This window comes from Eretmochelys imbricata, chromosome 1 (assembly GCF_965152235.1).
Source record: "Eretmochelys imbricata isolate rEreImb1 chromosome 1, rEreImb1.hap1, whole genome shotgun sequence".
Classification (NCBI taxonomy): Eukaryota; Metazoa; Chordata; order Testudines; family Cheloniidae; genus Eretmochelys; species Eretmochelys imbricata.
Window position 1 is genome coordinate 279,518,091 of NC_135572.1, and position 72,089 is coordinate 279,590,179.

Below are 72,089 nucleotides of genomic sequence, written 5' to 3' on the forward strand. Positions count from 1 at the left end.
TAGCGAGAGATGTTAAGAGTAACAAGAAGGGTTTCTTCAGGTATGTTGGCAACAAGAAGAAAGCCAAGGAAAGTGTGGGCCCCTTAATGAATGAGGGAGGCAACCTAGTGACAGAGGATGTGGAAAAAGCTAATGTACTCAACGCTTTTTTTGCCTCTGTCTTCACGAACAAGGTCAGCTCCCAGACTGCTGCGCTGGGCATCACAACATGGGGAATAGATGGCCAGCCCTCTGTGGAGAAAGAGGTGGTTAGGGACTATTTAGAAAAGCTGGACATGCACAAGTCCATGGGGCCAGACGAGTTGCATCCGAGAGTGCTAAAGGAACTGGCGGCTGTGATTGCAGAGCCATTGGCCATTATCTTTGAAAACTCGTGGCGAACGGGGGAAGTCCCGGATGACTGGAAAAAGGCTAATGTAGTGCCAATCTTTAAAAAAGGGAAGAAGGAGGATCCTGGGAACTACAGGCCAGTCAGCCTCACTTCAGTCCCCGGAAAAATCATGGAGCAGGTCCTCAAAGAATCAATCCTGAAGCACTTACATGAGAGGAAAGTGATCAGGAACAGTCAGCATGGATTCACCAAGGGAAGGTCATGCCTGACTAATCTAATCGCCTTCTCTGACGAGATTACTGGTTCTGTGGATGAAGGGAAAGCAGTGGATGTATTGTATCTTGACTTTAGCAAAGCTTTTGACACTGTCTCCCACAGTATTCTTGTCAGCAAGTTAAAGAAGTATGGGCTGGATGAATGGCCTATAAGGTGGGTAGAAAGTTGGCTAGATTGTCGGGCTCAACGGGTAGTGATCAATGGCTCCATGTCTAGTTGGCAGCTGGTGTCAAGTGGAGTGCCCCAGGGGTCAGTCCTGGGGCCGGTTTTGTTCAATATCTTCATAAATGATCTGGAGGATGGTGTGGATTGCACTCTCAGCAAATTTGCGGATGATACTAAACTGGGAGGAGTGGTAGATACGCTGGAGGGCAGGGATAGGATACAGAGGGCTCTAGACAAATTGGAGGATTGGGCCAAAAGAAATCTGATGAGGTTCAATAAGGATAAGTGCAGGGTCCTGCACTTAGGACGGAAGAACCCAATGCACCAGCTACAGACTAGGGACCAAGAGGCTAGGCAGCAGTTCTGCAGAAAAGGACCTAGGGGTGACAGCGGACGAGAAGCTGGATATGAGTCAGCAGTGTGTCCTTGTTGCCAAGAAGGCCAATGGCATTTTGGGATGTATAAGTAGGAGCATAGCGAGCAGATCGAGGGACATGATCATTCCCCTCTATTCGACACTAGTGAGGCCTCATCTGGAGTACTGTGTCCAGTTTTGGGCCCCACACTACAAGAAGGATGTGGATAAATTGGAAAGAGTCCAGCGAAGGGCAACAAAAATGATTAGGGGTCTGGAACACATGACTTATGAGGAGAGGCTGAGGGAACTGGGATTGTTTAGTCTGCGGAAGAGAAGAATGAGGGGGGATTTGATAGCTGCTTTCAACTACCTGAGAGGTGATTCCAGAGAGGATGGTTCTAGACTATTCTCAGTGGTACCAGATGACAGAACAAGGAGTAATGGTCTCAAGTTGCAGTGCGGGAGGTTTAGGTTGGATATTAGGAAAAACTTTTTCACTAGGATGGTGGTGAAGCACCGGAATGGGTTACCTAGGGAGGTGGTAAAATCTCCTTCCTCAGGGGTTTTTAAGGTCAGGCTTGACAAAGCGCTGTCTGGGATGATTTAGTTGGGGATTGGTCCTGCTTTGACGAGGGGGTTGGACTAGATGACCTCCTGAGGTCCCTTCCAATCCAGATATTCTATGATTCTAAAGAGACCTGGATTTGCCACAGACCTGCTGTTTAATCTGGGGCAACTCACGTCACATCAATAACCTTATTTGTAATGATACTCACCCTCCCTTGTAAAGATTTTTGCAATCTATGGATGAAAAGCACTATACTACAGCTGAGTGCCGTTATTATTTAGGGAATTAAGAGATGATCATTTCTTAAAAATCCAGCTGCAACCAGTGGAACTTTATATCTGTTAACCAGGGGAGTTTACAGCTGCAAAAGAACTAGTACTTTCCAACATGAAATACATTGATTTGGAATTTTGTAACTTCAATTGATTCATTTTACTTTCAACTCTTTCCCCCATATTAAAATTCAATTTAAAGAGGAGGAATTCCTCGAGGACATTAGCTTTAATTAATAAAGGATGTGTGTGCCACCAGAAAAATCAGACATCCAAAATAAATAGGTTACAGTTGGAGTTATTCATAGACACTTAAGAAAAAGAGTGCAAGCATTTATAGAAGGAAAGGTGTATGTGTAAAGCAATAATGTGGTGCAATACAAGTAGTATTACCACTTCAGCCACTAATTCTTTTCTCCTACATGCAAAAAGTACTACACACTATGTAAGTCTCTTAATGCAATCAAACTAGCTCTTTCTGTTAAAAAAAAAAAAAAAAAAAAAAAGAGGTAGCTCCTTGCCTGGATCTATGGATGTCAAGTGTCTGCCTAGAGAACAAATTTAGAAATCAAATTTAAAATGACGAAACAAAAGTGTTAGCATTTCCGTTACGACACACTTACAACAATGGCCTGATTAAGAATAGGTGGCACCCTTTGCCTCTGGTGAATCCCCAACAAGATCTGTGAGAGTGTGAGGGGATCCAGGGGGTACATCTACACATGGATAAAGACTCTTGGCACTGCTGCAGCTGGCCCGGGTCAGCCGATGGGCTCGTGAGGCTTGGGCTGCAGGGCTAAAAATTGCTGTGTAGATGTTTGGGCTCAGGCTGGAGCCCGAGCTCTGGGACCCTCCAACTTCGCAGGATTTGGGGCTTCAGCCCAAGCCCAGGAGTCCACATGGTGATTTTTCAGCCCTGGATCCTCAGCCCAGCTGCAGGTATTTTCAATCCCTGTGTAGACATAGCCCATATTGTCAATGTGCAGGGGAACCCCCAGCTTTTTCAACAGAGGCCAGACAAATGGAATTCCTCTCCTACATATAGTTTAGTTCTATGCAGGGGACAATGCGGCCTTAAGCTTATTGTTCTCCTGTTTTATGGATCTTTTACTGCTTTTGCTATATGATGTAGGATCTAGGGGAAGATCGTGCAGTCTTAGCTTTGCCAATTAGTTCTTCCTTATTCATGTGAATAATCCTGATGAAATCAAAGCAACCCCTCACCTGGGGCTCCATTCCGCCCTTATTATGCTGAACACTTACTTACGTCACATGAGAAAGGGTGGCAGCCTTGGACCCTAATGGTCACATAAGGACTGTAGGATCTGGCCCTTGTTAATGGGAAAGACATAACGTATCTCTTTTAGAGACTGACCTAATTTTCAGCTTTTACTGTAAAATAATACCTTGTTTCTAAGCTGCAAAGTTTTTAGATCTGAAGTCTATGATCCCAAAAGAAAACAAAGCAAAAAACAACAACCACCCCCTAATCAAATGGATGTTGACAGCTGCACATGCTGAACATTGTGGAACAGCTAGATGACACTAAAGCTTTGGGACTGAATTCAAGTTCTCAGTCAGAGGCCTTTCCATCTCCAATAAAGCTGAAATGCAAACAAAAACTTCAGCAAAACAAGTAAATAAACTAACTCATTTAACTTTGTCAGCTATTAGATATCAGAAACGCATGTTAGATAGTAATGTGTTAGGCCATAAACTACAGCTGCGTGTAGTTGCATCTAAGGCCTTGATCCGAAAACAAATGAAGGGAATAAGAATCCCTAAATTGACTTCAGATGGGCTGTGAACCAAGCCCTAAATTAGTACATGTGAGAGCAAGACTGGCAAGTGATTGGCAAAGTTTATAAGGCAAAGTAACGTGGTTCTTTAACACAAGAAAGCCCTGTTAATTACATACTGTATATGGAAAAATAGATTAAAAGTGTATGCTAGCCAGTAACCCATTTCATGATCCTCTGTGATAACAGGCTGCAACACTAAGTGTCAGCTAGGGAGTCAGAGATCTGGGATCAATTTCTGGCTCATCTACAGACTTCCTGAGTGACTATGAGTACATCACTTAATCTCTATATGCCTTGGTTCCCCATCTGTAAAATGAGACTAACAATACTTCCTTTTTTCTATCTGTTTAGTCTGAAAGCATTTGGGGGGAGGGGGGCAGAGAATGTCTTTTACCATGAATTTGCACAGTGCCTAGCACAATGGGGCTCTGATCTCAGTTGGGCCTTCCAGAGGCTACTAAAATAATAATAATATAATGTTTGAGGGGAATGTATTGCTGTATAGTCAATAAAGCATGTTGTAGTCTGGGAGGAGTCCACAAAAGCAACAAAAATTAGTTAAGCTGAGGCCTGCAACCAAGGGGATTTAAATTGTGTTTGTCCTGATAACTGCAAATCACCGAAGTACCACTCCTACAGATATAACAAGTCACAGGTCCTAGACTACAGTATGTCTAAATCAGCCTTACTTTGTGAGGAGTATTAGAATCATGGGTCTCCCTTTATGATGAGCTTACCTTAGACAGTTACCTGCCTTAGACAGGCTCACCAAAGCGTGAAGGATCAGGGCCTTCTGTGTAACTGAAATTCAGCCATTGAACAGCGTGCCTGTCTGGAAAGAATAATTCTGTAAAGGAAAAAGACATATGGAAAGTGAACTGAAATAGAGAAAATCCTTTAAATACACAAATACATGAATGAATAAATCACTTCAAAATAAATTTTAATGTAAAGATAGAGCATAGGTCACCCTAGTACCCAATCAGCAGGTAAAAAAAACACTTGTATAACCATTGGAGGTAGAAAATCAGCACTAGATTGCTCAGGATGGTGCTTACTCATTTTGCTGCACAATGCGTGAAAGGTACAACCGCTTGCTTTGAGGCCAAGTAGTAAATGCTCAAAATGAAATCAGCTCACCCCTCTCAGAGCCCAAGTGTGATCCCTTAGGCTTGAGGCCAGTATTGCTTGATTCAAGAGCAAAGAGATGGAATTATTTGTAGAAACAGTATTTGTAGAGTGGGCCTACTTCAGCTTTCACTATCCCAATTGTCTAATGGAGGAAGCTATTGATATAATGGGAGGAGACCCAGGAAAATGAAATGACAAATACCCTATTCTCTTAGTTAAGACCTACCTTCAGAGAGAAGCAGAGCAGAATGAACGTTCTTTAAAACAAAAGGGCAATTGAAGAGAGGGGATATTATCATGAGACAGGAACCCTCATCATTTAAACAAGAGCTATTTCCCAAAGACTGGGAAAAGAATACTTGGATGAGGCGCTTTCTAAGGATATTGCTGCAAGAGTGCTCAGTGAAATGTAAGAAGAAAATATTAAGCAGTACATCTGAATGCACAGTATCTATACTAGGCTCAAATTCAGTTCACACTGTCAGGTATGCTGACCCCAAAAAGAAATATTACTTGCAGGGAGAACTATTTAATATTTAATCCAGTTTGCTAGGATCTTCCACTTACAGCAAGGGAAAATATGCATCCCCAATTCAATGGGACTCATAGTGTTTGCTTGGCTATGTGTTACTTTTTGAATGTTTTAAATGGCTTAGCCAAAACATGTTTTCCACTTCGTAATAAAGGGCCACATTCAGCTCTCAGTTAAATCATTGTAAATCCAGAATAACTCAACTGAATCTGGAATAAATCATACAGGTGTAATATAAATCAGGATTTGGCCCAAAGTTAAAATCAATACAAATACCTTTTAAAAGTATGTAGATATTATCCTGGATTTTGTTACATCTAAATTACATTTTCTTTTACCATCAGGGATATCCTGTAATTACATATATTTTTACTTAATATCTATATCTGAATATTAAATAGGAATAAAGACAAATTCTTCTAAATGTAAAAAACCTTGTTGTTCTAAGTCTTTGTTTCCATTTGTTTCACTGTATTAAAGCATCCAGTACATCCTTGCATAGTTGTAATACACAGAATGCAAGTATTTTACTTTTTCTTTTATTGCAGAACTTATAATGAATGGACTCTAAAATTAAAAGTCTCTTTTTCTGCTCCTGAAATTTGAGGCACATTGATGGATTTTTTTTTTTTTGTAACATGCTCTGTAACTTCTGAAGTAAACTGTACTTGCTTACAATACTACCTTTGTTTGACTTCACTTCAATTTGATTCAGCAAAATTAATATCAAGACCAAAAACCTTCTCAGAATGAGGTCTTCACTTGAGGGTAAGAATTGTACCACCCTCCCACAGGTCCAAAATCCCACTGCCATTGGTCAGGGTCAAATACCACTGGCTCTGCATTCTGAGTAATTCTGTGCCATTTGAGAAAGTGGAAGCCAAAGGTAAGTTTTACTACTTCTTTACTTGATTGGTAAATTGGATTCTTAAAGATGGAAATATTTTTTTTTATATTTGTTTTATTCTATCATGGAAAATACTAATTCAAATGAGGTAGATTACTGATGCTATTTACTTTATTTTTCTTCTTTAAACATTTCTTAGTTCCTTCCTGTGAAAGGTGTACATGATCTTCAACAAAATATTTGAACTGACAGCTACAGTAGATGCCAATATAATTACAGTGTGTTCCAATATCTGATGCTTAAAAAAAGTAAAGAGACACAAACTTTGCAAGCCGGTCCAGGTACTACAGTAACAGTTATAGAGATACAGTTTAATGGAGGTGAGAAGATAATTGATTACTTATTTTGTTCCTGATATTTGTTACGTGAGATAAAGTCTTTAAAAACTCATACATTTAAACTTTTATATCTAGGAAATGTAAAAATGGTTTTAAAATTATTTGAACATAAAGAAAACAAACAATTCTTAAATGATTAATTACATGTAATATTGATATACAGGAATGGCTCGGAAAAGTTTACACAAGGCAAAAAGAAATCTATGCCTGATACGTTAGTGATAATACACAGTATACTTTATTGTTGGACCTTTGGGGATGAATGCCAGAATCAAGCCAACCATAAAATGAGGCCAGTAACAATCCTGACAAAAATAGGGAAGAGAAAATAAAGACAAAGAAAAACAAATTATTTCATGTTTACTTTGGCTATTAAACCAGCACCAAACATTTAAAAAACCTGGGACTACAGAACTGAGTGAGGGCCGTAACGAATGTATTCTTCTTATATTTGAAGGATCTGCAATAAAATTATTTGTAAAAAAAAAAAAACAACTTTAATAATCTTGTAAGACACCACTGAAAAGCTGCCATTCAATTAAGACTTGCTCAAAGACTAGCTAAGCTGTCTCTAGGTTTTCCCAGAAGCAGATAAAAAAATTGTTTGAAAAAGCACTGGAAGGAAAAATGAGTGCCTTGTGCTGTTCATCATCCCCACTGGAATTTCATATCCTCGTGCCTAAACCTGCTTCATAAAGACCTTCTTTCAAGTAGCTGAAGTTCACTCTGTTGCTCAAAGTATGCAACCTCAAAAGGAAAGGCTCTCATGAATTTCTTATCTTTCATACACTGCGTAGTTTAAGCAGCTAGAATTTATAAATGAAATAATAAAATACCATAATACAACTGAGGATTGTACTTAGCATCATAGGGAGTACGGTTTATTAGTCCTTATTGGACCTGTTCAGCAATTATTACTGTCAATACTCCTGTTGAAATCAATCATAGCTATAGGTAAGTAAAGGATTGAATAAGGAATGATAAATAGAGCCCTACATGTGGATATTTTAGATAACAGTGAATGGATCACTTCAGCATGAGAGCGAAGGAATGTTAATATTCAATCCTATTGTGGATTTTCTACTGTTTATTAAAATATGGAACATTTAAATCAATTTCACGTGTTCGATATTCTAGCTGGGGAGAAGAGGTGACTATGTCACACCACCACTGCTCATTGGAGCGAGTGGGTAAGAAAAAATGGAGCATACCATTCCTTTAAGTAGTGGGGGGGGGGACATAACTGCTTTTATTTTTTTCAGTTGGAAATCTGCAGAAGGGATATTTTTAAAATATATCTTGCCTTCCAACTAGTTGAAATGCCATAGTTCAACATATTGGTAAACAGAGTAAAAGTACTTGAAATAAGGTACTACCGGAATTGTGGAAAAAGGGTTCTACTCTTGTTGGGTTTGTAGGGGAAATATAAAATTCTGTTGCTGGATATTTTGAAAGGTCAATCATGGTTACTGTGATGTATAAAAAGTCTACTAATTTGGCCCTTGATTAGCTTCTCAAAGTCATTTTATGGTGGAATTGAAAGGGCCAATGTTATGAGAGTCAAAATGTATTCCGCTTTCAGCTTTTCAGAGCTATTCTCATAGAGGCGAGTTTTGTCAAGAAATTCTCTGTTAATGCTCTCCTGATACACGTGAAAATCAGTGGGCCAGATCCTAAGCTGTTGTAAATCAGCACATGCTCAGTGAAGTCTGCAGAGCTATGCTGATATATACCGGCAGTGGATCTGACTGAATGATCCTGATTCAAATGAAATCATAAGGTATCTTCACAATAACATAATAATCAATTAATAAATACTTTCAATCAATGATCCTGGAATTTTTTAAAAAGCTCCTTAGCCTTCAGAATTCTTGCTAAATTGCATATCCTGCTTGTAGAAGATTGAAATTTTGCAGGTGATTTGCAATTATGTATTTATGCATATTATGTTTCCATTTAGAAATAATTGAACAATGAAGACATTTGCAAATATTTTTCTGGGACTTTTTATCTTTGAGGCCATTGTGGCTGCTCCTACAATAGATACCTTAACTTATGACTCTGAAACCTATGACGTAGCATTGGAAGACTTGGATAATCTTTATGACTACAATGAAAACCTCCCCGTGGACCAGGCAGAGGTAATCTGAACTTCACTTATTTTGCTTTTCCAAAAAGTACAATGCATAAATGCAGTGGTTATTTAGGATTTTTTTTAACTATTCATCATTGAGACAGGTCAATTGGTGTGGGGGCTATTGCCTAGAGTTGACTCAACAATTTTCTGTGTAATTTAATATACCATATTTAACACATGATTTCTCCCCATCTTCACATGTGGTCCAAATTGTGCCCCTGAATTTTTTTGAGCTAATCCTTGAGATTATAGCCAATAGCCTCTGTTTCCCTTAGCTCTCCTCACTTGGCTCTGATACATGTTGGAGGCTCTCATGGTGGTGCCACTATGTTGGTGGGACAAAAGCGAGAAATGGAGAAAGTTGGGATAGAAGAAACATCCACAGCTCCCCATAAAGTGGGATAGAGCAAGGCTGTTTCCTGAGGTTGCATTATGGAACAATGATTACACGGGATACAGGTATTTCAGCCCATAAATTCTTTCTATAACTTCTGGCACAGAGACAAAGGAAAGGAGGAGGGAAGGAAAGGGGAAAAAGAGAAAAGAGAGAAGGGAAGAAAGATAATTAAGGAGAAAAGACAAAGAGAAAATGATTCAACAGATTATAGTCCACTCCTGCTGTAAGGATTTAGGCAAACTCCCAAAGAGACAATGGGGGTTTGCCTGAGTCAGCACTGAGTGCTAAGAAAATATGAAGAATAAAAGAATGTTAAATAATGTTAGATTTAGATAATAAAAACAAGACTTTTATTAAATATTATATGTTGGGGGTTCTGAATCTGAATCCTTCCCATGCCATCAGATGCTGATTAGGGCACAAACAAAGCTCCGCCATCCCTGTCTGGTCCCCACCCTTTGACATGCTTAGTTTGGACGGCCCTGCCAGGAGTAAAAGTTCTTACCCTCACAGTTCTCAGGGTCACTGGAATGTGCAAGATTGCATCAAGGCGCAGTCCCCACCCCACAAAGTTTTGGTGCTCATTACCTAACAGAATTATATAGGTTTATAGGAGTGGTTATTGTTTTAGTGTTTCATGATCGAGGACAGTAACTTGTAACTATATAATACACATTTCCCAGCAATCAACAGTCAAAGGACAACTTACTAAAAAAAAGTAAGTAGGCCAGAGTCAGATGGTGTAAATTAGCATAGGTTCATTGAAATTAATGCTGAATACTAGCAGAGAATCTGGCCCTAAGATCATACACACTTTCATGAGCTCACTGATGTAGTGCAGGGGAACTGTACTGTTCCTTTTAAAATAGGGAGGAAGATTTCTGCTAAGCCAGAGATCAGGCTTTATTCAAAAGTGTTTGAAATGGGTTTAAAATGTTCCCAAAATACAAGACCCACAATGAGCTGGTTGCTCTCAGGGATGTTTGCAAACAGCCTGCTAATGACCATCTTCCTTCCCTGCTCCAGAGACAACACAGTCATGGTGAAAAGGTGGCTGACTCTTCCCTACAGAGATAACTCACCTTAGTCTATCTCCCCAATGCACAGCCCCCATTTGCAGACACCCAGCTCTCCCCACACTTGTGTTTCCTGCATGTCTTCCCTGGGAAATTTACCTCCACTCACTGAAAGCCACAGCTGCATGTCAGCTGAATATATTTGATGTTGATTAATATGGGATACCTATGCCTTGCTGCCATCTGGGGAAGAAAAGGAACATACACCACTACTGTAGGGCTTCTCATACTTAATTTTCCACCTGCTTCTCTTCCTTTGTGATGTCCTAATTAAATCAGTAAATATATTACACCACCGAATGTTAGTGGTGAATCTAATAAATCTATTCTTTTTGAGAGCTGCCCAGTAAGCGCCCATCTCACCAAAACATGGAGTGACTCTCTTTACCAAATTCCAACAATTAAGGATCGAAACGGGGCTAGCCTTTTGTTGCTCACTTCCTGCTAAACAGAAGTGCAGGGTTCAGTGCTTAATTTGTACCGGGGTTTGTCTGACTGAGCTCCAGCACCTCTAGGCTTGGTTGTTCATAGCCCTGGCATCTCTGGGCTCCCAGACAGGAGCCACCGCTCTCCAGCTGCCAAGCTCTCAAGTCAGCACTGCCATCAATAGCAGTGCAGAAATAAGGGTAGCAGGATACGGTGTATCGCCACCCTTACTTCTGCACTGCTGCTGGCAGCAGCACTGCCTTCAGAGCTGGGTGCCCGGCCAGCAGCCATCACTCTCCGGCTGCCTAATCTGTGCTTAATTTGTGCTGGAGCTTGCCTGGCACCTCTTTCATTACAAATTAAGCACTGGCGGGGTTCTCAGCCCAATCTTTGCTCCCACCAACCAAAGAGAAGAAGTCTCTCTCCATCTCAATTTCCCTCCACTTCCCTATGAAAGTAATAAATGGGAGGGGTGAGAGCCCCTCAATAGGAAAGAAATCAGAGATGGAAAAGCCCTATTAAATTGTTTAATCAATCTCTCTCCTGAGACAGGATTGTCTCCTATTACTGAGCAGCTCATTCAGTCATTTTTAATTCCTTTTGTGATGCATCATCCATCACAGCACTTGGAAGGTTTTGTAGTTTAAAAGACCTCCTGGTAAGAACATTTTCCAGCTATCTAGCCAAAAATTTCCTTGCTTAGTTCCATCTCATTACTCCTTCCATGTCCCATCCTGAACAAGTCAAGGAACTCATAGTTCCCTGAAGTCAATGAGAGTTCTGAGTGCTCAGCATTTTTGAAAATCAAGCCACTATAAGGTAGGTGTTTAAATATGGATTTAGGTGCCTAGGAACCTAAATTTAAAAATTGTGGTCATACATTTTGTTTGTAGCAATTAAAATGTAATTTATCTACTCATTCCATCACTCCTATGTCTCCTATCTGACATGGAATCCAATTGTACTTATAGATCTGAGCTACATAAAGGGCTCTGTTTAACAGAAATGATTCATGCAAGGCACAGATTATAGGTATTGATATGAAGTGATGAGTGCAAAAACTCAGGCTAGCTATAGAAATACAGTCTATCCCATTTATGGATGGCTGCTCTTTAGGGTCCTGACACACTTCCATTCACTTCAGTGGGCTTTAGATCAAGCCTTAGATCCTTAAGGTAGTGTAGACAATTACTCTACCTCTTGCATTAAGGACTTTAAAGTCAAGTGACCTGTGAACTTGAATTAACTTTATTAGAACAGCCTGTTTGCCTGTAGATGAAGGGTAATTTTTTCAAAGTGCCTGATTTACACACCAACATCCCATTAAATTTCAGTGGGACCTAGACACCGAAGTCAGTTAAGTGCTCTTCAAAATTTTACCCAACAGGTATTATACCTGGGTATTCAAATATGCAAGCACCAAGTTCAGTTATATTTCTGCAGACTGGGAAAAGAAATAAATTGAAAGTCTGAGTTCATTCACCATATAGGTCAGTAATAAACAGTGGATGAGAGAAAATTCAGGTCCATTTTATTTAAAAAGAGAGAGAGTGTACTTGATATTCTTTTATGGAAGTCCATCTCTTCACACTGGAGATCATGTTGTCTGTGAAGTGAGCACCATCTCAGCACTGAATTAATAGATGTGGAAAATGACAACCCTTAGACATTTATCTTGAACATGAGCCCAAATAAAGAGCTTGTCACTTTTTCTAGACTTGCAAGGGTCCACTGATGTGAAGCTGCTGGAAGGAGCATAAGCAGATGATCTTGCAATAAAGTGAAGTTATATGAGTGTGTTCTCAGAACTGAATGCCTGAGAAACTTAGTCCCTAACTTTCCCTCTGCCTTTTGGGGTTTGTTGGTAGGATGTATCGGGATGAGTGAGCCTGAAGAGAGATATTGGTAGGAAGGTGTGAGAAGGAAACCATTTCGGAGGTAGGTGAGGAAAACGGCAGCTATAATTAGTGGAAGAGATCATGGTGGGAGTTGTGGGCACTTTAAAAAAAATTACTTAAAAATAAATAAATCTGGCCAACAAGGTAAGGGAGCTCAGAGAAGAGGTCTGGTTGGGTAACTTAAGCAGCCTGCTAGAGGCAAAGATGGCCTTAAAGATCCTATCAATTTATTTCCTCTGATTCTGAGGAGAGTATATTTCCTTTAAATTTTGTGCTTGGGATACAGGTCTAGGGGTTCATTTCTGTGTCTTCTGTTTTAGAGATTCTTTCCTTGGGGAATCTTTGTATTCCAGTGAAAAGAAATGAATACTGGTATTTTTATAGACTCCATGGACTATTTTCTGTGAATTATGTCACCTAGCTGGTGGTTGTTGAAGGGATCTCCTGTGAAGCCTCTGATTTGTTAGTGCAACTTTAAGGTCTGTAGAGTTAACAGGCTGCAAGGATACTGCCAGTGAGCCCCTGAAGTCCCTTCCCACTGTATGTGGATAACGGACCTAACTTCATCTCCTTCAATGTGTTCGTCTGGTATTCTAAGTGTGGTGGGAAACACAGTATATGGATGTTAGAAGGGCAAGATAGCTGAGGTTTTGTATTATTTAGGAGAAATGTACTCAATCCTTAATCCTAACTGGGAAGCAGTATAATAGGGAAGGCTAAATTTTGGCTATGAAACCCAAAGTTGCTTCTAGCACCATTGCCTGGAGACCTGCAAGTTCTACTATGGTTTTCCAACTGAAGGAAATTTATTGTCGGAGAGCCTTAAGAAAAGAAAAGAGGTAATTCCATTTAGAAATTTATGTGGTGTTTGTAAACAGACTAGCGTTAACCCACAGACAACAGGAAAAAGAAAATAAATGTAAGAACCAGGAAGAAATGCTGAGGTCCTGACAGAATGAGGCTAGGAAGGAGTGATTTAAAAGGCAGTCTTGAAACTTTAATAGGGTTTATCTTCTGAAACTGATAGACAATCATAGTTTAAATATGTTGAAATACCACATCTTTTCCTCATAATAGTTTTTATTAATGATTATTTATATTATAGTAGCAACCAGAGGGTCCCAATCAGTATTGGGGCTTCCTTGAACTAGGTTCTATAAAAAACATATACAAAGTAATATTTTCTTCCCCAAAATTGGTATAATCAAAAGACCAGATTGTCAAAGGCACTACTCATATGAGTAAAATGATCACTGATTCAGGGGTTCAGAGACTTTCATTCAAAGAGGGCTTACACTAAATCTCTTAAATGAAAACTGGATTTGAACAGCATATAAGACAATATTGAAAACTGGAGACTGATTTATGCATATTTCAGCTAGTAAACTCAAAAGAAAATCCTAGCACAGTCTGATTACAGAGTATATTTAAACATGACTAACCTCTCTTCCTTACAGCAGACAAAGCTGCTTTATAGCAGAAGGACAAATTAAGACTACATCTACACTATGAACTAGGGGTGTGATCCCCCGCTCTTGTAGAGTTACTTGTACAAGCTTGAGAGGTAGCACAAACATAAATAGTAGTGTAGCTGTGGTAACATAGGTCATAACAAGTACGTACCCATGGGGTTCAGGCGAGTATGTACGCGGCCCCACTAAGCCATATCACCACTACTGCTGCTCATGCTACCAGGGCTATTTACACTTGTGCTAGCTCAATGGGCTCCAGCAAGAGTATGCTGCATGAGCTAGGAATCACACCCCAGCTTGTAATGTAGATGTAGCTTAAGAGATATTGAGATGGAAGTAAAATATTTTCAACTGAGATGGGGAAAATGAGATACAAGATGGCTATGCTAGATGATAGGAGCTAAGGAAACAGTAGCAAGTTTAAGAGAACGGACAGAGATGAGGCCAGGTCAAGACAAGTGAAGAAATTGGGTTAGGGAGTTGATGGCAGGAAAAGGGTTAAAACAACACAATATCCTGTGACTGGTATTGGGAGTGCAAGGTGGGAAACTGAGTCACAAATCCATCCAATTTAGGCTTAATTAATTTTGACCTTATTTTATACAATTTCAGACAGATTTGTTATAATGTCTGTCCATATGCTTATGCCAGACAAAGAGATAAGATGGACTTGGTAGAGGGCCCAAGTTACCACATTCCTGGGCTCTGGGAAGGTCTCCTGTACCTCATGATGGTAGTCACTGCCTCAGATCCGGTCCTTCAGTCCTGTTCCTTCAGTTTCTGGCCTGGTGCTTGCCCAGTTTGGGTCTTTATCACTTGGACCTTTTTATATATTTCCTCATCGTGCATTACTTAACCTTTCTCCAATCAACATTAAGCACATTAATCATTTGTTTTAGGTAATATGCATGTGCAATCTTCAATTTACACAACTTTTGCTATTTATTCAATTTCCATATCATTCTACTTCTGTGTCACCCTGCCTTTGGGATTTCCCAGTAAAGTGGGCTTCTTGTCATTATAGGTTTACGTATTTTACCTAAAATCATCCAGCACATGTTGTCTTTGTCCTGTCATCAGTTACATCAGCAATTCCATGTAAAAAGAGAATTGGAAGAACACCACTCATGTCAGGCAAAGCTTTGGTTTAAATGTAACCTTATCTAAACTCATTCACTATCCATAATTTTAAATTACTGAAGTGTAACTAACAAAACTCTTAATCTGAATATTCTGCAATTCGTCATCTAAATAAATATCATTATTTAGCGTGTGTGTTATCATACACACATAGGGGGTAAAAAGTGCCACAGGCTTAAAATGTCAGAATTTCTTTATCTTCTTTAAAACATAGGTTTTGAGAGACTTTTTAACTCAGAGTACAACCCTAGGTTTGCAATACATTACAAAAAAGCTTTGTTAGTAATTATCCATGTATTGCATTTTAAGGGGTGTCTTAATTTTAGGGCCTTAATAGTCAAAACTGGGGAATAAGAGCCTACACAGAGGATGGCTCAGAAGACTGGTAATTGTCTGCATACTATTTTATCACGTACTCATTGGCTTGAACTTTGATAAAGTTAAAGTTATTATTTCTCAGCTGCCCACACAAAACAAATGTGTGGTGTTAGTGTACATGCACATATGACTACAAAAATCTACCTGCAATTTGCCAACAGGTGTGCCATCTCATCTGAGAAGATGAGGGCTGAATAGAAGTGAAGATGAAGCTATTAACTCACCCCTACAAGTGAAGGCTGAGGTGCATTATCAGGGTAGCGTGAGGAAGCTTGTACTGCTGCTACTTTCTTGAGATAAAATAGAAGACTTCAGTGTATTGCTATGTAACGCTGACAGACCCCAGTCGTCGGTGGGCAGGATTGAACCTGGGACCTCTGGAGCTAAATATATGAGCCTTTTCTGCATGAGCTAAAAGCCATATGGCTGTTAGCTGAGACTGTAGAGCAGACTCATTAATCTCTCTCTCTAAGTGGTCTCAGTGCCACTAGATGGGACAGAACACCACACCCAGGAGGTGTGTGAGCTACGTCTACACTTACCAGGGATCGATGCTGCAGTGATCGATGCACTGGGGTTTGATTTAGCAGGTCTAGTGAAGACCTGCTAAATTGACTGCAGATCGCTCTCCCGTCAACTCCAGTACTCCACTGGAATGAGAAGTTTAAGGTAAGTTGATGGGACAGTGTAACCCATCGACCCAGTGCAGTGTAGACATCACAGTAAGTCAACCTAAGCTGCATCGACTCCAGCTACGTTATTCATATAGCTGGAGTTGTGTAACTTAGATCGGCTACCCCCGTAGCGTAGACAAGGCCTCAGGCTGACAATCCAACCCCTTTCATGAGCATGATATGCTTTTTTAAGACTTTCCATTTGATGAAGCTAACATGGAGCTGGGAAATAATCAATATGGGAATTAAAGCTTTCACAAGACACCATTTGTCCTTTATCTTAACACTGGAAATCTCCTGCTTTCTATTAGCTTCTTATGTAGCTCAACTGTGATGGAGGTATACAAACCCCACACTGGAGGAGGGGTTAAGGAGCTGCTCTGGGCCTGGGTGACTCAGACCTACCCCCGTTACAAAGCCTTCACAGGCTGGAGGAAGAGCTTAAAAAGGGAAGCAAATTAGCTCAGTGGCAGACAGGGAGGTGACCTGACCTCCTCTCCCGGGAAGCAAGTACTCTTGCTGCCTCAGGCCTGCTGATACTGATCTGACCAACTTGCAAAGAAGGGACTGGTGACTTTTGAAGGTCAGAAACTTTATCTCAGTGTTCTGTTATTTACTTTATCCTGTGGGAAGAGCAGGCAGTGGTAGGAAGTGATATAGGGAGGCAGCTATAAAGCACCCCAAACTGTAGGGTTTAGCTGCCTATGACTGGATCCTGGATTGGAGCTTGGTGGAGAGGGTGGGCCCAGGCTGCCCTACCAAGCTTTAAAGAGTGGATTATAACAGATGTCTATCCCTCAGTGAAGAACCTATCTGGGGAAGACACTGACCCAAGGGGGACTCTCCAAAGCCCTTGCTAACTTCAGAAGACTTCCACATTGTTGGACTTTGTATACCCCCAAAAGGGTGAACTTGAACATGTGACATGGGCAGAGGGCTGAGCCTCTGAAAGGACAGAGGTTCACCACCAGGTGAAGCTTTAGTGAGAAAGGGGAACATCTGGAAAGACGACATCTCCCAAATGCTGGCCTGAGCACTAGGCAGCACTGGTAGTAAGTGTTCACACCAAGGTTTAACTGCAACTCTCAGATTTGTTCAGTTATTCATGATTGCCTTCATCCACTTGCACTTCCAAAAAATATCTATCCTTTAATATCCATGAGCTTTGTCAGGGAGTCACATGACTGCAAATCTGTAACTGTAAGTAATTGATAGAAATCGTGGAAAAACTGAATTCAAATTCTGCCCTAAAGCATGTGGGTAGCAGATCAGTATGCCTATTCCCTGACCCCATATGACCCCTATATCAAATGTGGAAAGTGGCATGCACAGGACCTTGAGCTGGCACAAAATGATCATAATGGTCCCTTTTGATCTTAAAAATCTATGACCATGACTTGCATGAGCAGGGAGTTCCACTCTGACCATGAATTATCTGCCATTCCACTCCTTTGCACCTCCTGAGCTGCAAAGAGGCCAGATCTAAGTATCAAAACTGGCCCAGTACAGCTTTATACAGCACTATTGTTACCAGTGAGTTTCTAGCTTTGGTCCAACCAAAAGAGATGCTGAAGGCTGACTTATTTCGCCCGCCTAATACTTTTCTAAACAAAACATCAGGACCAGAAACTAGGGCACCTGAAACGGCAAATGAAATTGGTAATCAGGCTGGATGGAGTTAGAGTCAGTATTTGATTTAATTGGTATCAGTGTAAACCTAGTGTCTCTCCATTTAAATCAATGGACCATTCAAAATTCTGGTACAAGTACAACAGAAGTGGTAAGTAAATGTCATACCAGTAGAATCAGTGATTACTCAGGATTTATACCAGCATGTCTGAGATCAGCATGCAACCCACAGACTCTTGTCTTTGAAAAGAGGTGCTTCAGGGTACCTATTTGCAATTCAGTGGCCAAAGATGAATGGATGGAATGTTCCTGCTTCCCATAAGAGATTCAGTGGAAGAACCCAGGAACCTTCCTAAGTTTCCATGGACAGCTTCCACAGATGTTAGCTTCTGAAGAATCACAATACAACTAATTTTGTTTGCACAGAGCTATACATATGACATTAACAGTGTGCCTGTCCTGAAGAACTTGCCATCTAAAGAAATGTTACTTTAACATGCTATTTGCTGCTGTCTCTCTGGGTTATAGATTTTAAGATAAAGAGGAACAAAGAAAGAAACTAGGCTCAGGGTACTTCTGTAATAAACATCTTAAATTGCTAGGCATTTTCTTGTATAGTAGCTGCCATCTTCTGTACCATGCAAATCTCCCTCTGTTATACCAATAAAATAAAAACCAGCAGGATCTTATTAAAGGGAGAAACGGCAAAATACCACATTTATTGTGAATACAGAAAGAATCATAGTAAGCAGTTAGTTATAGCTATAACATTCCATTCAATCTCATATTTATTCACACATTCATTCATACACACACACACAGGTTCTGCAAGGTTGTTATCATAGTTACCAGCCTTAGAGTTGCTCATGCCAAGCCACTGGCCAGGTGGTCTGGATATGAGGAGGGAGCAATGCCTTGTCAGATGCACATCTGATGCTCCTGGAAGTTGCTTTGCAGAATCAGACCCCAAAGTTCTCACTTTCTAGAGTCCATTTTTATAGGAATTTCTTCCTATGCCAGTCTATAGGAATTGTTTCATCATGCTGTTGCTGAATCAATCAGCAGATAGCACATTCCTGACGGCTCCGTGCTGCTAGATCTTGTTATCTTGTTCTTTGGTTCTCCCATCCTTGAGGCTGTTGGGTGGATTCCAGTCTGCCCTCCGGGGGTCCTCTGGTTATTTCCACTTGATGCCTTCTTCAGCAGATGGACATTGGATTCTTAGGCTGGCACCTCCCTGATCATTCAGTTATTATCCACACCAAGCATCCATCCACATACATCCTCTATCTCTATTTTAATCACAATTGTTAATACAACAAAAGGGTGGGGAGTCTCTGGGTGCTGTTTCTGTTGTTAGAGTATTGCTTTGAGTCTCTCTCTCTGTGAATTGCTTTGAGAACAGACTCTGTCTTAGAATGTACTAACGCAATTAGCAGCTTGCAAGTTTCACACATAGAGGCAGAGAAACAGTACCAAAACCCAAGAGACCTCTTAATTAGTAATACCCTGGAATTTAAACTATGGGGAATCAAACTCATTTGTGATTTTAATACAGGACTTCTTTAATATGATCCAACACCTCTCTTCCTTTAAATGCCTCCCCCAAACTCATTTGCTTTCAGTTAGTGTTTCATCACTCATTTCTGTTCAGGGGTATTTGCTCTCTTTTGTGCCTCACCATAAAGTTCATAAATATTACAAAAATAATGTAAAGTAAACCAGCAAAAAGCTAATACATTAATTTATGTTATGAAAAATACTCTCCCATGGTTTTACTCTCTGCTACAAAATGCTATACTGTGCATATGGGCATATGAAAATTGGTTTTGAGTGCCTCATTCCATGAATAGCATCTAAAGAAAGCTGGGATGCTGGTAGAAGAGAAAGTCTATAGAACATTGGTACTGACTACAGGGCTTTTCCAAAGCCAGCTGATTTCAATAGAAAAAATCCCATTGATTTTAATGGGATTTGGATCAGGCCCAACATTAGTAAATTTCATACCTGAGATGAAGTGTTATACAGAAAGTCTAACTAGAGACTAATTTTAAGGAGTGTTGAGCACCTACAATTCAAACCAAAGTCAGTCTGAGCTGGGAGTGCTCAGCACTTCTGAAAACCAGATCTTAAGTTATCTAAGATATAGACCTACAATTTCAAAGGTGGCTAGTAATTTTAAGTGCTCAACTCGACATGCCTGAAAGAGGCTTAATTTTCAGAAGTCGGTGCTCAGCACTTCCTTTTAGGCATACCAAGTTGGGCATCCAAATTAAGTTGTCACGAAAATTTAGTACATACTGTGTAAATAGACAAGGGGGATAATTACAAGATGCTATGTGGGTATCTGAGCTTAAAAGATTTCATGGTGTTATATTATATTCCTTGAGAAATAGTTTGACCATGTGGTTAAATATTCAGTCATAACGTGTATGCACAAAGGAACAGAGTTGAGGTTACATGTGCAGCCTTAAGTTTGTCCTTTGCTTACCTTTAAGGGTATAAGTGTGCAACCTTAATGTTTTCTCTGTGTGCATAAAGGGATATATTTATACACTGTTTGCTTATGTTGGGGTATGTTAGGCAAGGCACAGGAGCTTTGTAACGATGTAAAGAATCACAGTATTTAACAAAGAAAAACAAATGCCTATAGAAACAAAAAAACCCACATACTTTGGCCCTCTGCAATTTCTTTGTAAAATTCTTCATTTTCTTAAAATAAGAAAGGAATTGCAGAGAACTACAGAGAAAAAAACCTACTAAATCATCTAGAAATGTTTTTGCCTGAAATATCTAATAAGGCAAATCCTGCCAAAAACAAACAAACATCTGAAAGACAAAGGGTCATTTTTGACAGTCTAGGAAACATCTTTCTCTTATTAAAATTTTGCGTGATCTATCAAATATGTAAAAGATGGAGGCCTGCAGGACTCAGAAGCTTGATAATAAGAAACAGACTTTTACCTCTAGGTCACTGGTTCAAATCCAGCCCCTGTGTAATGGCCAAGAAGTGTTCATATTTTGTGACTTGTTTGTAATACATATCAGTGGTTTCTGTCCATTTTCTAGTGGAGAACTGTCGACATAAAAGTCATCATTTAAACTGGCATTTTCCTTGACAACTTCAGCAGAGGTTCTAACAATTTAAATTAATTTAATTTAAACAATTAAACAATTCTTAACAATTAAGAATGTCTCAGCCACTCTGTTGGCAATAGCCTCACCAGATCAGTGTTTAAACTCACTGACAAGACAAGTGTAAAGAAAGCTCCCACTGCCCATGCTATCACTGCTGTGTTTGAAAGAACTACAGTTTCAGTCATGTATCTTTCACAAGCACTATATTTAAAATAAAAATACCTGTAATATTACACAGGAACACAATAGGAGAAATGGTGATCTTATGCTTAAGGTATAGGAGTGGAAGCTGGAATAGCAGGATTTACTTCTTGACTCTGCCAAAGATTTTCTGTGACCTTGGACAAATCACCTAGAGTGAAATCCTGGCCCCATTGAAGTCAATTGGAATTCTGTCATTGCCCTCTATGAGGGTAGGATTGCACTCTTAATCAATTTTCTTCAGTTTCCCAACTGGAAAACCAGGAATAATACTTATTTCAGAGGGGTTCTGTGGGACTTAATTCATATCAGTGAAGTGCTTTGGTATCCTCAGAATATGTAAGTAGAAAGACTACATACTATAAACAGTGTTCCAATAATGTACCTAAAAATATGGATCATAGGGTATAATAATGGTGTGGTAGACAGGAATGTTGGTAGGAAACCTATCTTTATGACCTGACTCCGTCATATAACCTAGACAGAGTTTACAAGACGTTGCTGGACATCTGTCAATAACTACTTTCTTCCCCAGAATTTTCTTTCCAATACAATTTCCATATCTTACTTGAATAAAAATGTGCAAAGCCATTGCTGAGTTTGGAAACACATTTTGGATGTGTTAACACTTTTCCAAATCTGCACTTACAAAAACTGAAACTTTACAGATGTCCACAAAAGAAAGAAAGTTGACCTCTGGAGACGGACATATGCAAACACTTTTGCACAACACCAGTGTAGGGTCAATAAGTTTGGAATGCATCTCTCCCTCTAGGCTTTCTCCATTCAGAGAACATCTGCCCCTATTTCCTGTGTTCTCTTGGTCTTCTTTTGATTTGTCCCCCTGTCCATTCCTGTTAAAGCTGTCTCACTCTTAGCCCCACAGATTGGAACAGTATGTGTTTTTGGTAGATACATTGATAAGGTGCATCCTTACTTCCTATTACCCCAAGTTGGCAAGCACTGGCATATGCAGTTTTGTTCATGTTTAGGACATAGACCAAGTGCCATTTATGTTTATTCTTAACTTCTTATTTGTCCTTCATGAAAGGCCTGAATAAAAAAAAATCCTAGTGGTAAAGTCCTCCTCATTAAAACACGGCAACCCACACTCAACTGGAGACAAGGAGACAAGAACTGATGGGCTTGGCAAGAAGGGGCAGTGCCAAATCATCTTGGAGATGTGGGGATTCGGCACCTCTCCCATGTCACCTGGTGCAACTTGTGTAAAGCGCCAACTAGTTTGTAAATCTGCCATCCCACAACCCCCCCACTGGCCAGTTATTGTGGTACGAATGCCCCCCTCCAGCATTGCTCACATATGGGCACAGGGGAGTGAGTATTAACTGCACCACCCTGCACTTGCAGGAGAGACTATCTCCATACTTGTAAAGGCTGGTTAAGTATGCTCATCATCTTAACAGCACCCAGCCAAATCGCAAAATAAACCATTTACTAGGAGAAGAAAGTTCTAGGACTAGATGCAGACTGCCCAGTAATAATTACATACAGCACACAGATGCCTGTGGTTTGGTTTCTAATTTTCATAACACTTCACAATTCTGAATCTGAACTATTCTTCAGTTCAGCTTCTCTAGTTTGAAAATAAATCAAAGTGGTTTAACTAGGGAGTCCATTATGGCCAGCACACCAGCATGTGATGTTCGTTCTTTTGTCTGGGCTGATGCAAGGACAGGCAGCCATATTCTAATCTATAAAGCATTCTTTAAACACAATACAGAGATGGTGAGAGGGGTGTCAGGCCTTGTGGAGATGACTTTACCCTTTTGAGCTAAAATTCCTCATTGTCCCTCCTCCACCCCCCCCCCCCAAAAAAAGATAATCCTTAAACGCCTACACAAAGTAACAATTTATGGAACTGGGACACCAAATGATGCATTTCAATTGGGTCCTATCACTAAGAGGAATATGCACCTTAATATGGAGGAATGTATGCCAATTTATTGAACAGTTTACAGGAAGAATTAGTTCTAGCCCAAGTCCCTGGGGCTCATTTTCAGTGTACAAACATAAAGCCCAAACCAGTAGTCCTTTCTAAGGCACTTACTTCAGTGGGAGCTGAGCTTGAATTTTATAAATACTTGGCAGTTATCTAGCACCTTACATGTTCAAAGCACTAGACAGACATTAATTACTTGTTCCTTATCAAATGAAAATACTCATGTTCACCCATCCTCAGAGGGGCTTTTCAGGTAGGTAAGCATTATTATTTCCATTTTACATATGGGGAAATGGAGGCAGAGAGGTGAAGAGATTTGTCAAAGACCACACAGTGAATCAGCGGTGGCAGAATCCAAAGTAGAATTTGTGACCAATTGATTCCCAATCCTGCGTTCACTCCTTCAGACGACACTGCCTGTCTGCAATGGTAGGCTTCTCCTATACTCACTTGCCAACACTGCTTTGTTCTGTGATAGCAGCAGACGTGACACTGGAACCCATAGATGCTGAACCAGGGGTGCTGCCTCACCCCCTGGTGAGTTTCCATTATAAACAGCGTTTACTGTTTGGTTCAATGGACTTCAATATCCCCACTATACAAATTGTTTCAGCAGCCCTGCTAGAAACTGGCCACATTTATTTTTCCCTAACGTAGTTTTGAAGCAACATTGACAGAATGCAGCTTTATAGTTAGTATAGTAACAATTGGGTCTTCCAACTTATTAGATGGTGGGACTCAGAGAAGGAAAAAATGTTTTCTAGTGCCATGGCAGGGTTTACCAAAGTTTATAGGATTTTCTTGAGTGGAGGTCTTCATGCTTATTTAGATGCTTTTTATCTTTAACCCTTCCTTTTTGTATCTTCTGCAACTGCTGATGAGTAAAGCTACACAGTGCTGTGCAACCATTCAGACAGTGAAAAAGGTTGACAAACACTGAGACTAATTTATTATTACAAGCACTGACTCCCTGTCCTGTTTTAAGAGGGGGGTTCTTTTAAACATATTACAGTTCAAATGTGATATACATGTGCTGGTATGTTTTGTGGATTTATTCTGGCAGATTTTGCCATTTTAAATTCAGATGATTGGCATTTTTCTCAGGAGCTTCTTAGTAACTTTTCATTTGTCAAACAAAACATCACTGGCTGTATCACAAAATTGGTTTGTTAATTTGAATAAGTGTGAAAAGAACTTGGTTAATAGACGTTCTCATTAATGTAGAATGTTTATAATATTTTCCCTAACAAAGAAAGTATCTGAGGTGCAAAGTGAATAAATGTGTTTCAATTTTATAAGCTCTACAGCTGCAGACCAAGTCAAAGTCATCTAGTAGCTGCAGCATAAAACACAGATGTACCATTGAGTGTCAGAGCATGTCTGGCCTCTAGTGGTAGAATCTGATCAATGAAGCATTGTTAGACCACCACCAGCCAGTGAATGCAAGCATGTAATGTACCTCCTTAATATAACTATGTTTCTCCCCAGATAGAGATTGGAACCGTGTTACCTTCTGTAACTAGAGAGATTCATTCCCCGCCACCACTGCCAGAAGAAGCTGAGGAAGAAGCATCAACACCAAAACTAATTGATGGCTCTTCACCACAGGGGTCAGGAGTTCTTGGGCCCCAAACACATGATGGTTAGTGGGGGGGTGGGAGCCATATCATTGCATTGGGTTGCTTTCCATGATGCACTGAGTCCGGTCGTGAGTTGCTTTTAAATTAAGCATTTATCTAATTTGGGATGAGTTGTCCTCTATAAAGCTAGTCAAATTTCCCCCACAAAACAAACAAACAAACCAGAAGTGGAGTGTTCAAAAACAAAAAGCTTTTCATGAAAAAAACAACATTTTCCATTTTGTGAAATTGTGACAATTGAAATTTTTATCAATATCATGTTCAATATCATTTTTGAACATATGTTTGATGATTTCTAACAATTTCAGTAAGCCTTTCCATTAAAAATATTGATTAAAACATTGTGGCAACTCTGGGAAAAGAGACAGACAAGTTTCCATTCTTAACTTGCAAAATGGAAACATGGGCATTTCCTGTGTCTTGGACTATTGCTAGTCAGACAGAAATCCTTGACAAGTCCTAAGGGAAATTCCTTTAAAAGTTTAGAATAAAATGCAAACACCACTACACCAAAGATCAGTAATTGCTACAGGCTCAAGTACATGGAAGGGAGGGTTCACTAGTTCTGGTGGCTGCCATGACAGGTCTCAGTGTTATGCTGTGATAGAGATGCAGCTGGGGAAGAGCCTGCAGATTCTGTTTTGTATCGAGTGCCTATGGGGACAAAAAAGAGACAAGTTCCTATTTCCAAATGTGAATGTTTAGTGGATGGAATGGAATCACTCCCAGACCTATTTTTTTAAATGCCACCAGTTAGACTCAAGCAGGATAAAGAATCTGTATTGATGTCAAAAAACAAAACAGGGGTGGGAGGTTCTCAGGACAGTTCTGAAATATCCAATGCAATTTCCTCCATTTTAGATTTTCAAACCTTTCAAAAGAGGTGTTATGCAAAATTTCTCTATGTTATGTATTATGAATGTCATACTTCACAGGGGTTAAGGGGGCTCTAGCAGAAAGAGAGATCTTCCTTTTGAAAATGTGAATAGTGAACTCCTGGCTGGAACACCTGTTCTTATGTTAGGTGTTGCTCTGCCAACTAACAGGAAGGCTGAGAGACCCAGGAACTGCAGCTTCTCTTGCTGAATCCACTTCAGAGTCCCTTGCCTCCTAAGTTCACACCAGCCCAGGAGAAGTAGTAGTCCCCAAGAAGGAGGGAGAAGAGGAGAAAGTCTGTCCCTGTTTTAGCTGCAAAGTCCTGTCTAAGGTGGTCATCTAAGACTCTGAACTAAGCCTGGTTGGGAAACAACAACTCCATTTCATGAAAAGTTTAAAGGCTTTAATATTTGTTTTCACTCCAGTGAGGAATGAAACCAAGCCCTTTTGATATTTTTCAGAAAAAAAAGTGAGCCCCACCCCAGAATAGCCAACAACCCAATGATAAGGGTACTCACCTGGGATGTGTGAGATCTAGACTCAGGTTGACGCTCTGAATGAGGAAGAACAGGGTCTCCTACAGGTCATGTGAGCTGGAGGCTATAGAGGCAGTGTCTCTCTCCCCATTTCTCCTGTTGAAGCTGTTCCACTATGTATAAATAGCCATCAGAGCAGAGAGATAGAGACTGACTCTATAGACCAGTGATAACTGCACTCACCTGCAATGCCATGTGAAACAAGGACTGGAATCAGGGTCTTCAACTGCCCATGTGGGTGCCCTGATCACCACACTATTGGCCATTCCAAAGTCTGTGGCCATGTCTATATCCTGGACCTGAGAAACCATTTTAGGTGAAACTGATACATTTGCAAGAAAAATGTTTTCACAAAATGGTATTTTTGCCAGAAAAATAATTAATTTTTTCCCCCTGAACAGCTTTACTCTAAACTCACTTAGCCCCAGATTCACTACAACTGATTCAAGGAAGTTTGAGGAGGTGTAACTTACACCTTTCTGTGTCAGACTTGCTCCTTGAAATTAGGTTAAATCACCCAGTGGGAGGGAAGGTAAGAGGGCAGGCTGGAGTGGAGTTTGCCTCTAAGATATTTCTCCTGGATCCTTGAGCACTGCAGACAGAGGTTCCAGAATAAGGGAGGATTTTAGTCTGTGTCTCCTCTCTCTGCTTGTCCAAAGAGAGCAGGTAGCAGACCTAGTATGCCCTTGGGGGGGGGCGGTATCCCTCAGCTAGGCACTACTAGCAATTATCATGGTCTTCAGTGATTGACCTTTTTGCAGAAACAAGCCTTCTTATCCTGGTTGACCAAGTGGGGTCAAGCCAAAACAGGCAATTAAAAAAAAAAATCTAAAAGCCAATCTAATAAGAACTTTTAAATGGTAAGTTCCTCTAACTTTCACTAACTACACTGCTAACTCAGCTGTCTAGTAAAACTGACCAAATAAGTTTTACAAATAAAACTATCCAGCACAAAATGCACAGTTAGTTCTGTGGCCAAAACAGGTGAGAAACAGATAAGGTGTAGCAGGAATATTTATACCCTCAGTGAAATGTTAGGTTTCAGGGATACGCCCATGCCCACTAATATTCCCTATTCAAAATGGTCTGAAGGCCATCTGGCCAAGCATATGATTTCCATAATTTGGCTCTGCGGAGGAAATATCAGGAAAAGAACCTACTCTAGCCTTCCATATCCCACATCTTTTAGTAGAAAACTTCTGTGAATGAGGTGAAATGGCTTGAGTTTTGATTTTCATGCTCCTCCTGGGGCAGCTAAATGTTTTCTTTGAAAATGCACATCTTTCAAGCAATTTTAGCTCAAGGGATGAGAAATCTTTCCTGATGTCAAGGTTCTGGATCAGAAATGTTAATTAAAAACCAATGGGAAGGAAATTGATATCCTGTCTCTAAAAGTCTCTGAAAAAATTCATTTCCTCAATAATCATCCAAAAGATACTGTTTACGGAACTAAACTTAAGTAACTGTAATAAGTTTCAAAACCACCGCATTTGAAACTTTAGGGCAGCATAGCATCTGAGGAGTTCAATGTGGCTATAATCTCATAACCCTAATAAGAAGGAAATGTCAAATTAATTCTACTTCTCATATGAAACTCTTATGACAGTGGATTGCAGTTGTTATGACTGCTGTTCTTATCACAGTTTTAATCACAAAAGGAATCTATCAGGAACTTAGATGTTTCATATTATTGTATATTAAGTTCATGTTCATTACATTGAACTTTGAAGCACTAAGTTTTGATTGGCCATATCATGTCTTGGTTCACTGTTAAATAAGACTTAACGATCCAGGAAAGGAATTAGCCATTAAAAACCCAAAGAGGATTGTCCAGCGGCAACCCATACAGATAAGTGAGATGATGAATTCTAGTTCACATACCTAATCTTTGTAATCAAAATTATAGCAAGAATGGAATTTGCAGACAATATGGATTGTATCAAAGGAACTTGATCCATTCCACTGAAGTTTTAAACCTTCTGCTCTTCTGGGAATGCCAAGGACCAGGGGATATCTGGAATGTGTTAGGATTCAAGGTTCATTTTCCCAATATCATTAGGTTAGTTCTACAAAAAAAATTGGATCCTACAATCTCTGGGACATATATACTAAAGATAGCTACAAAACCTACCATGTGGACAAATGTCACTATAGCTAGACGCACCCCCTCCCCCCCCAGTCCCAAACTACACCTTATTAGATTCTGGACTTTAACTTCTTTATGCAAAAGCCTAAGGCCAAGACTAGTGAGTGGGACTAGCATAATCATACAGTGGTGGGCAAGCAGCTATCACCCCTGGCATGGCTGCTCATGGTCAGGGCTGGCTCCAGGCACCAGCGTTCCAAGCAGGTGCTTGGGGCGGCAGTTAGAAAGGGGCAGCAGTTCCTTCTCCCCATTGTCGGCCGCGGCAGCTTCTTCCTTTTGCCGGCCATGGCGGCAGTTATTTTCCCCACTGCTTGGGGCTGCAAAAACTGTAGAACCGGCCCTGCTCATGGTAAAGCGGAAGCATGTAGGTATTCCTCACAATAGCAGTCCCTGCATTCTTACCCTCGTGGGAGAGCAGGTGGTAGGAGGGAGGGAGGATCAGAGTACCACACCAGGCCACAGAAAAGGTCGGGAGTACCAAGGGAAGCATTCTGCACCCACTCTGCAGCCTCAGGGGAGGTCATTCCTACATGAAGGACAATCTCCCCAGTATTGCCCCCGAGCATGCAGAAGCCTGCACAGCTCTCTACTGCCCCCTACTGAACATTTTTGGCTTGCTACCACAGTCTAGTCCCAAGAAGAGAGACAACAAGCCTTGCATCATGAGTTGAAGGTAAACAGACTGAGAAGAATGCTTGGGCCTGATTTTCCACTTTGTTATTGTAATCAATAGCGTTGTACCCATGGCGGTAAAGGGGATTGGGGGAGTACAGCAGAATGGAGTGTCCTCAATATAGCAGAGGATGAATCTAAGAATTGAGCCAAATGGCTCCAAATGATTTCAACAGTCATGACAACACCTAGGAAGAGAGGGAACAAGCTTCCAAATCATGCAGAGGTTTCTAGATCAATGTCAATACCTTGAATTACTCCTCAAAGCAAAATGAGAAGCCACTGAGATCTTTGGAGATGACATAATATACACTATATAGCTAGGACATGAAACAGACTTATTCGGTGCTAGCTGCAGACATCAAATGGTCTTAGAGGCTAGCCTCATATCAAACACGGTCATAATTTAATCTGGAGGTCAGAGACATGTAACTGTGACAAGATCCTCAGGGGATTAGTGTCCACCATCCTTTACTCAAAAATAGATGAAAAAAAGGCATTTTGGCCACTACTATGAGCTGGAAATCAAGAAGTGGTAAGGGATCCAGGACCACCCATATATAGTGAGCCTCATTCTGACACACACACAATCAATCTTTGGCATACAATCTACATGCTTTCCCTTTACCTATAAGCATCACCTCCGTTTTATCGGGACTGACTTTTAATCAGCTAATCTCATCCATTCCCTGCTTACCGCCAGATACTTGGAAAGCAGAGAGGCTGCACTATTTGGGTCCAATAAAAAGAGAAAAAGTAGACCTGGGTATCATCCACAAACTGCTGGTAATAGAAAGCCACTCTCACAAGCACCCCCAGCAGCCATCCAAACATGCTGAATAGGAGGAGGGGACAGAATAGAACTTTACATAAGAGAATTCTCAAAGGGGATAAGCAATTGATCCCCCACCTGAACCATCTCAGACATCAGAGAGGAAAGAGATCCCATCCATCCCAGCAAGGTGTAACAGACACTGAAATGGCACTGAAGGCTGCTGCCAGAGCTAAAGGAATCAACATGGATATTTAACGGTCTTTCCTGAGAGAGGAAGTCACTATCAATGAATGCAGTGGGATTCTTTTGCCACTAGCAGAAAGCCAGACTGAACAGAGACAGGGAAATCAGGGGACTCCAGCTGGCATCAGAACTGATTCACCAAAACGCTCTTTGTTGCTTTTCCCAAACAAGAAAGTTTAGTGACAGGGCAGCAACTGATCAGTTTGCCAAAGGAAAGCTAAACATCTTTTATTCTCCCTTCCAGAGGCATTAACAATCTCAACAAATAAAGGGCAAAATCACCTCCTCTCACATGCATGCAATTGATTTTACTGTCCATTACTGCATCTTGTGAATTGTGGTCTCTATGCAGGTGAGAGAGCAGCAAGAGTAGATGGAGATGGATCCCTCCATTCTTGTGACTGCTCTCCCAGCCTGTGGGTTGGAGGAGCAGCCACTCCCCATTTGCACTGGTCACCCAGGATGCTGAAGACACTGGATCTGCATAAAAAAAAAACAACCAGTTCCCATGGCTTGGTCCTGGCCTGCCTCTTTCATCACCATCTCAGCTGACCCACTCATTAATGAGCCAGTTGGGAAGATTCTTTACTCTGTGTGTAGATGTGCTCAGGCACTCGCCTGCACAGGGGCCACCCCCTTGTGCCCATGCACATCCCTTGCGTGAGGCTTAAGTGCCGTAGAGGCCCTCCCATCAACTCTTCACGCCATGGAGGAATCTCCTCCTTTGTGACTTGGATCCTATGTCTACATATACTTCTTTAAAAGCACGGAATAAAAATGTCAGCTACTGTAGGATTATTGGATTCATTTTATATTCTAAAAACACATGTTTACAACTACAGTTCCTTTAATTTCTATCTCTATCATTAATAAGTCAAACAGGCTAAAGTATACAACATTTAAAAGCTTCAAGTTTGGAAGGAATATCTGGAACATAATATGTTCTATAATTATTGCACAATGTGCTATTTTCTAGTCCTTATTCTGTAATGAAAGAGGTGCCAGGGCTCAAGCAATTTTTTTACTTTCATAACTGATGCGGCAAGCCCAGGGGTGCTGGGGCTATGAAGGGCCAAGCCTAGAGGTGCTGGGCCTCAGCCCTGGGAGCCCCTGGAACAAATTAAGTACTGCCATTTTCTTAATACCACCTAACTCTTAGATAATAGAGCTTTTATAAAACTGGCCCAATCTTAATATTCTCACTGCACATTTTTCTTCACATAATTACTTTCTTTTATTTTTTTCATAGGCCTTCCGACTTGCCTTTTGTGTACATGTCTGGGGACCACAGTCTACTGTGATGATCATGAACTCGACGCTGTTCCTCCACTGCCCAAGAAAACCACCCATTTCTACTCTCGCTATAACAGAATCAAAAAGATCAACAAAAATGACTTTGCTAATCAAAGTATGGATGACAGTTCTGATGCAATTGGTTTCCCTTTCTTTTTTCCTTTTCTGCTTCATGCCATTTTAAGTGGTAAACTGTCTTATATAAGACATGTCAAATCTATCAATGTCAGTGGGACACATTCTGAAAGTTAAGCATCTGGTAAAGTGCTTTGCTGTACTGAGGCCTAAGCCTTCAGTAACTTGACTATAGATTCACTAAAATTCAATCCTAGAATTAGTGCAAATAGTACAATACAAATAATTGACTGTTTACCTGTGTCCTTGCTAGCATTTCGAATTAACATGAAAGGGGAAAAAACCCACAGAGAATTTAAAGTGCTGTGGTTAGTTCTCTTCTTTAAAGAAAGCAATCATTTAAAAAGAAAACGAGTCCTTGTGGCACCTTAGAGGCTAACCAATTTATTTGAGCATAAGTTTCGTGAGCTACAGCTCACTTCATCGGATGCATGCCGTGGATGCATCTGATGAAGTGAGCTGTAGCTCACGAAAGCTTATGCTCAAATACATTTGTTAGTATCTAAGGTGCCACAAGGACTCGTTTTCTTTTTGCGGATACAGACTAACATGGCTGTTACTCTGAAAATCATCATTTAGGCAGTATATCCAGTAATTAGCAAGAGTAAGACAAGAATCTATGTAAAAGCTTAAAGAAGTTTCTTCATTTAAAGATATTTATTGATTTGCTCTGGTATGAACAGGAAAACCTTACGGAAAAGGAAATATTGAGGCTAAAATTTTCAAAAATGTGCTAAAGTTAGGCTCCTTGAGGCCTAAATTGTCAAAATCAACTAGTGATTTTGAGTCCCTCCATTTTTTAGGTAAGCAACTTATGAGGCCTTAAAGGGGCCTGGTTTTCAAAAAAAGTTCAGAGCCCCCACAATTGATTTCAAAAAATGTTCAGTACCCAGTGGTTTCCACTGAAATCAAGCCAGTTTTTGGGAACCCAAGTTTAGCCACCCAATTTTGAAAATTTTGTCCTGACTGATTTTGTTTACAAAGTAAAACACCAGTACTGAACCGTTAAAGTAGTGCACTTAGAATTAATCATGTAATGTAACACACCGACTTATATCATTACTTCATTAATTTGAAAATGCCCTATTTATTCTTATTGAGTAAGACTGCCCATCTCAAACATGTTTACAATATCCAGAGTCACTACCAGGCTCACAACCAACCTACTAATTTTTTTTTTTTTTTTGTGAATCCCCCCACGTACACACACACACACCCCTTTTAATGGTAAATACGTTTTTTGACCAAAAGAGAAAATACTTCTTTATGAAAAATTGTTTCATTTTGCTGGAAAAAAACAAAAATCAAAACCTGTTATCACTTTTTACTCTTTTCTACTGGAGAAAGTTAGAAAAAAAGGAGGCAGTGGGTAATAAAAGTGTTTGGATGGAAATGCTTACTTTTTTAACCTCCCTCCTTTCCTTTTTTCAGTATGAAAAATATTTTGCCCTAAAAAACTTTAAAAATTTCAGAAAATTTTGAGAATTTGACATTTCATTCTGAAATTTTTCAGATAGGAAAAATTTTGAACAAAAGGAGAATCTTTTTATTCATACTCATTTTTTTTAAACCAGCTCTCCTCAGAATCTCTCAAAATGTAACTTGTTCCAATTGTGTAATTTCACTCTCAGTGGAACACCCCCCCCCCACTTCAGTTGCTTACTGGACCTCCTAGAAGTATGTTCTGCTCTTGAAGCTCCCATAAATTGCATTTGAGCTCATTATTAATGGAAGCTGGGCCCTTTCAGAAGAGGAAAAGTTCTTCAAGCCTCAAATTGGCATTACTGCATTATTAAAGACCTCTGGAAGAAGTAATCAATGCTCTCCCATACAAGTACATGTGTGTAATTAAATACCCATATAAGGGGATGTTCATATGTAATTAAAATGCATTTGCTTTTTTTTTTTCCTTTCCTTTTTAGGTTTTAAGACAATCAGAAATAAGTTCTGGAGTGCTCTAAATATTTTATTAATTTTCTCTGCCAGACAATTTAAAGAGGATTGATTTGACATCAAATTTTATATCCGAGATCGATGAAGATGCCTTCAGGGAGCTGCCCCAGCTTCAGGAGCTAGTGCTCCGCGATAACAAGATAAGGCAGCTCCCCGAGTTACCGCCTACCCTGACATTCATTGATGTTAGTAACAACAGGCTTGGCCGCAAAGGAATAAAGGAAGAAGCATTTAAAGTGAGTTTGGGATTGACAGAAAAATCTCTCCTCCTCTCTGGGGGAAATTGTGGTCTGACCAGAGCACAGAGGTGCTATGTCCACCTTTATGGGTGGGCAGAGCCTTGGCTCTTCTTTCCAATTTGCTCACCAGTGTAGCTACACCAGCACTTTGTGGAATGCCCACTGCAGTGCATAGATGTTACCTCCTTCTCTGGAGCAGCAGGTAGACTGCAATTTCCTGAGTGACACCCTTCCTCCTGGTAGCAAAGCTATCATGTGCTGCCCTTTACTCCAGGCACATCACTAAATCACAATCCAGGCCTCGATCTTAATACATCTAAATAATAAAAATAGTGGGCCAGATTCTCATGCCTGATCTGACTCTTCTACACTGTCCAGTTGTCCCAAAGGAGCTACATTCTGGCTGTACCTGATCAGCTATGAATTCCTGCATGGGAAAGTGGCTCTCAGACAGCATAACAAAGTTTGCAGAATCAGCTCCTGCACCAACTGCTCCCTCTCAGCCTAGTACCTAGGGTGAGATGTGGAATGCACAACCCAGCCCCCAGACTCCCTGATGGCCTCTCACTCATGCATTCAAGGGGGTCTCAGAAATGGGAGAAAATCTGCCACACTATTCCACACATACACAGCTGTCATCCTAGAGTCTGAAAGAGCTTGGCAAACATTAATGAATTCACAATAGCCAGTGAAACAGGTAGGTAGTCTTATGCCTGTTTTACAGATGGGGGAATTGAGACAGAGAGGTTTACTGACATCCCCAAGATGATCAGAAGGGACGGGAACTCAGGAGTGCTGATATTCTGTACCTTGGTGTAATTAGAAGATACTTCTTCTCCCAGACTTGCCACTATTGATATGCAGGGGTCCATCTTACTTTTGGGGGAGGAGGGTAAAGATTATTATTTAGAAACATTTTGCTTGAACAAAAGTGATTTCTGCCAAACAATAACTTGATGACTCCTCAAAGTAAAAAAAAAAAAAAAAAAAAAAAAAACAGGTCCAAAGGAAGGGCTTTCTGCAGAAGTTTTTCTGCAGGTAGCATGTGCATTTTAAAACAATGCTGAGGTGAAGACTCCACTTAAATATTTATTTGCCATTCTCAGTTGCTTTACCAAGACAGCTGATCTCTGATAGTAACTGATCTTGGCTATGCATGTTCCTATTTATATTTCATTGTAGTTTTGTTTTTTTAAAACCTAGAGTCATGTTGATTTAAAAGGAATTGTTGAGTTCAGTTTCTCATTGCAAAGATGTATGTAAAACTTACTGTCTCCTTCTTGGAGATTTTACAAAATTCTAGTTTTTTTAGGAAACACTCCCCTTCCTTCTCTTCCAGGATATGGTTGATCTGCATCATCTTTACATCACCGACAATAACCTGGATCACATCCCACTCCCGCTCCCTGAAAGCCTCCAAGCTCTTCATCTTCAGGTAGATTACAAAACCAATTGATTTTTTAATAGCAAAACAGAACAACAGATATAACTGGGAGAGCAAACCAATATTAGTGCTTAGTGGTTTGTTTGTTTTTAAAACTTCAGGTAAACTCTTATTATCCAAATGGATCATGGGACATCTGAAACCTTAGGCTAATCAGGGTATTGAATACATTCACTCTTTCTACTCATTTCAGAGTCAGGTGACAAAAAATGACATTTGAATAATCCAACTAGTACTCCATCGGGATATGAATCATTAAAACTTATCTGTGCAATGTAAATATTTTCAAACATAAAAGTCCATATTCTCCACTGATATTATTTAGTATTGGCAATGGAGCCATTTTGATTTATACCAAAGAAGGAGCTGGCCCACAATTCAGAACATAAGTTTTTTACCATTTGTTATGGGGTGCTTTACTCATCACTAGGTGGCACCTCCTCCTGGATGCTCTGAGGATTAGCTCTTTACAGATCCAATACCCTATTCTACTACTTACTGCATCCCTGCCACCACTCTCTCTTACTCTCTGTGTCTTAAGGTGTTCTGTCTTCATGCTTAGCCCTCCAGCCAGGTCACTATAGTTCTCCCCTTCCAGGGTAGGGAAGTCCCTCTGGACAACCATCCTAGGCAGTCTGCACTCTGCTGCCTGGTCTGTGCCATTTCTCCTGTGGCTGGTAAGGGAACCTAGGGCCACCCACTATTCCAGGGACCCTATACCTGGCAACTGTAGTCTGCTTTCCCTCAGACTCTGTTGGGGCTTTCCCTGGATTCCTTCCTACAACTTCTAGCTCCCCACTCTCTGAGTGTACCAGTTCAAATGCTCTCCTCCCAGGGAGGAGCTACAGGCTACTAAAATCCATAGCATCAAACTCCCTACCCTACAGCCCTTGTCTGCTGTCAACTTACTAGCTTTATACCAGCCCCCACTATTCCTCCCCAGCTGGGCTCCATCTTCAATCAGCCCTTCAAGGCCTGGGTCATCCCCAGGTGCAGCCTATTAGCTTAACTGGCCTCTCCTCAGCCTCATAAATCCCTTCTGGGCTGCTGTGGGCTAAACACCCCATTGCACATTCATACTTTGATTCCAACCTTTTAAGAAATAAAGACCTGTATAGAATAAATGTATTCTAACAATGTTAATCCATTCTATTGGTTTCAAATGGCTAAACTGGGGCTACATACACCACTACATATTGAACAATAGTACAGACAGGTAACAAGCTGGATTCCCTCCTGCACCAATATCTGGCTGGTACAAAAGTGTGGGAGGGGCTCTCCACAGCTGTTAGATGCTCCTCATTTTGAGACATGTCATTTTAGTTCTAAAATAACCTATGCCCAACACAAATTTGGTGTCCTATCTTTTTATTGGTGAAAATTGTTTACCTCAGAAAAAGAATCACAAAGCTGGAGTTACAGGAAGAGTTAGTTATACTAAATGAATGAATCCCACAGAATTTTAAGCTTCCTGCATGAATTTTGTGTGTGTGTGTGTGTAAGCCCTTTATTTAGGACTTTTGACAAACATTGCATTCCAGATCTGTGCCTGGCAAGTTTAGAGGTCTGAGGATGTCAAGGAGCTGACTATAGTTCCATGATTCTTTGGGCTGACCTCTGCTGGACATGATTTTCCAGCTGGATTTGCTCTGGTCTCTCACCTTCCCACTTTCCTCCACCCAGTCTTCTTGGTCTTTTCCAGAGAGTGTAAGGGGTTGTTTCAGGCTGCAGTTTTATACCAGTTGAGAGCTCCTCCTCGCTGGGAGAATTGTCAGTTGGCTATCTGCAGCCAGAATCTGTCTCTTTTGCACTTTGAGCATGAAAAGGCACTGGTCTGGGAGATAACCTGGTCCTTTGTGCTTATGTTACTTTCTTTCACAACACAGAAAACATGTCAATGCATTGGTTTTCAAAGACAATTATCATCAAACATATATTTTTGTCTTTCTGGATATTTTTGCTTTTCTTTTTAGAACAACAACATTCAGGAGATGCATGAAGACACTTTCTGCAAAATGAAAGATGTTGCTTATGCCCGTCGAGCTCTAGAAGACATCAGACTGGATGGCAATCCTATCAACTTGAGCAAGACTCCTTCTGCTTACATGTGCCTACCCCGTTTGCCAATTGGTAGTCTCATCTAAGCTTCGACAGTGGCCAACACTGTCCTCTGACATGGTAGTGTCTATGACAAATGAACAAGTCATTGCTACAGAAAGCCCAATGCATATTATTTTCAGAGCTCATTCGACAGGTTTTTAATCAGTAATGAAATTAATGAAAAAGACAAACGATAATGTGAAATGCTAAGAGATGTACTGAAATATAGGCTGTGCGATGCTATAGATACCAATGCATTCAATACGACAACTGCATTGAATATATAGAAAGAGGGGATCAGAACAACAGAAACTGTATAACTTGGATGCAATCAGATGTAATGTATGCATGCTAAAATTTAATAATTTTATATAGATTTAAATTAATTATAACAATAAATGAATAACACAAAATGCATGTACGTAAGATCTATATCCACGACATTTTCATTTTAATTGGCTTCATACTCTCAGTGAAATACAAATCTTTGCTTTCTACTTGTTTTCTGAAGCACCAGATTGTTTTGGAGAAATCCTAATAATATTCCAAAATATTTGGAAAATATTGAACCTGCCCTTGTATCAATACCGAAATGTGGAGAATAAACATATACAAGTAAATAAATTTACATAAAATGCTTCTCATTGCCTTTGTAGTAATAATTGGACATTATAATCTTGATGAAACGCAAAGCCTTGTTTTCTTTATCTTTGCTAAGCTAGCCAGTTCTTTTGGAACAATAATAAAATCCTCAAGTTTGGAAAATATTGAACATTAACCTGTATCTGTTAAAGAAGCTGAAGAACTTTACCTGGAGTACCTTGATAGTCATACAGAACATTGTAGCTGAATAAGTTCAGTTTTGGCATATGATCTAAGTCTCCAAGTATATATAGCTATTTCTCTGAATTCTTCTTCATTCCTCCTGGAGTCTCAACAATTAGGATCTGGAAATTCTCTCACCCTGGCAATTTAGAAGAAATCTGTTTTCTGTTGAATGTTTAATACCTTCCACTTTGGAACATGATGGTCAAAAACAACCTGATGGATTCAAAGAAGCTGTTCACTCAGAAGGGTAAAGAGAGAAACGTGACACCCTGAAAATCTTTTGAAATATTTCGGAAAAAAGTTTGTGCTAGCCAATAACAAAAAATATCTTCCCACCTACAAAAACTAAAATTTATTTGGTATGAAAATTCACCTGAGCTTAAATGAGCATATGCACCATGTAAGCATCAAATGCAGCCAAAACAGTACACTTCGGCTGAGCCAGGCAATGGAAAGTCTGCACTTAGGAACACTGCATCTCCCTTTCCCATGCTTTGTGAACCACAACACGGAAGTAGGCATACTGGGGACATAGACAGTAGGTTTGTATGTGCACGGCATGAATTCAGAAGGGCCAAAATTAATGCTGGACTGTCATAGCAGGCTACCTCCACTACTCCCCCACTAAGCTTGAGAGTATTTTTTCTGAAAGCTAGATAGGAAGGATATACGTGCTTCAGGATTTCAGCCTCTGTTCTCATTTCATACTTCTGCTCAAACTTCAATTTTTCAGAGTTTTGCAAATCCTGGTATATCAGGGAACACAGGAAAATAGTTTATTTTTGCATTCTCCAGCCCCCTAAACATGTTCCCCCCCCCCCCCAAATGTGCTATAGCATCAGCCTTTCCACTGGTGAAGCTTCTTTTTGTCCTCAAAGGGCCCTGCTGTCTCAGACAACAACTGGTGGGTCAACAGTTTCAAAATCTCCCCCTACTTCAGATCAAAAAATCTTAATCAGCCGCTTTGTGTTTGGTAGTCCAAGGGTCACAAACAGAGATGCATTGCATTTTACAAGATAAGGACTCCACATTGGTTTGTTCTGCAGCCATTTTGTCTAGCCCCTGTGGTTCATTTTACCCACCTTGTCATTCATTATTCAATCTGTGACAGATAGGACGATTTCCTCCAATATCTTGGGGAGATCTCACTGTTTTAAATTTAGGTACCATTGCAGGATAGGAATTTTACCTAATTCCATGGGGGAGGGAGATCATAGCTCTCCAGGAACTAAGAACAGCGGGTGGAGACCCCAATTCTTCATGGGAAGGGTTGGAAGGACTTGACCTATTCATGGCGGTGCTTGTTCCAAGACAAGGTGTTTATGAACTTGTAACCACAGAAAAAAACCTTGTCGGGGTTTGAAGGACTGGACACTTGCTGGAGCTCTTGTTGGAGTTGGGGTGATCACTGGTAAACTTATTAGCATATTTGTATTGTTTCAGTATGTTCCCTCTGTTAATGCACTTCCTTTAAGAATAAATGTGCTTGCTTAGAAAGATTGTGTGGTAATTTACACCTATGGGCAATTATGCTGCTTAGAGCATAAAGCAGGCCTGTTTAGGCAGTCTGATTTGCTGGGGAATTCACAGTGTAGACAGGCAGCCTGGAAAAAAAAAAACTGGTCAGGAGGTAGTGGGACACCACCACCAAACAGAGGTGACAGCTGGGGAGCCTGAACCCTGAAAGTGGGTGCCCTTGGTGGATCATAGAGGGAGAATACTGGTGCAATTGCCCTGAACTGTGACATAAGCTGTATGTAAATTTTTGGCAGTCAAATGGAAAGTAATGTTAGGAAAAATGATCATTTAACATTATTTTTATCTGCTTCACACAGGCAATTACGATTTCCCACTACTAAACACTAATGGCAGAGGTCAAATTATACTGGTAAAGTGCAATATGTTTCATAATACTGTTTAAAATTTTTGAAAAATATTCAGTCCCTACTGTTGTTTGGCTGTTCTAGCTAGAGAGACAGTCCAGGGGAAACAGTGGGACAGAGAAAGCAAAGGAAAAGTGTTGGAAGAAAGGGGAATGAGTTATTCATACCCATTTACTGAGATCTGAATATATGAAAAATAGGAATCTCCCTTTCTCTCACTGCGTACAAACCACCTGTCTTTTCTGATTCCTGTTTTCCTGCTTTGTTTTTTATACAACAATGACATAAAAATCAGTCACAGACACTCAAACTTTACTAATATTTATGATTAATCATGGGAATATTTTTAAAGTGAATCCAGTGTTCACCATTTGAAATGCTGGATCTATTATGTAGGGCTCCAGCAGCTTCAGCATATTCTGCTTTCTTTGCTCGTGCTGCAACAAATAAATACACTCAGAGGCAAATAAATGGCTTCTTAGTCACTTTTTTAGTTGCCATACTGTGAGAGACTTAAAAAGCTCAATCTATTCAGTTTATCAAAAAGAAGATCTAGAGGCAATCCCAGATTAACCAGTGTTCATTTGCACAGGGCTCCCATCTCAGGGGGCCCCCGACCAAAGTCAAAAAAAACCTCTGAGCAGTTTGGAGAGTCCATGCACCAGATCACCCACTCAAATTTGGCCAGGCCGCCCCTCCATCATGAGGGAGGGGTGGGCAGGCCAAACCTGAGCAGTGTGGACCTTTATGAGTGTAGAGCAGGTGAGGAGAATGGATAGAGCTGAACACCTGGGATCAGGAGAAGCCACCCTAGCTCCGGATAGGAGCAGAGCACTGAACTGCGGGGGCACCGGTGAGTGACCAGGAAGGTCCCGGGGCACTGGTGAGGAGGTGGGGGGCAATTGTTGATGGACTATGAGGTGAGTTTTGGAGAGCTGCAGAGTGAGAGGTAGGGGGCAAGCAGGGGATGTTAAGGGCAATGTTGGGGACTGTGATGAGTGGGATGTGTCCAGGCTGCTGGGATGTGTGTGGAGGCTGTCAGGATAAGTGGGGACTGGTGAAGGGTTGTTGGGGTAAATATGGGGTAAGAGGGGCATTCAGGGTTCTGTGGAGGGGTGGGGAGGGAGGGTCGTTTGGGGTCTGTATGAGGTGGGTTAAGTATGGAGTGGGGTTCCTTTGAAGACCCCCCCCCCTTCTCATAGTGCACAAGGACCCACAATTGTTTAATCTGGGCCATGACTTGGCCATGAAGAGAAGGTACCAGGCACTAAAGGGTTCTTTAATCTACAGAAGAAAAGTATAGCAAGAACAGCTGGATCAGACAGAAATATAAGATCCCAATGATCAGCTGCCTGGTGAACATTAAATAACTGCTCTGGTAAACTTGATAGTGTGGTGTTCACACAAAGGGGTAAATTTTCAACATAGTGGCTGGGGAAAAAGTGTACAGCTTTCGATACACCATGAGCTGAATGGCATATCAAACCTCTCTGTACATCACATTGAAAAACATACATACCCGTTGTATGCCAAACCAAAATACCGAACAGTGAACGAAAGCTTTGTTGGAACTTCTGTTTGCTGAATACTCAACATTGTGGCAGTTGCCTGGAAAACTATTAAGAATGAAAGGACAAGGGACTACATTCTTGTAGGACAACTGCTAAAGGGAAACAGAGTCTTTTTTCATTGTCACAGGTTCAAAATGACTCTGCTCAGTAGTGACATAAAAATCTTGACCACCTTAAACTGTAGAATTATTTAAATGGAATGGGTTGATGTTAGAAGTCTTCTTCCTAGTGAGCAGGCCATCAGCAAAGATGTCATCATTGTTAGCACACTTTGAAGAGGCCCAAGATGCTAGCACTTAACAAGTAAATTTACTTAACAAGTAAATAGAAAAGACTAAATAAAATAAAATAAAATAAAATAAAATCATCATCTTAATAGATAATCATGACTACTGAATTACCCTATCACCCATATAGTTGGCCCTTCTGAAATGGGGTTAAGGTATGTTAGCAATATAGTGTGGAAAATGGAGTCTGTTCTGTGAATACAGAAGACCTGTTTGTCTGGCAACTTTCTTAGTGCCTGATCCAAAGCTCATGGAAGGCAAGGGAAAGACATCCATTAACTTAAATAGGCTTTAGATCAGACCCTTAAATACTTAAATGTAATTGAGAAATAAAGAATAAATAGGGAGATCTGCTATAATTAATATGACATGCCACAGATACTGGAATGATATGTCAGAGCATCTCCAGACTACTTCATTACACAACAGAGTCTAGTTCAGAGACCATATTTGTAGTTGAACCTCGCTCAACTGCATTAAACAAAATGTAACATCTCTCCCACCCTAGTTGCAGCTCATCCCAGTAATTGTTGGGCTATGTAAGCTTTTGTTGTGGTTGTCTCCATAATAACTTAAAGCAAATGAGGTTTGCTTTCACATACCCATACATTGTATGAAGTGTTGTTGTAGCCGTGTTGGTCCCAGGATATTAAAGAGACAAGGTGGGTAAGGTAACCTGAAGAAGAGCTCTGGAAAAGCTTGTCTCTTTCACCAACAGAAGCTGGTCCAATAAAAGATATTATCTCACCAACCTTGTCTCTCTAGACATCTTCAGTTAATTATTTTACAGACTACTACTGCCATCGTGTGTTGATACATTATACAACTTTGTATTATACCAAAGCCTTATATTAAAGATAAATGTACTTGTCCTTCGTTCAAGCTTGCTATGCTCATTACTGAGAGCATCTTTCCCTTTGTAGTCCCAGTATATCAGTCTGCTAGAATTTTCACCGTGGCCTCCTTACTGAGTACTAATGAAATACATGGAATTGGTTTGAGAATAAAGCACGGTGACACAGTATGAAATTTTGTTTATTAAACCAAAAGAAAAAAAACTAACTGTAATTCCTTTTGCGACACTCTGTTTCAAAAACAGCATTTTAAACACACTCCATTCTTAACTGTTTTTTTTCTGATTTAGTATTTAAATAAAGAAAAAGCCTGCCAGAACTATTTAGGTTAGGAAAATGATTACAACAACTGTATCGTGATGACACCTTTCCCACATCGAGATAATACTGAGGCATAATATTCAAAAGCCCTCAATGGGTATTGTCTTAGTTATCTCAGAGATTGCAGCTCCCTCTGTGATAATAACCACATATGACAACTACAATTACCCGGGTACCATGAAACTAACGACCCACAGGAAGAGGCATACAGATGGGGGACATATATTAGATAACTAGAAGGCATGGATATGCTGTAACCTTTAGTATCCCAAGGCTACCCCTCTGCATTCAAAAGGAGGCAGACCTTAGGACCACATTACAGAGCTTTGTGGGCTGCATTTTAGCCCATGGCCAGGTTTTATTTTTGGAAATCCCTAAAGGTAGAGTACATAAGGCAACATGCTCCAGTGACTGGGCATGGGACATGAAGCAGGAGAGCTGGGTTGAATTCCTGTCCCAACCATTTGCTCCTTGTTACCATGGAGAAGTCACTTAACCTCTCAGTGTCTCAGACATCCTATCTGTACAATGGAGATAATAACAATCACTCACCCTTATTTTTGAGGTGTTTTGAGAGCCTCGGATGGAAATCTCGGTATATGTAGCAAAACGTAGACTGGTATTAAAGCTAGGAGTGGGGCTGGGGCCTGGAGGTAATAAAGGGGTGACACCCAATTTTATTTCTTAGCCCCAGCCTCCTGACCTGAATCAAAGTCACAAAGGTTAATATCCTTGTCACATGACAGGTGCCAGCATCCACTGACTTCAGGGGTAACTGCTACACTAGGTTTGATCTATCCCAGAGTTTGGGGTATTTGGATCAGGCATCTTGTCTCAAGCCCATCTCTAGTTAAAACCCATCCACAAAGCGTGGCAGGTGTGTGGGGTCTGAACATGGTGCAGTTGCCCCGCAGCCTCGGGCAGCAGACAAGGGATTTGGCTCTCTCAAGCCTCCTAGGCAAGAAAAACAACCTCAGGCCCCCTCTGGACAAAAATTCCTGTGGAATGTTCAGTCACAGCCCCGCCCATTGCTTTGTGATTGGCTGTCCGTTGCCCCCGGTGACTGGGATGCTATGTTCAGTGTGGACAGGACTCCTGAGGCAAAAGGAGGCCGCCAGCCCCGGTGGCACTACATCCGCGGCCTGTTGAATCTGTGCAGGGACAAGGGACCAAGCGGCATCTCGCACCGGGGGCTCATCATGTTACGAGCCGCTATAGGAGTTGGGCATGGCCCCAAGGCAGGAGAAGCTGGAAGGAACAGCAGCAGACAAGGACAGGAGGTGCAGGAGACCAGCTGGTTAAGGCCAGGAGGAGCTGGCAGTAGCAGAAAGAATCAACAGTACAGAGGGAACTGGCAGCTGCAGGAGGAGATGGAGCCAAGGAAGCAGCTGGTGGTGCAAAAGAAGAAGTATCTGGTGGAACAGGATCCTTACATATCCCTGACTAGCCGGTGGAGGAGCCGGCATTTGTGGCAGCAGCTTTCTATGCAGGGTCAACAAGATCAGTGGCCTGCAACAGCAGACAGGGCCCTGGTGTGGGGGAGAAGAAGCCTGGGAGGATTTTCTCACTGCCACTATGGCACTGGGCAGAGGCAGCCAAGGGCTGTGCATCCCTCTCCTAGGTGGTACCACTACAGACTCCCTAGAAGGAGGCGGTGTTGGTGGATGGGGGGAGGCAACAGCAGGGGATCCTGGAAGAAGAAGCAAGCAAAGCGTTGGAGCACAACACGGCGCCGCTGGGTCCCCAAGTTCCGTGTACCAGCAAGTATGCGTGCAGCTGTAGCTGCACTGCTACGACCCATGAACCTGTGTGGCTGGCGTGCACCAGGGATGCGTGCACCAAGGAACACAACTCAGTTCATCATGCACCAGGTGTATCAGGACATGCGGCGGCAGGAGAAGGAAGCAGCAGCAAGCAAGGGAGCAGCAGCAGTGTCCACTATAGTTGGGGAGAAGCCAGCGATGCAGCACCCCAGAGGAAATAACATCTGCAATCTGGTGGCAGAGAACTTCTCTCACATGGTCACCCTCTCTGCCATGAGCCCAGAGAGGTGCATCTCTGATGGGGAGGAGGAGGAGGAAAGAAGACAGCAAAGCCAATTTGGGCCCTTCTGTCAGGACCTGGGGTCCCATCTTGGTATCTACTGTGAGACATAAAATAGAGTCATGGGCAGTGCAAGGAAAGTGTCTGACTTGTGGAATCATCAGCTATTAAGAGCAGTCCTGCTCTTGACATTCAGGTCCCTGAATAAATATATATATCTGCACTCCTAACCATGCTGCCTACTGCCTAGTGATTCACACATGCTGAGACAGGACCAGGATGATGAAAGCTACAGAAGTGCATGGGCTAGTTTTGCATAGATGTGTCCTTTAGCTCTGATAGGTTCCTCAAAGGTCTATTCAGGTCCCTCTTTTGCACATATACCCATTCAGGAAAGCATCCCTATTCAGAAAAGCACTTAAGCACATGTGAAGTCAATAGGATTCATGCACATAATTAAAGTTAAGCATAAGCTTATGCATTTTCCTGAATAGGAATGCTTATGTGCTTAAGTACTTTCCTGAATCAGAGTCCTAGTTAGGACATTAGCTGGGAGAATACTACTTAATTCGTTAATTTATTTAGATTTATACAAACATTAAAATGTATTCACCCAGAGCCTTGGGTAACTTTGGGGTCTATATACTAAAAAACCCAATAATACGATAAAAATAAATGCATCAGCTTCCCTAAAACCATCAAGAAAGGAAAAAAAGTCACATTCCAGCCACAGAACACTACTGTCAATGGATCTATCCTGACCCTCAGCTCACCCTCCCCTCACAAAAAGCCAGTGAAAAGAGAGAGGCTTTACAATGTGTCCTAGCTTCAATCTGTTAGCCGATGAAAGTTTAGCCCCAGATACCATAGAGTACATATCAGTAGTCTAATCTCTAGGTGACAGAGACAGGGATTGTGAATGCACAGTCCGCATCAGAGAGAAATCATCGCTAACTCAGAGATAGACAGCAATAGAAAAAAAAGCCTTCCTGGCCCCTGCTGCTATATGATCATCTAACCCCAGCTGGGGATCCAACAAGATCGCCAGATTAAGAATTTGAGTAACAAGTGACAACCATATACCAAAAGTTGAAAGGGCACATATAATAATCCTAGCCATATCTCCTGGTTCCTTGTGCCCACCCCCTAGGCAGCATCACTTCCGCCTTATCTTCATTGAACTTCAGCCTGGTTCAGGAGCTTCCTTTTGTACAACTGAGTTGTGGGAGGTAATGAACTGTGATTTGTGTTGTTGAGTTTGAAGTAGGTGGGGCTACAATTGTTCCCCTTCTCTTTGATAGCCCATATTCCCCTTGCCCTTTCCCTATAGATAGAGCCCTACCAAATTTGTGGCCATGAAAAATGCATCACAGACACTGAAATCTGGTCTCCCACCATGAAATCTGGACTTGTGTGTGCTTTTACCTTACACTATACAGATTTCATGGGGGAGACCAGTGTTTCTCAAATTGGGGACCCTGACCCAAAGGGAGTTGCAGGGGAGTCACAAGGTTATTTTAGGAGGGCTGCGGTATTGCAACCTTTACTTCTGCACTGCCTTCATAGCTAGGCGGCTGGAGAGCAGCAGCTGCTGGCTGGGTGCCCAGCTCTGAAGGCAGTGCCTCACCAGCAGCAGCGCAGAAGTAAGGGTGGCGATACCGTACCAGGCCACCCTTATTTCTGTGCTGCTGCCTTCAGAGCTGGGCAGCCAGAGAGTGGCAGCTCCTGACTGAGAACCCTGCTCAGCAGGCAGCAACACAGAAGTAAGGGTGGCAATAACATACCTTGCTATCCTTAGTTATGCGCTGCTGCTGGCGCAGGTCTGCCTTCAGAGCTGGGCTCCTGGCCAATAGCCTCCGCTCTCCAGGTGCCCAGCTCTGAAGGCAGCACCTAGGGTTGCCAACCCTCCTGGTTTTGCTGGGCGTCTCCCAGAATCAGGCTCTATCTCCTGGAGGCTACTGAAACGAAACCAGGAGAGTTTAGGTCACTTAAAGTCCAGTGGCGCAGCAGGGCTAAGGCAGGCTCCCTGGGAGCAGGGGTCTCTGCACACTGCCCGTGCCCCGAACACTGACTCTGCAGCTTCTATTGGCCGCAGAAAGTTGTCTTCCTAATCATAGGGGGTGATAGCAGAAACTTGCTTCTTCTGCTCATAAACAACTGGAGCACAATTCTACAAAAGTGGTCAATTGTACAACCATGGAACTGTGGAATTCATGGAAGCATGACTACAACAATGTGAATATGCATAATGAGTGAAGATCTGAAGAGTCAGTTTTTGCTTGTTTATGATTAAGTTCTCAGGCCACTGATATTTTAATGACCAGTTTGGATGGAACTGCCTATTAATTTTGTTTGTTCAGCTGTGGGACTAATTGCGGAGAATGTAATGCAGTGCAGTTGATTCAAATTTCTTTTAATATGGCTATACTTTTTAATTGGCTTGAATTAATCATGGAATATTTCCCCCAGGACACTATTCACAATTTATCTTCAAGTTTTGTGTCATCTTTTTGTGCAGAGTAACAAAGATGGAACATCAGTATGGTATTGTTCAAAGTTTGCCTTGCAGGAGCTAATGTCTAGTATAAAACACTATGACAAAGCTCTGTCCTTGCCTCCATGGGTCCTGCATTTCCTGGCAGATTTCGCTAGCCTCAGAGGCTCACTGTGACCCTCCACGTAACCCTTCTCTCTCTAGAGACAAGGGTCACAGTCTACTGAGCCATTTTCATCATAAGCCGGCGAGGGAGGTGAGAGAAGTTATCCTTCCTTGCACAGTCTCTGTTGTCTCCCAGTCTCAGTGATTAATCAGGGGGCAAAGGTCTGGGGGGGAGCCCAGGCCCACCCTCTACTCCAGGCTCCAGCCCAGGGACCCTAATAGTACCAGCTATGGTAGCTGACCTTTTAGAAATATGACATGTACAATTCTCTGGGCTACTTCCCCCACAGCAGCCCCCACTTCCTCAAGCTCCACTTCACCCTTACCTCAGGGCCTCCTTCCTTGTGCCTGATATGGTGTGTACTACTCAGTCTCTCCAACAGCACAACTTCCTCTCACAGCTCCTGACATGCACACCCACCTGACCAACTGGGAGGCTTTTAACTAGTTTCAGCCCGCCCCTGATTGGCTTCAGGTGTCCCAATCAACATAGCCTTCTCCCTGCATTCTGGAAAGTTCTTAATTGGGCCCAGGTGTCTTAATTGACGTGGAGCAGCTGCCATTTCACTTATCCTGGTACCAGGGATTTGTTTAGCCTGGAGCTAATATATCTATCTCCCACTACTTTTCTATAGCCATCTGGCATTGCCCCATCACAACACTAAATATGAAGCTATTTACAATGTTTACATTTTTTCCTTCGGAGAGATTGTTTTGTTTCCTTATTTATTTGTTTGTTTTTAAGTGAACACTTTAATCTTCCTGAAATTCTTGTAATCTTACAGTGAAGCTGTTGTTAAGCCCAAGAGTCTGAATGACAATGATTTGATTTATTCTGTTTTCTCCTGTAGATATAGTTGGGGGAAAAGCACTCTGCTCTACTGCTCAAACATAATCCAAAGGAACATGGGTTCAGTATGGTTTCTGAGAAGCATTTTAAGATGGCAAAATCAAAGTTCATTGCATCTTTCATAGTTTTGTCTCTTGTGATAAGAGATGATGGATTTTAGAGGAGAAGAGCGTTGTATGTCATTTTATCTCCAGAGAGCAGAAAGAAAACCTTCACTTTGGAGTTATCTACTGTAATAGAGGGAAGGAAGTGACCAGGGTTAAAAGTGGACAGAAATCCCTAAAACTATTTTAACAGTGAAACAGCATTTACCAAATGTGTGATGAAGATCTTATATATAGTGCCAACCCATGGATATTAGAATTGAGGGATAGGAATCCCATTATGAAATAGAACCATGAGAAGATCTAAATTGTTATTAAAATTGTTTTAAAATATGACCAAGGATATAAAAATATTTTACTCTAGCATGGCATTTGGCCACTAACTTTTAACAGGTCAGATGCTGTGGCAGCGTCATGACGCTATGGCATTGGTTCAATCTATTCCTTTTTAGCGAACTACATTTTGCATCTAGACTAGTGCTCTCGACAAGCAGGATCTAATTAATCTTTAGGTGAGATATGAATAGTTTTACAAATGTGGTATTTCAACTGAAGAGTCACGTGTTCTATTTAATTATAAAGATCACATTTCTTAAGAGATGAATAATTTCAGGCATACACTGTCTGAATATGGATACATACTATATAATAAAATTGAAATGTCTATGAGGTAAGTGAAGCGTTCTGACATCAATGTCAATCTGAACTGAATGCATCCGATGAAGTGAGCTGTGGCTCACGAAAGCTTATGCTCAGATAAATTGGTTAGTCTCTGAGGTGCCACAAGTACTCCTTTTCTTTTTGCGGATACAGACTAACATGGCTGCTACTCTGAAATCTGAACTTGACCTAGCTTCATGTGTAATTTGAAAAGAATAGTTTCACTTTTATTTAATCTAAACCACAAGTATTTTGACAGCATATTATTAACATTTAGAATAAACTCAGTCAATGTTATAAAATGAGGAATATTGGGTGGTGTCGTTAACGATACTGCTGTCATTACGGCTCTGTCAGGATTTCTAATGTACACTAGGGAACTTGTGAGGATTATTTTCATTGAGTATATGTTTGTAATACATCAAGTGGGAAAACAAAATCTTATACCTCATTGAGTCTGAGATCTCCAAGCCTTCTCCCAGATTTATTTCTCAATTTGCCAAGGCCTAAATGTTGGCCACAATGAGTGACATAGACCCAAAATGGGAACGCAAAAGCATTAGTCATGCAGGAATATTAATATAATGTGAGATTTATTCCTTTAGTGTAAATACCTTGTGTTACTTCATTTTAATTATTGTTATTTTTTATGTCAATAATTTTCAATAATAAAGGAGGGGACACCAAAGTGGTGTGCAACACAAGTAATGTGGGATTGAAATAAGGGACATTTGCTAGTAATGCTCCTAGGAACCCTCATGCTTCATTCCTCTGATCCTGAATTTCGTTTTCTCAGCAGAAAGGAAACTTTCACCCAGATTTCTAGTCTCTTCACCTAGAAGCTTGGCTTCTGAGGTGTTAGCAGGGAAACCTTTCCACTTTTTGGAAGAGATCTGACACAAGAGGTGTTGAATCATTATCCAGTGGGTGTGTTTCCAGTGGGGTCCTGCAGGGAATAGGTTCTTGGACATAAGCTATGAAAACATATTTATCAGTGACCTGGAAGAAAACATAAAATCATCCCTGATACAGTTTGCAGATGATACAAAAATTGTGGCAGTGGTAAATAATTCCGAGAACAGATCCCTGATACAGGGCAATCTGGATTGCTTGGTAAAGGGGGCACAAGCAAACAATATGTGTTTTAATATGGCTAAATGTAAATGTATAATCTAGGAACAAAGAATGTAGGCCATACTCACAGAATGGGGGACTCTGTCCTGGAAAGCAGTAACTCAGAAAAAGATATGGGGATCGTGGTGGATAATCAGCTGAACATGAGGTCCCAGTGTAATGCTGTGGCCAAAAGAGCTAATGAGACCCTGGGATGCATAAACAAGGGAATCTCAGGTAGGAGCAGGAAATTCAGAATTAAGGTTATGCTTAAAAGAAATCAAAACATATTAAGGAAAGAAACATACAGTTAAGGCACTCAAACAACTTTAACTCTGAGCTGTAGTTATGCCACAATAAAAATTTTGAAAATAATCTGATGTTTTAAAAAAATCAGTGCAACTTAATCTGGGACCACAACCACTAAAATATATTATTCATAATTCTATATTTATTGCATGGTGTCACTACAGGACACAGTTAAGGTTGCTTGGGTGCCTTATTCATGTCCCTCTGCCATGCGTTTGGGAGAGTGCTGGTGTAGGACCTGAAAAGGAATTTTAACGCTGTCTCAATGGTGGGGTAATGCTCTACAGAGGCGTGATTTCTAAAGCACACTAATGTGTTGTGCACTAATTGGTCTGTGTACAGCCTGCTGGTGCATATTAGTGTAATATGCTTGGAACAGTACTATGCTAAAGAGCACTAGGGGAACTTAAGTGTGAAACAGCAGGATCTACATGGACCAATTAATTCACAACATCTTAGTACACCTTAGAAATTATACCTCCAGAGAGTACATTACCCTACCATGTAGACAAGCCCTTAGACTTTCAAGGTAATGTATATACATATGTTACATGCATAACACATATACACACAACTTACTGTATTGCACACAAAATATTATGTTAAAAGAATATTAAAGTTTAAAAGCCAAGCATTCAAAAGTTAGGAAATGCCACAGTTGAGGTTGCCTGTGCAACCTTAATGTGGCCCTCTAGTGCATATGGACTATGATATAATCTTTAATTACATGTACACATACTATGTTTTCCACTGGACCCCTGCCTCATTCAGAACACAGGATGTATTTATTTTGAAAATGAGTCAAGCAGGGGTGAGTAGTAGAAGAATCCCTGCCTCATTTGTTGCAGAAGTTGGAAATTTAGGATGGCAAAAGGTACCTAACACAAAGATCACCTAACACCTAACACCTCCTGCTGAATTTCGAGTCTCTGGTCCAAAGTACGGATGCACTAGAGAATTTCATAGATTCCAAGTCCAGAAGAGACTATTGTGATCATCTAGTCTGACCTCCTATATAACACACACTGTAGAACTTCTCAAAAATCATTCCTAGAGCAGATTTTTTAGATAAACCTCCAATCTTAATTTAAAAATTGTCATTGGTGGAGAATTCACCACAACCTTGAAAAATTGTTCCAATTGTTAATTATTCACTGTTAAAAATGTACACATAATTTCCAGTCTGAATTTGTATTAGTTCAACTTCCAGCTATTTGGATCATGTTATACTTTTAACTCCTAGATTGAAGAGCCAATTATTAAATATTTGTTCTCCATGTAGATACTGACAAACTGTAATCAAGTCACCCCACAATCTTCCTTTTGTTAAGATAAACAGACTGAGCTCCTGGAGTCTGTCAGTACAAGACATGTTTTCTAATCCTTTAATTATCCTCATGGCTCTTCTCCGAACCCTCTCCAATTTATCAACATCTTTTTTTAATTGTGGACGCCAGAACTGGACACAGAATTCCAGCAGCAGTCACACAAGTACCAAATACAGAGGCAAAATAACCTTTCTACTCCTACTTGATATTGTCCTGTTGATGCATTGAAGTATCACATTAGAACCATTTGGCCACAGCTTCTCACTGGGAGCTCATGTTTAGCTGATTATCCACCACAATGCCCCAGTTTTTTTCAGAGCCAGGGCTTCATGTAATAGAATTCCCCATTCTCTAGGTACGGCCTATATTCTTTGTTCTTCAGCTATATATTGAGCTGGATTCAAATGTATATTGTTTGCTTACACCCTCTTTGCCAGGCAACCCGAGATCACTCTGTATCAGTGAACTGTCCTCTTCATTGTTTACCACTGCCCCAAGTTTTGTGTCATCTTCAAGCTTTATCTGCTAATTAATAAAAATAAATTAAATAGCCTAGAGCCAGAAACCAGTCCCTGCCAGACCCCACGAAAAACATATCCATTCAATGATAATTCCAGTTTACAAAGGCATTTTGAGACCTATCAGTTAGCTGGCTTTTAATCCATTTAATGTGTGCCATGTTAATTTTATATTTTTTAATCAAAATATCATGTTACCAAGTCAAATGCCTTTATAGAAGTCTAAGTATATTACATCAACATTATTAAATTTATCAGCCTAACTGATAATTTTATCAAAAGAAGATATCAAATTAGTGTGACAGGATCTATCTTCCATTTTCCTATGTTGATTGGCATTAATTATATTACCCTCTTTAATTCTTTATTAATGTAGTCCTGTATCAGCTGCTTCATTATCTTGCCAAGGCTAGATATCAGACTGATGGGCCTATAATTACCCAAGTCTTCCAAATAACCATTTTAAAATATTGGTACAACATTAACTTTCTTTAGGCTTCTGGAACTTCCCCAGTGTTCCAAGACTTTATTAATAATCAATATAAATGGTACAGTGAGCTCTAGAGCCAATTCTTTTAAAATTCTTGGATACAAGTTATCCTGACCTGCTGATTTTAAATTGTCTAATGTTAGTAGCTGCTATTTAACATCCTCTTGAGGTATTAGTGGAACGGAAAGAGTGTTATCACATCATAATGACTGCATCATCTGGTTTTTTCCCCCAAGCACAGAACAGAAATATTTATTTAACACTTCTGCCATTTCTGTATTATTATTGATAATTCTATGATTGCCAACTACTAATGGACCAGTACCATTGCTGGGATTCTTTTTGTTCCAAATATATTTAAAACACTCCTTATTACCCTTGCCCCTGCTGACATTTTAAAGAAAAAATCTCAAGGACTTATTAACATGAGCTAAACAACTTATTCTTCCCTAGCCTCATTCCCAGGAACAGTTCAACTGGTTTGGCTGATGTTTTCCTAAAGAGTGTGGCCTGAGGCAGACACCGGGCATGGAAAATTTCAGCCCATGGTTAATGTTTGGCAAATGGGAAGTGCTATAATGGGCTCCCTTAATAGGTAATGCTACCAACCCCGCCTTTATAATTACAAAGGCATCTGAACTATCTGTATAATATTATACATGTGTGAAGTAACTTGTGAGACTTATTTCCCCACAGATACACCACCTGAATGAAAACATACCCTACTCTACAGAATGCAACCACACCCAGTAAGGAACAGATCTATAGTTCTACCAGGACTATGCTGAAGTGTAAGTTTTTGTACCTATCATCTAAACACAACATTGATGGAGCTCTATATGTCATATTAGATAGAAATGTTGGAAGTATTGGTGGGGGGAGGAGGCAGCAGCTACTATACTAGGGTTCCTAAGACCCACAACACCCATTCACGTGAGTCTCCAGGAGCCATGGGATGGCAACAGCCACCTGTTTCTGAAAGCCACCCTTCTTCCCTTCCCTTATGTTCATGCTCACCCCATTTCCCCAAGTTAGCCAAACAGCCGCCACTCTCGTGAAGCTTTTAAAATGAGGGTGGAGGGGCAATTTTGGAGGAATTGATGTTGCATAAGCAAATTTGTGCCATATCTTATCAGAAAAAAACATTATGGAGATATCTGCCTGGTCACAACAGTACCTTATATCACGGAGGCGGCCAACCCAGAGCTTACAGTGAGCCTGATGTACTAAATCTTGGCCACTGAAATTCTTATTTACAAATCAATTAGTTAAGTATTTATAATCAGAGGAGACACTGTGACTGCCAGCCAATATTTACAACACTGGATACATAACCATAATCATGTGGCATTTGTTTTAAGATAGGAGTGTAAACTTTAATTAGATAATGTTTGTAAAGGACTTTGGACATGAAAAGTGCTATATAAGCCTTAAGTAATTACGAAGACACCCTAGTGACTAGGGCGAGCCAGAAAACAAAAATTCTGTTCCATGAAAAATATGAAGGTTTCAAAAAATGGTTTTCATTCCAATGCAGAATGAAAACGAGACCTTTAGAAGTTTTCCATGAAAAAACACAAGAGCAAGAGTCTAAAATAGCCAACAGCCCAGTGGCTAGGGCACTCACAAGTGATGTGGGAAACCAAGGTTTAAGTCCCTGCTATGAGTCAGGAATTCGAATCTGGGTCTACCACATCTCAATTGAGTGCTCTATCCACCACGGTATGAGTTATTCTCTGGTCTCTGACAGGAAATTCCATCCCGGACCCAAGAAACCTCTCTGACAAAAGCTTCCTTGAAACAGATACACTTTCACGAAACGTTTCAGTTCCAAAAAATCAGCATTAGATGAAAAATGTTTTGTCAGAAAATTCCCAACCAGCACTAGCAGTGACTCAATTGGTGCTTTGAGATCTGCACTAAAATAAATATTTAAGCCTGTTTTTCTCAGTATGAATAATATAGTGTCTTCCCCAGACACACTGTGTTTACTCTGGGTGTACACAATGAATTCTCTGAGAATTTTCAAGTAATTCAATTTGTTTACATTTAATGAAAAGGTCAATACGCATGTAAGATAGTGGATCCCTTTGATAACAAAATGTCAGTTCAGTGTAGATATATTGCTTCAATGGTAATTTACCCTAGGTGGCACTATTTGCGAAGAAACAGAGCTATTTAGAAGTATGTATTGCCATTCAAGCATTTGTTTTATAAGATCTTCCTACAGTTTGCTATTGGAAAAAAAAATAACCCTTAATCTTAGGAAACAAAATGTTAAATGTTCTTTTTCAAAGTTCCAGCAGCACTGGCTATCCCTATAGTCTTTTCTTTACAGGTGATCCATAAATTTACTCAAAATACTGAAATAAATGAAACAACTACTGCAGTATGTTCAGAATGACCCAAATTACAAGAGCAAAAGGTATATCAGCACATCACCTAATCATTTTGCTGTTGCTTTATAGGTCTGCAAGGTGTTGTAGGTTGGTGCTTCTAGTTTTGCATGGCACTCCCGTCTGCATTCCCTTGCGATGGAATTCATTAATATACAGAGAAAACTAGCACAAGGCCTGTGCACCAAATGACACAAGAGTGAAGGAACCAGTTATTTGGTACCATTATCATTTCTTTTTGATTCATCTAAAAAATGGTGTTTGGCCACTTACACAGCCTCATGAATGCAAAAAAGTATAATGAAGTGCATTAGTGGTTGGTGGAAGGAGGCAGAACAGTTTAGAGACTTGAACAAAGGGACAAGAATCAGGCACAGTATGAGTTCTCATACTGCTCTCTAACATTGACTTGCTGCATAGTGTAGGCAAGTCATTAGTATGTGCCTCAGTTTCCCCATATGTAAACTTCAGATCATAGTATTATCTACCACACAGAGAAGTCCACCGGTTTAATGTTTGTGAAATGTTTAGAGCTCCTTGGATGTGCAGTGCAAGAGAAGTGCAAGTTTTTATGTCTATATATCTCACGGCTATCCCAGCTCTTGCTCTAGCATTCAATTGTTTTGAGAACTTCAGGAAATACTACACAATTATCTCAGAGCTTTTGTGTCCAAGTGATAGGAGCATAGGCCATCCTTTTAGCCACATCCAGAAATTGAAATACTAAAGTAGTGTAGTTTCCCAGAAGTACATTCTATAAATACGTTTCCAAAAGTCAATTTTGTTTTTTGAGACGAGGTGGGGGCTGCTGAAAAGAGAAAACAAAATGGAAAAATTGAAAAAGATGAAAGGCAGTAGAACAGCTGCTCTCATCCTACAGAGGACTGGGGGTAGGAGTGGGAGGAGAGAATTCATCTTTTAAAGCTTTTTCCCAAAGTCAGCAAAGCTTGGCTTGTTGCTAGTCTTATTTATTTAGTAAAGGACTAAACATTATTTATTATTAGCGCGGTCTGGAAAATGGAAATTCCTTCCTGTGACATTATGCCCCATATTCTTTATAGAAATATACTTATGATATGAATATGGCATAACTAAGATGTATTTGAGGCAAGATGGGTCATATGAGGTATCATTGGAAATGTTTTGATTTACTGAATGTGATTATCCAATTTGTATGCATGTATCATTTCTGTATCTGGAGTTAGGAATATTGCTTATGTAACAATTACAACTGTGGTTATACCTAGGGAACGCCCATCAGACAGTAAGCAATCAGCCTGGATGGGCCATTAGGAAAGACAATGGGTCTTTGAAGATGCTGATCTTCTATCTTCTTGGAGTTCCTTCCTGTGGACTTTACAAAGAAACCTTGGCTCATGGTTGCTTTAACGCTACAAGGTCATGTGATGACACCTGTTACGAAATACCGTCTTGGACACTGCTGGTACTTTTCCACTGAAGAGGGGTGGGGATCAAATAGGGAAACAAAAGATTCCCACCATATGTAAATCCTATTTAAGGCTGGAGAGTGAGTTAATCCAGGTCACTAGTTCTTCACTGATACCCCACCTAGGATGACTGTTGTAAACACCTAAGACTGATCTGGAGAGAAAGTGTGACAGATTTCTATTACCTATCTGCTTGAGGCATCAGGTGATCAGGATGCAATCCATATGTGCTGATAGTTCGAAGAGGTAGTTAGCACATACCACTTAGCCATGTCATTGGGGGGCATTACCTCCCACACGTCGCGATGGACCACACAATCCCAGAGGTAGCCTTCCCAAAGGCCTGGTTGGATTTTTATAGCAGGGGCCCACACTTTTTTTTTATGAGACCAAAGGCATGAAGGCGTATTCTGGGTAGGAATGGTCAAATCTTTGACGAAGGACTGGTACTTGCTTAGCCAGTACTTCCAGGCAGGTGCGTTCTGCTTTTTCCGTCTGGTAGGCCTGTCTCAAGGCCTGAAATTTGTCCTGGACATAGGCTTGGGTTGCCGCCTGGTTAGTAATTTACGTTTTTAATTGCTCAATTTCCATTAGCTGTCGCATGCACACTTCTTCCCTTTTCCCCAACTCCTCTTTCTGTCCCAACAACGTTTGATACCTCATGGCTGCTGCAGTCCAGATCAATCCCACAGCTGTCCCTAGGTTTTTCCCTTCTGCTTTTCATACTCGGCATACAGGTCTAACAAATTCTGCCAAGTATTCACACTTCTCTGAAGCTCTGCCACAGAACTCCAGGGATTATATCCCACCTTGGTGAGAGCCCTCTCCAACTGGGAAAGGTCCTCACCCCCCCCCGTGAAAGAGGCAACAGGGTCCCGTCCCTCTTTTCTGCCTCCCCCGTAGCATGGCATCCAGCTCACCAGCTTCCTGTGACCCCCAGAGGGCCGGGTAGCCAGACTCCCATGTCCACACTCCCTAATGCCCATGCGTCCAGCCATGAACCCTTTGATGATGCCATTGCTCATGACTGCAGGACTCCCAAGTCCACAGCTATACCCTTCTGTTTCCTGAACATGTTGTCACAATCCATTAGTACAACTTTTAAGGTCTTTCCAGTCACTTGAGATTTCAGGTTGCCCATGCCGGCACCGGGGCTTCCAACATTACCCCACTTGGCCAGAGGGAGGGACTCTAAGCCTCCCTCTGTATTACTTGGCCTCTACCACGGAGGGCCCATACACCAAATAAAACCCCTCCCGACACCCCCCAGGAGCAGAGCAAGAAACCCTAAGTTCTCCTCTTCCACGCAGTCATGCTACAGCTGAGGGTGTATGCACCGAGGATTTTATTCTTTGGCTCAGAGCGACGATCTCTAAGTCCTCCTCCTACTGCCTGGCACTTCTATGGCCGGGGCTAGACCCAGGGTTGCACCCTTCCCCCACTGATCGGGGTGGAGATAGGATGCTAAACCTCCCTCCAGTTGTCAGTCATACTGTGGCTGAGGGTGGGGCACACCTTTAATCATAAAATCCTCAACATGAAATACCAACCGTGCCGGGCAGAGCAAACATGAAATACCAAGGGCAAACCAGTTGGTGCGCTCCGCAGGATTCCGCCCCTCCCCCCGCAATTCTTCACTAAAACTGTGACAGATTTCTATTACCAATCTGCCTGAGGCGTCAGGTGATCAGGCTGAGGCCGCAGGACGATTAGGGGAGGAGATGAAGGAGCACACCAAGGGTCTAAGTTTTAAAACTTTATTAATAAAATAATAAAATAACAGGGGTGAGTGCTGGAAATGCCCCCACATCACTCAGAGGAAGGAAGAAAGCATTAGTGCCCCAGCCCTAACCCACTTTCATACTCACACATGCATGACCTTAGGCTGGCCAAGCCTGGGTGTAACATCAGAAGAAGAGTGGGGGGAAGGGTGGATGAGAGTTCTGTCTTGTGCACAAGCCGTCCAGGTTCTGCTGTTGATCTCCAACTTGCTTCAGCTCTCAGGAGGGTTTTAAATCCTGGGTTCTTTTGGGGGCATTTCGTTCAGGGACTTTTGTCCCCCGTGCTTTTTGTACCAGTCCAAACCAGCTTTCTGTGGCCTCCTCAGCTTTCCCAGAACACACCGACGCGAGACTTTGTTTTCCCCCTTGCTGGCCTTTGCCGTCTCACTAGGTTTTGCAATCTCTGCAGTCCTGCTCAGCTTAGTTCTCCTTTCTCATGGCTGACTGGGGTTGGGTAAGATATGAACACAGCTGCAGACTTCTTGTTGAGCGCCGTGACCTTGGACTGGGGCCAGTGTCTTATTTTCGGACTGAGCTAGCTGAAGCATTGAATTAACCCAATCTCTGCTCTCTCCCTCCCTCTTCGGCCTCTCGCAACCTGCAAAGGAATCTTTCACTCCACATTCACACCTTTAACCCTTCCCAGAATACTTTGCAATGCCTGAAACAGCGTTAGCAACATACAATGCTGAGCTGCCTCCTTAGAAGACCCCCTGAGGGAGGGGACCATTGGGGTGTGACAAAAGGACTGGGACCCAGGCTGAGACAAGGGTCTAGCCTGTGAAAAGAAATACCTGGAACTCTAAACTTCAGAAACTCTGCAACCTGCTTAAAACAACATTTAGAGTGAGAAATTACTATTTGTAACCAGTTTCTTTAGTGAATTAAGCTTAGGTTGCATGTTTGTTTTATTTTGCTCAGTAATCTGCTTTGTCCTGTTTGCTATCCCTTATAATCACTTAAAATCCATCCTTTGTAGTTAATAAACTTGTTTTGTTTTCTAAAACCCAGTTTGTGCAATTGATAATGGGGCGGGGCAAAGAGCTGTACATATCTTCCTCCATATTAAGGGAGGGGGCGATTTTTATGAGCTTACATTATATAGATCTCTATGAAGACCAAGACAATATAATTTTGGGTTTACACTCCAGAGGGTGTGTGCACAGGAGTGCTGGGCAATCCCCTAGCTGAGTCCTCCCACCCAGAGCTGATCACAGACTCTGTGTGAATCCATAGCTGGGTGTGTCCCTACCTGTGCGTGTGCTGGAAGGGGGCTTGAGAGCCTGTCACAGCAGCACAGAGTAATAGGAATCCAGACTGGTGGGCTCAGTGGGACCCCAGCACACCTGCTGGCACTGAAAGGGGGGTCCAAGCCATCACAGTGGTACAGCAAGCAGGGTAATGTGCACAGCTTATTGCTCTGAAACACTGGTGGTGATTTTAAGTGAGTTTTTAAGTGTGTTGGCTAGAGAACAGACGAAGTGGTTACTGGTTTGTTATTTTATGTTTCCTTATTTCAGGTAAGGGAAGTAGAGGGGAAAAATTAGCAAGATGAGTGAAAACAGTGAAACGGTTGCAAAATTGGAGTTCTGCAGATTGCAGGCAGCAGAAAACGAAAAAGAACACAAATGATGTAAGGAATTACTGGAAGCAGAAAATACCAGACAAGAGGCAGCACACCAGAGGGCCCTGGAACTCAGACAGCTCGAGACTGACAAAGAAATGGAGGCAGAAGCAGCCAGGCAAAAATCTGCCCTGGAACTAAAAAACAAAGAAATGGAAAAGAAAGAAAAAGAGAGGAAGAATGAACTGGCCTTGATGTAATGGAGGAAACAGAACCACACATTAGGGGGCTTCACCTTTCCAAAAATCCACAAACGGGAGCAGTTGTGTCCTGCATACAGCAAGACTGGGGACATTGCTGAATACTTCATCACCTTTGAAAGGCTGTGTATGCTCCATATGTTTCCTGAGGATCAACAGATGACTATTTTGGTTGCAAAGTTGTCTGGGATATGTTCAATAAGGTGTAAATTGATGATGCTTCAAACTATGGTAAATTTAAGGAATTTGTTTTAAAACAGTATCAGATTACACCTGAAATTTATAAAGTTAAATTTCAAAGACTTAAGAGAGGGGCTGGATTGAGTAATGTGTTATATGTGAACCAAATGAGAAAATTACTGGATATGCGGGTAAGGGGAAAAGGCATTTCAAGCTTTGAAGCAATGTGTGATTTAGGTGCTCAGGATCAGTTCCTGAATATGTCTAATGATGATGTAAAACAGTGTTTATGGGACAAGAGTGTAAAACCTGTCAAGGAACTTGCAACTTTTGTGGATAATTATGAACACTCCCAAGCATTTATTAGGAATAAATCATAGGCAGAAGGGTTTAGGCTTGGTCCCTGCTTTATCCCTGGGAAGAAGGAGGGTGGATGGAAGGCTGGACGCTCACCTCCCCATGTTCATTCCACCAGTCCTCGTCCCAAATCTCCTGTAAAAACAGAAGAGCCCAGAAGGTGCTATCATTGTAATTCCACTGGGCACCTGAGGAATAAATGCCCTGTGCTGAGTGGGAACAGGCAGCAGATAACTCATGGAAATGCTGGTACCCAGAGCACAGAAGCACCTCAGACAACTGCCACTTATCATGCAAGGTTTGTAAAGATAGCTACTGCACAGCCTGGCAAGAAGCACATAAAGACTGTCAAGGTAAATGGTAGAGAGCTCCCTGGATGGAGAGATACTGGTGCAGAAATTTCTGTGGTCAGGAGAGACCTAGTTCAGAAGGAAGACATACTACTAGGACAGATGGCAGAGCTTTTTTTAGTAGGAGGGCACAAAATCCTTCTGTCTTTGACTAAAGTGCACATGGAAACTGAGAAATTGCAAACTGAGGTAACAATTGCTGCTGTCCCCCATAACCCAACACAAATATTGAGAGCCTGTCACAGCAGCACAAAGTAAGGGGAACCCGGGCTGGTGAGACAGGCGGGCTTGGTGGGACCCCAGCACGTCCAATACCCTGAAAGGGGGATCCAACACGTCACCCTTCCCATGGAAAAAATTGGATTTTTGCATCCCAAATCAGGACAAAAAGTCAAACACTTGAAATTTTTTAAAGGAAGGGGTTTCCAGAAAAATCCTGTTTTGAGAGAATTTTGTTTTGGCTTCCCGGCAGAGAGCCAGGCATACTGCACCTAGCAGCCTGCGTGGAAGGAAGTGAAATTGACAAGACCCTTCCAGGTGGGTAGCTAGGAAGCCATCATTTTGCTTTTCCCAATGGAAAATAATGTTTTTTGACAAAACTGAAATCTTCCCAAGCATGATTTCAGTTTTGTGAAAAGGTCATTTTCCACTGAAAAATCATTCTGATGGAAAAATTCTTGACCAGCTCTACTTATGACAATTTTAAGGCTATTTTCACACAATCATGCTAATTAGTGTTGCAGCTGAACAATTTAAATAGAAGTGGCTATGTTCCTGTTGTCCACTGGTAGGACAAGTTCCCTGCATACAGAATGCTGCAGTGAATAGTGTTGGTCACAATTTTTCTAACACATTTTTCTATCAGAAAATACCATTTCATCAATATTGACACTTTCCTCAGGAACACATTGATTTTTGACAAAATGTCATATTATTGAAAAAAAATCAAAATTATAATGTGAAAGTGGAATGCTTTGATTTTATTTCAAAATGGCACTTTATATTTATTTAAGGCCCTTCATTTTTAGTTTAAACCATTTTTTACTGAAAAAAGTCCATGTTTTACAAAAAGTTTTTTTTTCAATTTTACCCTACTTTTGTATCAATCAAATATATAAAAAATAACTTATTTTATTAGGAAAGTAGAATACATTACATGAGATATAAGTATTACAACAACACATTAGTCTGTGTGTATATGGAAAGGTTCATGTTGAAGTAAGGCTATATATTAGTCTAGAAGATATATACAATAAACAGGCACATACACAGGCTCTTAAATGCATGCACATCTGAACATACTGATGAATCTCACACCTACCATATACACATTTCAAGCTGTTAGCAGATAATGGTTTAAACATCGTGGAGTATCTTAATGCGACTTTTAGATCACAAAGAGTTCAACAGTGGAGAAAGCCAAAAAGCTGAAATCTCAATTGGATATGCAAGAAATTAGGCAAAGCTTTCATACAATACTTGCATTCCTAATTGAAACACTTCAATCGCTACATGAAGCACAGAAGAAATTGTAATCCAATACTTTAACAGACAGCACATTTTCTAATACAAAGGTGTATGGCACTGTGGTGAAAAATATCTCTGCAGAACTTTCTCACAAAAGTTCATCTGGGGATGTTCCTGAAAAAACAAATCTTTTCATATTTATGTTGCCAGGTACTGAGCAGGACAACCTCGCAAAAGCTTTCAAAAGTTTTTACAAACAGCTCTCAAAGAAGTGGGAAGTTACTGTCACTCACAGTACGTCCCCTGAAGCTTTTCACAGCAAATCATCATTCTGGAAAGTCATTGGGCTACTTGACCCTCATTGTAAAAGTGTGGCCTCAGATGATAAATTTAAAAGGTATGCTCATGTAATCTCCCCCTTTGTGGCTTCTAACAAGGAAAGTGCAAAACTGGAAAGTGAATTCTGTGCCTACATGGCAATGCCATCCCTGGACAGCCACTCCATCATGCCTCTTGAATTTGGGAAAATCCACTGCACCAACTTTCCAACGTTGAGCCACGTTGCCTCTCGTATCCTCAGTATCCCACCTGGCTCAGCTGACTTGGAGAGAGTATTTTCAAAATTTGGCTACATTCAAGACTGTAGGAGAACAGGCCTTGGAAAAGACTCCCTTAAAAGATTGCTGCAAACCTATGCTACACAGGACTTTTGGAAATTACACTGAAGGACTTCACAAAAGTGTTTATAAATATTTTAATGTATTGGGTCCAATTATTGAATATAAATAATGAAAGGCTACTAGTTCTAAGTCTACAACAGGAACTGTTCTCTGTAGCTGGGCTAGCTTTCCTTTATTGTATTCACTACTTTGCTTCATATTCTGCTTTGCATTATATTCAGCAGTAATGCAAGAAACCTACAGGACCGTATCCTGTAAGACATTAGCTTCAGCAAGTTCACATAAGGCTTCAGACCTATGAACTTTGAACAGATAAGCTTTGCACAGATAAATGGCCCAACAGAAAACCCCAAGTATTTGGGGAGTTGAAAATAGAGTTTAAGGGGATGTTCTGACCACAGGAACATGATTCAACCACAGAAATGTCCTGGCAATGAACTGATGTACATAATAGGTACATGACATACATCTGAAGCTAACCTGCTTGCTTGCCTACATATCTTTTCTTATAAGTGTCTTATTTTCTTATGGGTTTGATTATTTGTTTTATTATAATAGGTTTATATTAGAGTATATTTTGGCTGTAATGCAAGGGACCAACAGGCCATACCCTCTATGTTGAGCTAGGGCAAGGTTAGCATACATGTGTTTGGGATCTTTCACCTAGATAGATGTTGATGAGCTAAAGCATAAGGTCCAGGTATAACAGAGAGGATATGTTAAGCAGGTTGGGATGGGGGCTTTCCTAAGTTCATACCCCTTTAAACTTGAAAAGAACCGAAATAACCAGTTAGGGCAGAAATAACAAATGTGATATCTAATCACAAAAGGGCAAAGGTAACAAATTGACATATATGACAATAAGTTGAAATCATGGTTATACTAACCTATAGGGGGAAAAAAAGACACTATTAAAAAAAATAGACATTATTTAGGTGAGGAAATACAAATAAGGAAAAGGGAAAAATCCCCTACTGAATATGCATTGAACATAATGGCGTCAGCGTAACAGATTATAAAAGTGGCATCCCAGCCTAGGGGCGGTAGGAGAGAGAGAGAGACGTAGTCCTTTGGAGGTGCCAGAATGTTGGCCGCTGGTGATGATGGGGAAGGTGATGGTGATGGAGAAGATGATGGCTAACACTTCAGGTTGTTCTACAGGAGATGGCTATGGCTCTAGCAATAAACCTTTTCCTCTGTAACCTCAGTATTACAGACGTGGCTCCTCACAGGCCTCTGTGTCCATCTCTCTGCTCTGTACACGTTCTCTATGACCTCTTTTGCCTTTCCTTACAGAAGATGCACCTTGCAAGCTAAAGAAGCAGATCAGCACAAAAACACAATGCCCAAACAATCAAATCCCCTTATCCAATGAGAACTTTCACACTGGGGAACCCCAAACAGTGAAGCCACAATTGGCACTTCATGCCTGTGGCCGTGGTGATGGTCCTACTGCAGAGTCATTTGCATCCACTGCTCCTTGGAGTAATATCTTGACACCAATCTGCCTTCATCAATGAGAGCTTGGAACTGAGCCCTGTCTTCCTAGGGAAGTTTGTATCCGAATTCCAGAAATTTAGGAAATCATACTTTGCTGACAGTGCCTCGTAGTTAGCAAGTCTGAATTGGGAACTTGCTGATGAAAATACCTTCCTCCCCAAGAGATCAAGCAGTTTAGTGCCTTTGTCTGTTGGAATAGTCTTGGGGTCCTAGATCCTCTTTGTACCATCTGCATCACTGAGCAGGTGGGTACTAGGTAGGTAAATAAAAACTCTACCCCTTAAGCTGGTATGAAATAACATTTTTCAGCCCTTTTCAGGATAGGGGCACAGGAGGCAGGGGTACAGACCAGGAGGTTTCCAAAATGGCCTTCCTGACTGGGAGGGCCATCCTACTAGAGCCAGAGTTTTGCAAGATACCTAATAGACCATATAGTGTGTTCTGTACTTCCTCAAGAGGTATCTGGACTTCATTGCTGTCGTCTGTAACAGTTCCTGGTACTGCCTGTAGTCATCAGGCAGGGAAGGGGATGATGGAACAATTGCCTCATTAGGAGAGGAGGATGTCATATCTGTTGGGATCAGAGGAAATGGCAGATCTATTTCAATTTCTTCCTCTGCAAACTCCGATGGAGCTGGCTTGTATCGACTGGGAGAGGAGAGTCAGTGTAAGTCTTTCACAGATCTGGGTCATCCTTTATACGGATCCCATGGGTCCAAATAAGGCCAGTAGGAAGGATCAACTGGCCTGGGGGAGAGACCAAGGCATAGGGTACCAACTATCCCCTGGTAATCATAACCAGGAAGAGGAGGATAGCTCTAAGACATCCTTTGGGTTCTGTCCGGAATTGTTTCCCTCAAAGGGGAAGGCTCACCCAAAGCATTGGATTTATCTGAAGAAAAAATAGGATTTTGTTCTACTGGCGCTACCAGTGGAATAATACTGTGACTTGTGGATGTGGTTGGGGAGGATCCTTGTCTCTTCAAAGTATTTTCTGGCACTGAAATGTCCCCAGGGATGACTAGGCCCGATAGAAAAGGGGATTGTGGGTAGGGCAGAGCAAAAATATACTCCAGAAAGGTAAAGGCTTTAGTCCTTCCTGGAGTTTGAGGTGTCCCTGAAGTAGGGACCCAAAAATCTGGGGTGTCCAATGGTCCTCCAGAGGATTCCAGTCACAGTGTGCCAGAGTCATCAAATTGGAGACTAATATGGAGCACCCAGACAGGACCAGTGAGTGCCAATATTTTGGCCTGTGGGACTGAGATGGTCCTGGTGGATCCTTCTTCCTTCATGGCTTGCCTTCTTGGATGGAAAAATTATGTGTATCTAATTCCATTGGACCACATGCGAGGACACACCTGACTTGGATGAAGGCAGGGAGGGATCCTTTTTCTTAAATGCTGATCTTGACAGGGATCTGTCCTTATACCTATGGTCATGTCCCCTGCTCTCATGAGAGGGTTTCTTGGGCTTAAGTGTTTTGGCCTCTGCTCTGGAGCTCATGCTCAGAGGGATGCTGCTTGCAGTCTGGAGCAGGAAATACAATTCTTAAATCCCAGGACTCTTGCATAGTCCTTATCCACAGGCAGAAGCTCCCCCAGGCAGGGAGAACTAATGAACTATACTAGCTATGACATACTGGGGTGCAACTGAGAACAGTGAGAGGGTTGTGTCACCACCTGCCCTGCAATCTTGGGTGCCTCACAAAGCTCTGTTCCTATGGCTTCCACCTGGGCCACTCACAAAGCCCTCCAGGATGAAGGTCACACTCTGAGTGTCTGTGTATAGCCACTGACCAGCAGCCTGTCAGCAGCACACCGCCCGTACTCTGGCTTCCAGCGGCCTCAGTTACTACTTGCATGGTGACCCCAACACACTCCCAGTCCTGAATTTCCCCCCCAAAACATGTGTTTTACACTGTCCAGCCCTCTCCTGGACAGGTCTGATAATTTAGGTTCATTCCCCCTGTATGGGGACAATATCCAACAGTTTTTATATGTTTATCCAAACATACAGTTCAGTTTGCACTTTAAACTGAACTATATGGGTAATGCCATTTAAACACAACTCTGGATTAGTTTTTATTAAAGAATAAAACAACAAAGAGAGATTTGAAGTGAATTAAACTATAAGGCATTAAAGTTATAAATGGTTACAAGAGAAATAAAGATAAAACACTTTCTAGTAACTAAAACTTAAACTAGACTTGGTTCAAGGTGAAATTCTTAACACATGTTCCCAGAAACATTGCTGACCAAATTCTCAGTGCAGGAACCCATCCCAAAGTCCAAAGGCTGGTTTGTCTTCTCAGATATGAGACAGAGAGAGAACGAAACTGGGGTGTTTTGCCCCTCCCGGTCACCCTTTGAAATGCATTTTCTGAAGGGCTCCTCTAGATAAAGTTCCTTTCAGCTGTGAGTATGGAGATATGGGGTCTTGTGATGAAAGAGGTTCCATGTTGTTGTTTGCTAAATACAGATTGATCCGGTCCTGCCCCCCGCTGTTGCCAAAGAATGGCCACTTGACCAGTGATTGCCAATCGACTTTGATGGCACCCGGGGATAGAGGCATCAGCTTATCCTTCCCCAAGCTACTCTGGTAAACTCATTTCAGTCATAACTTCAGCTTCTGTTCAAAACTTTACATATAATGTTGCTACATGCCTTTCACCATGATATTACTGACCAGAGAGTTATTAGTTTACAAATGATACCTCACAAGGCATATTTTGTACAACAACAATTATTACAATAATGTGTAGGTTGTGAATACAGGGTTGCATTTGGTCACAAGCTATAAAAACACTAAGGGCAGGTCTACATTAGAAGTGCTACATCGGCGCAGCTGCACTGATACAGCTGAGCTGCTGCAGTGCATCTGGTGAACATGTTCTATGCTAACACAAGAGTGCTCTCCTGTTGACATAGTTACTCCACCTCCATGAGAGGTGGAAACTATATCGACAGGAGAGTGTCTCCAGCCAACATAACACCGGTGTGGACAGCAGTTAGGTCGCTGTAACCTGAGTTGCGCAAGGAGTGGCTTTTTCACACCCCTGAATGATGCAAGTTAGATTGACTTAAGCAGTAGTGTAGACCTGCCCTAAGTCTAAACTTACTAAAAATTATTTACAATATATACTTACAGCTATTCAAAGGAGAGGAAGATCATAACACACACAAGATTCTGACTCAAGCCAATGGACGCGTCTTGCAATAAATCTAGAGTGTCACATGCATCGCGTGCATGTGTACCCATGTGAAGAATAAACATAGGGGGCAGCACCTGAAGAACTATTCAGTATTTGAAACACTTTGCACCTAAGATTCATTCATGAAGTTACTCAAAGAAAGTGTACGTTAGGGGGAAAGTTCTGTTTAGTTGATAACGTCACTAAACATGGAATTCAATTTAAAAAAAATTATCAGATGATGGCAGGGGAATAGATTTTTCTTCTTAATGCAAGAATTAACATTGCATGAAACGTAAGGGAGAAAAAGTGATAAACCACGAGGCCACAAGATGATAAAATATGTGATGGACTCAGACCAGAGGGATAAGAGAGTAGTCCTTTTGAGCACCAGGACGTGGGAGACCACTAGCTCGCCCACTGCTGAAAGCCCCTCCCCCCACCTAGGGAGGGGCTACTAAACCTGGAACCCAACTGAGTTCGGGGGACAACAAATGCAATAACAGGAACAAACGTGAAGGTCAAAAGGCCAAAACCAGGGAACCAGAAGGGGACACTGAGCAGAAAGCCCCAGACAGGGCCCACTGCTCCTCGAAGGCGTCGAGAGAGCCAGCAGATGCTGCCCAGAGGAACTCTGCCCGGATGCACGAACGGATAAAAGAACGAAAGACAGCCCCACAGTCACAGGGCCCCCGCTCTGCCAACCTCCTCTCCCTGGTGTTATTGATAGCCACCTTGGCCATGGCTAGGAGGAGGCTGACGAGGTGGTCCTGCAACTTTGTGGGGCCTCGAATCAGGTGTGTATAAATAAACAAGTGCAGGGAAAAGTGCAGCCAGGGTGTAGAAGAAGCAGGAGCTGTGATCCATCTCCTGCAGAAGGTAGATGCGGGATCGAACGAAGGCACCCGGGGCCCAAAGATCGTCAAGGGCCCGGAGCTCCTCCCAGTATGCTCCTCAGAGGGGTGGATCCTTGGGGCTAGGGGCCAGACGCCTCTCCAGCTCCAAAGCCTCCAGCTCCAGCTGTTCTATCACCACATCTCTCCACCGGCTGGCACCCCAGGTGTGGCTACAGCAGAAGAGCTGGGTGCGCACTTTCCCTACATCCCACCACTGCTGCGCTGAGGGAAAGGCATGCCTCTGTTCCCGCCAGGCCAGCCAGAACTCCCAGAAGGATGCCACAAATCCCACATCCTCCAGCAGGCTGTTATTGAAATGCCAGTAGGCCAGCCCAGGCCTCTCCAAAGAAAGAGAGGCCGTCACGGCCACCAAATGGTGGTCCGAGAATGGGGCCGGCCGAATGCTGGAGGAGTGGGCCTGCAAAAGATACATCGAGAAAAGTAAATGCAATCCAACTGGGAGTGGCTCAGCCGTTGTTCCTCCACCCGGACAAAAGTGAATGTAGCGTCATCGTCCGGGTGGTGGTTGCGCCAGACATCCACCGGGAGTGATGGGCTACGATCTCCCTGAGGATGTCTGCGGCGGCCGGGCTCGGCTCGATCCCCGTGTGGTCCTGCTCCTTGAAAGTGCAGTTGAAATCTCCGCCCAGCGCCAGGCACTAGCGAGGATCCAAAAAAACGAGGAAGGCAGACACCTGCTGAAAGAAACATGCTTCCTCCAGGCCAGATGCCGGGGGATAGACATTGACGAGATGCAACATCAGCCCCTCCACCCGAACTTGGAGTTGCAGCTGGCTACACCTCGGTAATTCCCAGCACCTCGGGCTGTAGGTGTGGGGAGAACAGGGTCGCCAGCCCAGCTTGACGGGCTAAAAGGTGGCTAAAGTAGACCCTGTCCCCCCACTCCAGCCGCCAGCTCGCTTCGGCAGCTGGGTCTGTGTGGGTCTCCTGCAGGAAAATAAACGAGTACTCCCCCTCACAAAGGAAGGAGAGCACCTGGCACCTGCGGAGACCCAGCCTACAGCCCAGGGTCTTTAAAGAGGCAAAGATGGATGGCGACATAAGTGTGTGTGTCGGGGGGGTTTGATCCTCATGGACATGGGAGCTAGCGGTTCCCACTGGGCCTGGCAGCAAACCATGACCAACCCCAAAAGCCATCAGGGCATCACGGAAGCCATGGGCCTGCTGGTAAGCCACAGCATCCTGCTTCCCGGTCCCTTTGCCCTCCCCCATAATGGCCCTCACGGTCCAGAGAACAAGATGGAAGCTGCCCCAGTGCTGAAGAGCGAGATGCACTCTGTTCGTGGAGCCACAGGTGTCCTCCAAGAAACAGCGCATCTCATTCCTCTGAACGGCAGGGACCGGGGTCACGGACCCCTGGGCGTTCCCCCGATTGGACCCCCCGCCAACCCCGTGGCCCATTGAGACGGGCACGCAGGGATCAGAGCCCCATCCCTCTGATGCCGCGCCACCCGACTGAGCACTAGGCCCTAGGGACAATAGCAGAGGGAGAACTGCAGCCCCAGATGGGCCAGGAGAGGGAAAAACAAAAACTGCCTCCCAGGGGCCCTCGTAAAAAGAAAATGAGGCAACCCTGGGGGTGGCAGCAACGGGATGGGGGAAGGAATAACGTTAAGAACAGAAACAGGGGCCAGAAGCAGAGTCGGGGCAGGGAAAGGGGAAAGAATCGGAGCCCGAGTGGCAGAGCCACTGGGACGTGGTGACTCTCGACCCGGTACAGTAGTCAAAGGGGCAACAAGGGATTGGGGCGCCTCCACAGGGCTAGCCTCAGGTGCCCCACTAAGCGAGGCACCCACGATTACAGCACTGGGAGGAGGCGAGGGCTGCGGCTCCGCCACCTGGGGTATGACACCTGTGGTCTCAGAGCCCGGCCGCTCAGCATTAGCCGTCACCTCACCTGGCACAGTGGCGTCAGCTGGATTACCATTCGCGGCCGGGCAGATGGTCAGGTCCTGGGGCGTTGCAGAGGCCAAAACAGGGGCAACCTCCTGAGGTGGGGGGAAAGGAAGAGGGCAACAGATCTCAGGTGCCCTGACCAAGGCCCTCTAACAGGGGGGCATCCACCCCCTCGGTGGTTGGGGTCAAGCCCAGGGCTTCGATCTTAGTGAAAATAGAAGCAAAGTTCCCACCCACCGCTACAGGGTCAGCCTCGACAGCAGCCGGGGCAGTAGCCACTTTGGCGCCTACAGGGGGAACAGATGGCAAAGCGGCAGGGGGGCACCTTCCGTAACCCCCGCGGGGAGGAACTCCATGAGAGAGATGGTACTACCCGCCTCCATGGCTGCAGCGACCTCAGCCGACTCCAAACAATGAACATCAGCAGGGGAGTCAACAGAAAGCCCAGCACGAGCAACTCCCTTCATAGTTTTACAGGATGTCCTTTCCCCCTCATCAAAGGGGAGGGGGGCGTGCTGGGCCCACGCTCCCCGCTTACACAGCCTCCCCCACATGAGTTCCCAGCCCCCCCAGAGAGGGGAGCTGTCCCACCAGCTCAGAGCCAGGGAGTAAAGGCGATGACAGGAGGGTAAGGGAAGACAAGGGCAGAACAGCAGGGAAAGCGACAGACTCCCCCTGAGGCAAGCCCCGCTTGATTTCAGCTACCGGCCTTGTCACCCTCTCCTCCGCAGGCCCCAGTCTACTGCTCACCACAGCGGCGAGGCCCGCTCATCTGGGTACGTCGGGGGGGCCTCCTCTGAGACCCAAGCGGAGTTGACAATGGTCACGGGTGGAGGAGGGGCAACCCCAGGGATGGGGCGATCAGGGCCACCGGCAATGGTAGAGCCAACGACCTTCTGGGTATTGGGGGTCCCAGATGCCCCTCTGTGCCGGGCCAGGGATCAATCCCTCCGGACGTGCCCTGCCGCCTGGCAGAGAAAGCACCAGGTCTCCACCGAAGAATAGTAAACCCGGTACTGGGCCCCTC

At 42.1% G+C, this 72,089-nt stretch overlaps 1 protein-coding gene across 1 annotated transcript; it reads left to right on the forward strand.

Moving 5' to 3' along the window:
- The first annotated feature begins 8,653 nt into the window (after positions 1 to 8,653).
- On the forward strand, positions 8,654 to 37,302 carry EPYC (epiphycan). Its single transcript, XM_077807697.1, has 6 exons — positions 8,654 to 8,821; positions 24,695 to 24,848; positions 31,344 to 31,502; positions 33,509 to 33,711; positions 35,054 to 35,149; positions 37,132 to 37,302. Exons 1-6 carry the CDS (start codon positions 8,654 to 8,656, stop codon positions 37,300 to 37,302), a joined length of 951 nt encoding a protein of 316 aa, XP_077663823.1.
- The last annotated feature ends 34,787 nt before the right edge of the window (positions 37,303 to 72,089 follow it).

What these genes read in the sequence shown, in the direction of transcription:
- EPYC (XM_077807697.1), top strand. Translation starts at nt 8,654, where the DNA reads ATGAAGACATTTGCAAATATTTTTCTGGGACTTTTTATCTTTGAGGCC. An exon ending in AAATGACTTTGCTAATCAAA is followed by an intron (nt 31,503 to 33,508) that starts GTATGGATGACA and finishes TTTCTCTGCCAG; the next exon opens with ACAATTTAAAGAGGATTGAT. An exon ending in TCCAAGCTCTTCATCTTCAG is followed by an intron (nt 35,150 to 37,131) that starts GTAGATTACAAA and finishes TTTTCTTTTTAG; the next exon opens with AACAACAACATTCAGGAGAT.